This window comes from Oryctolagus cuniculus, chromosome 19, assembly GCF_964237555.1.
Source record: "Oryctolagus cuniculus chromosome 19, mOryCun1.1, whole genome shotgun sequence".
Lineage (NCBI taxonomy): Eukaryota > Metazoa > Chordata > Mammalia > Lagomorpha > Leporidae > Oryctolagus > Oryctolagus cuniculus.
Window position 1 is genome coordinate 6,522,136 of NC_091450.1, and position 67,930 is coordinate 6,590,065.

The window sequence follows — 67,930 nt, forward strand, 5'->3', positions numbered from 1 at the left end:
GACCTGGGCTTTTGTGGTCATTTAGGAAGTGAACCAGTGGAAGGAAGATTCTCTCTCTCTCTCTCTTTCACTCTGCCTTTCAAATAAATAAACAAACCTTTAAGAAATGTGAATGAGGTCTACCAGCTGCTCCAAATTGGAATGTCCCCAAATCTGGCATCCCAGCAGCTGGAGTGGGTTCTGCTGTTGCTTCCACCTCTGCCTCCTGATCCTTGCCCGAGGGAGCAGGGGGCACACCGTGTTTTTTTTTTTTTTTTTTTTTTTTGACAGGCAGAGTGGACAGTGAGAGAGAGAGACAGGTGAGAAAGGTCTTCCTTTGCCGTTGGTTCACCCTCCAATGGCCGCCGCGGCCGGCGCGTTGCGGCCGGCGCACCGCGCTGATCCGATGGCAGGAGCCAGGAGCCAGGTGCTTTTCCTGGTCTCCCATGGGGTGCAGGGCCCAAGCACCTGGGCCATCCTCCACTGCACTCCCTGGCCACAGCAGAGGGCTGGCCTGGAAGAGGGGCAACCGGGACAGAATCCGGCGCCCCGACCGGGACTAGAACCCGGTGTGCCGCTAGGCGGAGGATTAGCCTAGTGAGCCGCGGCGCCGGCCTAACACCGTGTTTTTTCCTCCATGTGGGTGCTCGGCAAGTCGCGCTGTAACCTCTTCCTCCCTGGGTGAGCTTCCCACCACGCTGTACCACCTCACACCGGAATTGGGTCTCATTAAAATGTCTGGTGAACGAATGGTGTTCCTTGTGAAATTATTGTTTACAAACTGTAAAACCCAGCTCCTCGACTCAGTAGAAGAGCACAGTTTGGGTGGGGGCGGGGGATCCAGCCCCTTAGAGCAGGGCACCTGCCATGGCTGACGTCTGCGGAGCCCAGCCCGCAGTTAGAACCGTCTCTTCCTGACTGTCGGTCCCTGGGCCGACCCAAGCATGCTCTCCCCTGCAGACATGATTGCCTGTGGGCCTGGCCGGCTGATTTCCGTTCGGTCGTCTGCGGCTGGCAGAGATGAGCGAGAGCATCCTAGGCGGGCTCTCTAAGGCCCAGAGGCCCAGAGGCTGTTCCGGTGGTGATCCTGGCCCCATGCTGAGTGAGGGATCCAAGGACCTGGGCCATCCTCCACTGCACTCCCGGGCCACAGCAGAGAGCTGGACTAGAAGAGGAGCAACCGGGACTAGAACCCAGCACCCATATGGGATGCCGGCGCCGCAGGCATCATTAACCAAATGAGCCATGGCGCCGGCCCACAAATCATATGTTTTTAAGAATCCCACAAGGGGCCGGCAGTGTGGCACAGCGGGTTAAACTACTGCCTGCACTGCCAGCATCTCATATGAGCTCCCATTCCAGTCCTGGCTGCTCCACTTCCGATCCAGCTTCCTTCTAATGTGCCTGGGAAGGCAGTGGAAGATGGCCCAAGTGCTTAGTCCCTGCCACCCATGTGGGAGACCCGGATGGAGTTCCAGGCTCCTGGCTTCACAGTCATTTGGGGAGTGAACTATTAGAGGAAGATCTGTCTGTCTATCCCTCTTACTCTGTAACTCTGCCTTTCAAATAAAGAAATAAATCTAAATGTGTGCAGGGGTCTAAGTACTTCGGCCACCTGCTGCAGCTTTTCCCAGGCCATTAGCAGGGAGCTGAACAGGAAGTGGGGCAGCTGGGACTCACACTGGCACCCATACGGGATGTTGGCATCACCGGTGGTGGCTTAACTAGTCACCCCACAATACCAGCCCCAAGATAAATCTTTTTAAAAAGCAGGGGAGGGGCCCGCGTTGTGGCATAACAGATTAAGCTGCTGCCTGCAATGCCGACACCCAAGGCCCAGCTATTTCACTTCTGTCCAGCTCCACACTGATGGCCTGGGAAAAGCAGTAGCAGATGGCCCACGTCTCTGGGCCTCTGCACCCATGAGGGAGAAGAAGCTCCTGGCTCTGGCCTGGCTCAGCCGAGCTGTTGTGGCCATCTGGGGAGTGAACCACAGGATGGAAGATCTTTATCCCCCCCCCCCTTCTTTCTCTCTCTGTAATTTTGCCTTTCAAATAAACAAATCTTAAAAAAAAAAAAAAGAATACAGCCAGGGCTGAGCCAGGCCAAAGCCAGGAGCCCAGAACTCAATCAGGTCTCTCAGATGGGTGGCAGGGGCCCAAGAACTTGAGCCATCACCTGCTGCCTCCCAGGGTGTGCACAAGCAGGAAGCTGGAATCAGAAGCAGAGCTGAGACTTGAACCAGGCACTCCAGTGTGAGATGTAGGCATCCCAAGCAGTGACTTAATTCCTGTACCTTTACTTCTCTTCATGTTTTTATACAAAAATGAAAAGTGTTAGTTAATTTTCTGTTGCTATAACAACAACAACAGAAAAATAACCGAGGCTGGGTTATTTAAAAAAAAAAAAAATAGAGGTTTAAGAGTGGGCATTTAGCCTTGCAGTTAGGATGCCCATGTCCGTCATCAGGGTACCTGGGTTCAAGTCCTGGCTCTGGCTCCTTCTTGCCAATGCAGAGCCTGGTAGGCTGTGGTGATGGCTCAAGTCCTTGGGCCCCTGCCAACCCCTTGGGAAGACCTGGACTGAGTTCCCAGCTCCTGGTCTAGCCCTGGCCATTGCAGTCATCTGGGGGAATGAACCAGTGGATAGGAAAGCTCTGTCTCAGTGACTCAAATAAATAAATAAATTAATTAAAAATAAAAGAAGTTGATTTAGCTCAGTTGTGGAGGCTGTAAGTGCAGACTCTGATGAGAACGCCCTTGACCACTACATCACAACACAGCACCGGGGTGGGCTGGGAAACACCCACGTGCAGAAGGGGCGGAGCACAGGGGCGGCCATGCTTAAAACAACCCACTGTCTTGAGACATGACCAGGACCTGGGGACCCACATTAATCTCTCCCGAGGGCAGCACCCTGCCATGACCTAACCACAGTGTCTGCTGCCTCTTTATACATTGGGACCAAGCCTCCATCCAGCACATGGCCCCTGGGGAACAAACCACATCCAAGCCACAGCACGGAGCAACTCGAGTTTTCAGAGGTTACCAGGCAAGGCCTCCAAATGGATTCTACTCCTAGGAAATCAAATATCACTGTGGCCCACCAGGCACACAGTGGACCCAAGGAGATCAGGAAAGGGTTAACTGCAGGCACATGTGGCTCCAGTCCAGAACATTCCGAAGAAATCTGGGTCTGCTTCCGGGAAGTAACTTCTCAGCCCTTGGAATATTCTATGCTGGACAAGGCTTGCCCCATGCCACAACAGTATGACCACATCGGAATAATAAATAATAATAAATAAATACATCTGTAAAAAAAGATGATGACTTAGTTAACAAATCAGTACTTTGGTTTTTACCTTATTTACCTGAGTTTTCCTAATTAAATTATCTTGGGGGCGGGCACTTTGGCACAGCTGCACAGGTGTTACGTGGGACATGTGTATCCCATATCAGAGTGCCTAGGTTCAGTCCTGGCTCCGTTTTTTTTTTTTTTTTTTTTTTTTTAAGATTTATTTGTTCATTTTGAAAGGGTTACAAAAGTGGAGCAGCTGGGACTCAAACCAGCACCCATGTGAGGATGCCAGTGTTACAGGTATTATCTGCTACGCCACACACTGGCTCCACTACGGAGTCCAGCTTCCTGCTAACACACACCCTAGGAGGCAGCCAGTGACGGCTCGGGTACTTGGGTTCCTGCTACTTGCAAGGGAATTCCAGGCTCCTGGTTTCAGCCTGGCTCAGCACCAGCTATTGAACACATTTAGGGAGTGAACGAGAAGGTGGAAGACGTTTCTCTTGTCTGGTTCTCTCAAATACAATGAAAATAAATAAATGCAAACTTGAACTCTCTTCACTTTCATGCTCCTCATTTTTCTAGTCCTCCTGGTACCTCCGTTGTCTCCTCCTACACTCAGTGTACTTGTGAGAATGCCTTCTTAGCATTTCATGGTAAACGTTCTGTCGAAATCCCAAGAGCAAGTCCTGGCGGTGTGTGGTGCTGCAGCTTAAGTCACCCCTTGGGGCGCCCACTCCCCATACTGGGAGTGCCGGGTTTGAATTCCAGCTGCTCCACTTCCAATGCAGCTTCCCGCGAATGCACACCCTGGGAGGCAGCAGGTACAGCCCAAGTAGTTGGGTCCCTGCCACCCATGTGGGAGACGCAGATGGAGCTCCTGGTTCCTGGCTTTGGCCTGGCCCAGCCCTGGCTGTCGCAGCCATTTAGGGAGTAAACCAGCAGATGCAAGACCTCTCCCTCCCTCTCTCTGTCACTCTGCCTTTCAAACAAACAAAATAAATGATTAAAAAAAAAAAAAAAAAGACAAAGGGGAGCCAGGATTATGGCACAGCAGGTAAAGCCACTGCCTGTGACCCCAGCATTTCATATGGGCGCTGGTTCGGGTCCCAGCTGCTACACTTCCCAGCCAGCTCCCTGCTGATGGCCGCGAAAGCAGCAGCAGAGGGCCCAAGTGCTTGTTCTGGATAACGTTCCATTCAATGAATATCCCACAAGGGATTGACCCATTGGATTGTTGTGGGTAGCTGCGTTTTTAGCTATTGCGATTGGGGTTGCTGAGAGCATGTGACTAAGTATCTTTGAGTGAATATATGTATGCGCTTCTGTGGAATGTATACCTAGGAGCGAACTACTGGGTAACAGGTGTGCATGTACTCAGCTTTAGTAGGCGCCGTCAGTTTCCAAAGCCGGTACCCCCACTTACACCCCACTCGCCATACGGGAGAGTCCAACACTTGAGAAACTCTCGACTCTACATTCTTTTGCATTTGGTTTATCATCAAAACAGAACGCAGGGGCCGGTGCTGACGTTCAGCGAGTTAAAGTCTCTGCCTGCAGTGCCAGCATCCCATATGAGGGCCGGTTCGAGTCTCAGCTGCTCCTCTTCTGATCCAGCTCTCTGCTGTGGCCTGGGAAAGCAGTACAAGATGGCCCAAGTCCTTGGGTCCCGGCACCCGCGTGGGAGACCGGGAGAAGCTCCTGACTCCTGGCTTCAGATTGGCGCAGCTCTGGCCATTGCAGCCATTTGGGGAGTGAACCTGCGGATGGAAGACCTCTCTCCGCCTCTCACTGTAACTCTCAAATAAATAAAATCTTAAAATAAATAAATAAGTCAGTCAGTCAGATCTGGCAGAGAACTTTTCATTGACCGGTTTTGACTGGTAGAAACGGGGAGGTGGGGCGCTCTGACCCATTTCCCGGTTTTACTACGCGTTACCGGCTGTCAGTTTGAGACAAGATGCCGACGGCGGCATCGATTACGGTGATGAGCGTCGAGTCTTACTGCCCAAGCACGCGCTCTGCTCGGGGCCCTGCGCGAAGCACGCAGCAGAACCGAGAACCAGGGGACGAGTCTGAATCCTGGATCCGCCGCGAGCGCGCGGTCCCCGGGCCGCCTGCCACTCCGCAGCGAAGACTGCGCAGGAAGCCGCCGCCAGCCTCCCGGTGCTGTTCCGAGAGCGCGGAACGGGACACACCGCCCCTCCGACCCGCACCTCCAGAGCCCGCCGCAGTCGTCTCTCGGCCCCAGCCACTTCCAGACCAGTCACTCGCTCACCCTCAGCCTTTCAATCGGGCCGCTCTGGCGAGACCAATCACAGCCTCCCTTCTTCTTCTGGCCTCCAGGAGCTGACCAATCAACGCCTTTCAAACAAGCCGCTCTGGAGAAACCAATCATAGCCTTCCTTCTTCCCCTGGCCTCCTGGAGCTGACCAATCAACGCACGTTATCTAACACGTGGCTGAGTTGTAGCGTCAATCTCCCTTCTGGTTCCGCCCCGCTGCGTAAGGGCAGAGGGGTAAAGTGAGATATGTTGAAGCCCGAAGGCGCCATCTTGGTTGAGGGCAAGATTACCCTCGCAGATTATCCGAGGCAAGGCAGGAAAGCTGTAGCATTCCGATGATTCTCGAAAGCCTCAGTTTGCCGAGCACCACGGGGGTTTCCCACGGCGCCGCCCTGGACCCCACAGCGGATGTACCCGGGAAGATCCGGCCAGGGGCCGTGAGGTTTGCGGACGTGGCCTTGTACATCTCCCTGGAGGTGTGTGGTGCGCGCACAGGATCTCTGTACCTGGACGTGTGATGCGACGCACCCCACAGCCACCTGGGGGCGCTCGATCAATCCCGGCAATCAGGCCAGGATTCCGCCGGGCGTGGGCGAGGGGCACCGAGGGGCCCATAGGCGAGTGGGCTGGGAGTGCAGCGCAGAGGCGGCGGCCTCGGCCTCCCAGCCCGTGTTCTCAGTGGAGCCCAGTGCTTCTCCTTCGCAGGAGTGTGGAGGCGTGCAGCCCCGAGGCCCAGGATCCCAGGATCCTGCGGGCCGTAAGCAGGGGCACGGGAGAGGTAGCAGGTGTCTCATGTCGAACCGGTCTCCACTCGCACACTCTGATCCCGCTGACTCCCTGACTCCCTGCACCCCAGGCTGCATATTAGCAGGAAACTGGATTGGAAGCAGAGTAGCCAGGACCTGAACCAGCCCACCTGGGCTTCTTGTACTACAAACCATCGGCCTAGCTGGCTCTTCTTTCTGGAATATTCTTTCCCTTAGAGTGTTCTGCTTTCTGGTCTGATATCTCCTCAGTGCTGGGGGTCATTTGAGATGCCAGAGCCTAGTAAAGGAGCCACCCCCATTCTGGACCCCCCCCCCCCCCCAGAATCGAGGTCCTACGTTGGACTTGTCTCCACAGAGGGGCGCTCATCCCAGGACTGTTGTGGCCAGTGCAGGTGAGACTGCAAGGAGACACATGCGGCATGAAGCCACTGAGCCACTGGTGGCAGGCGCTGTTTGGTCTTGAAGACCTCAGGGTGGCCACAGAGAGGACACTGGCCTCAGGTGGGGCAGCTTCCTGCCCCGTGCTCACTTTGGTACAAATATCTCACTAAACTGCAGGGTTGGGCCTGTTGATTGCAATGTTCTCTTCTTCCTCAGGTATTTGCACGTTTCCAGGATTTTGCATCCTTTGAATAATGTTTTCTTTTATAAAATTATTTTATTTATTTGAAACACAGTTACAGAGAGAGGTAGAGACAGAGAGAGAGGTCTTCCATTTGCTGGTTCACTCCCCAGATGGCTACAACGGCCCGAGCTGTGCCAATCCGAAGCCAGGAGCTCCTTCCAGGTCTCCCATGCGGGTGCAGGGGCCCAAGCACTTGGCCATCCTCTACTGCTTTCCCAGGCCACAGCAGAGAGCTGGATCGGAAGAGGAGCAGCTGGGACTAGAACCAGCAGCCATATGGGATGCCAGTGCTTCAGTCCAGGGCTTTAACCCACGGTGCCAAAGTGCCAGCCCCTGAATAATGTATTCTTTTTTTTTTTTTTTTAATAAATCCTATTCTTTTTTTTTATTTTATTTTTTGACAGGCAGAGTGGACAGTGAGAGAGAGAGACAGAGAGAAAGGTCTTCCTTTGCCGTTGGTTCACCCTCCAATGGCCGCCGCGGCCGGCGCACCGCGCTGATCCGAAGGCAGGAGCCAGGAGCCAGGTGCTTTTCCTGGTCTCCCATGGGGTGCAGGGCCCAAGCACCTGGGCCATCCTCCACTGCACTCCCTGGCCACAGCAGAGAGCTGGCCTGGAAGAGGGGCAACCCGGACAGAATCCGGCGCCCCGACCGGGACTAGAACCCGGTGTGCCGGCGCCGCAAGGTGGAGGATTAGCCTAGTGAGCCGCGGCGCCGGCTAAATAAAATAATTCTTAAAAAATAACGGCCCCCGTCCTTACAGTCTTCAAAGCACCTTGCCGAGTGCCGGTCGCTCACCATGTTGTTATGCACACTTCCAATCTTCAAAAGCATCGAATGTTGCAGTAAACACTCACATTCCCATCACCCAGCTTCTACAGTCAACACTTCAAAGAGATTGATTTGATTGTTTGAAAGGCAGAGTGACACAGAGAAGGAGTTTCAGAGAGCAATGGCAAGAGGTCTCCCATTGGCTGGTCCACTCCTCTGATGCCTGCGTCAGCTGGCACTGGGCCAGGTGGAAGCTAAGAGCCCGGAACTCAAACAGGTCTCCAACGTGGGTGGCAGGAACTGGACTACCTTCGCCCTCACCTGCTCCTTCCAGGGTGCACATGGACAGGAAGCTGGATAAGAAGTGGGGGCGGGCCGGCGCCACGGCTCACTAGGCTAATCCTCCGCCTAGCGGCGCCGGCACACCGGGTTCTAGTCCCGGTTGGGGCGCCGGATTCTGTCCTGGTTGCCCCTCTTCCAGGCCAGCTCTCTGCTGTGGCCAGGGAGTGCAGTGGAGGATGGCCCAGGTGCTTGGGCACTGCACCCCATGGGAGACCAGGAAAAGCACCTGGCTCCTGGCTCCTGCCATCGGATCAGGGCGGTGCACCGGCCGCAGCGCGCCGGCCGCGGCGGCCATTGGAGGGTGAACCAACGGCAAAGGAAGACCTTTCTCTCTGTCTCTCTCTCTCACTGTCCACTCTGCCTGTCAAAAAAAAAAAAAAAAAAAAAAAAAAAAAAAAAAAAAAGAAGTGGGGGCGGAACTGGGACTTGAACCATGCACTCATTAGGGATGAGGGCGTCCCAAGTGGTGACTTAACCTCTGGACCACAATGCCTGTCCTTATTTATTTTTTAAAACTTGAACCTCTGAAGATGCAAAGATTTTTTTTTTTTCTTTTCAAGATTTATTTAGGGGGCAGCACTGTGGCATAGAAGGTTAAACCGTATGGGTGCTGGTTCGAGTCTTGAATGCTCCACTTCCGATCCAGCTCTGTGCTAATGCGCCTGGGAAAGCAACAGAAAATGTTCCAAGTCCTTGGGCCCCTGGACCCACATGGGAGACCCGGATGAAGTTTTTGGCCTGGCCCAACCCTGGCCATTGCAGTCATCTGGGGGAGTGAATCAGCAGATGGAAGATTCTCTCTCCATCTCTCTCTTTCTCTCTGTATTTCTGCTTTTCAAATGAATAAATAAATCGAAAAAGAAAAGGAGAGAGAGAGAGAGAGAGAGAAAGAGAGAGAGAGAACCTTGTATCCACTGGTTCACTCCCCAAATGGCTGCAATGGGCAGGACTGGGCCAGGCTGAAAGCTAGGAGCCAGGAACTTCATGTGGGTCTCCCCATGTACAGGGAGTACAGGGACCCCAAGAACTTGGGGCATCTTCCGCTGTTTTCCCAGGCCATAGCAGAGAGCTGGATCAGAAGTGGAGCAGCCGGCTGGCGCCATGGCTCAATAGGCTAATCCTCCGTCTGCGGCGCCGGCACACTAGGTTCTAGTCCCGGTCGGGGTGCCGGATTCTGTCCCGGTTGCCCCTCTTCCAGGCCAGCTCTCTACTGTGGCCCGGGAGTGCAGTGGAGGATGGCCCAAGTGCTTGGGCCCTGCACCCCATGGGAGACCAGGAGAAGCACCTGGCTCCTGGCTTTGGGTCAGCCCAAGTGCTGGCCGCGGCGGCCATCGGGGGGTGAACCAATGGCAAAGGAAGACCTTTCTCTCTGTCTCTCTTTCTCACTGTCCACTCTGCCTGTAAAAAAAAAAAAAAAAAAAAAAAAAAAAAAAAGGCAGCCCAGATTCCGGGTGTTGCAGGTGGGCTTAACGTGCTGTGTCACAACGCCAGACCCCTGCCTGTCATTATTTGTTGATACACTGATTTGAGACGCCATCGAGGGCATCCTTTATTGGTGCTGTGAAATCAGCAGACCTCGCTGGCTGTGTGCTGAGAGGTCACGACTGTATCCCATGCCAGAGTGCTGGTTCTGGTTCCGGCTGAGTCCCCACCACCCACGGGAGACCAGGATGAGTTCCCTGCTTCTGGCTCCCGCCTGGCCCAGCCCCAATTACTGCAGCCATTTGAGGAATAAACCAGCGGATGGAAGAAGATCTCTCTTTCTCTCTCTGTCACTCTGCCTTTCAAATAAATAAATATTTAAAAAATGAAAGTTTGGAAGAAAGAACTAAGGGTTCAGTGAACGACTCATTTTGGGGAAGATGAAGATGCTGGATGGAGATGGATGTCAGTGATATTTCACACGGCGTGAATGTACCTAATACCGCTGGGTTATACCTGCAAACAAGGAAAGTGGTAAGTCGTGTGTGTGTGTGTGTGTGTGTGTGTATAATGTACACACACATATATATTAAGATTTAAGATTTATTTATTTATTTGAAAGAGTTACACAGAGAGAGAAGGAGAGGCAGAGAGAGACAGAGAGAGGTCTCCCATCCATTGGTTCACTCCCCAATTGGTCACAATGGCCAGAGCTGAGCTGATCGGGAGCGTGGAGCTTCCTCCAGGTCTCCCACATGGGTGCAGGGGCCCAAGGACCTAGGCCATCCTCCACTGCTTTCCCAGGCCACAGCAGAGAGCTGGATCAGAAGTGGACCAGCTGGGACTCAAACCGGTGGCCCATATGGGATGCTGGCACTGCAGGCGATGGCTTTACCTGCTATGCTACAGCACCAGCCCCAAACAGCTATACACATTTATCAGTACTCAGCGAATTTCACCTTGGAGATCTGTATATTATCTGTATATAACTCAAATTAATGAAGAGTTAAGAGGTTGCCTCTAGGGAGTAAGAAGAACGAGTACAAGGGGATTACACTGCCCTTTCCTTACAAGCTGTATGTATGGTTTTTATTTTTTTTTTTAAAGCACAGATTGCACGCTCGCTTTTTATTTTTATTTTTAAGATGTATTTTATTGGGGCCGGCACTGTGGCTCAGTGGGTTAACGCCCTGGCCTGAAGTGCAGGCATCCCATATGGGAGCCGGTTCTAGTCCCAGCTGCTCCTCTTCCAATCCCGCACTCTGCTGTGGCCTGGGAAAGCAGTAGAAGATGGCCCAGGACTTTGGGCCCCTGCACCCGTGTGGGAGACCTGGAGGAAGCTCCTGGCTCCTGGCTTCGGATCGGCGCAGCTCTGGCCGTTGCGGCCAACTGGGGAGTGAACCAGCGGATGGAAGACCTCTCTCTCCCTCTGCCTCTCCTCTCTCTGTGTAACTCTGCCTTTCAAATAAATAAATAATTTTTTTTAAAAAGATGTATTTTAGCCGGCGCCGCGGCTCAATAGGCTAATCCTCCGCCTAGCGGCGCCGGCACACCGGGTTCTAGTCCCGGTCGGGGCGCCGGATTCTGTCCCAGTTGCCCCTCTTCCAGGCCAGCCCTCTGCTGTGGCCAGGGAGTGCAGTGGAGGATGGCCCAAGTGCTTGGGCCCTGCACCCCATGGGAGACCAGGAAAAGCACCTGGCTCCTGGCTCCTGCCTTCGGATCAGCGCGGCGGCCATTGGAGGGTGAACCAACGGCAAAGGAAGACCTCTCTCTCTGTCTCTCTCTCTCACTGTCCACTCTGCCTGTCAAAAAAAAAAAAAAAAAAAAAAAAAAAAAAAAAAGATGTATTTTATTTGTTTGAAAGGCAGAGTTACAGAGAGAGAGCGAGCCAGAGAGAGAGAGAGGTCTTCCATCTGATGGCTAACTCCCCAAATGGCTGCAATGGGCAGAACGGAGCTGATCGGAAGCCAGGAGCCAGGAACTTCTTCCCGGTCTCCCACGTGGGTGCAGGGCCCAAGGACTTGGGCCATCTTCTACTGCTTTCCGAGGCCATAGCAGAGCGCGGGATTGGAAGAGGAGCAGCCGGGACCTGAACCGACGCTCATATGGGATGCCGGCACTGCAGGCTGGGGCTTTGACCTTCTGCACCACAGCGAGGACCCCTGTATTAGTTCGTAAAATAACCATGTATACTAATCAATGACTATCCCCACAAAGCACGTGTCTTCGCGTGCTGCGCAGGCGCAGAGACAGAGTGGCGCCGCGGGTGCGGGGTCCCGTGAGGTTGTCACAGTCAAGAGCACTGGGACGCCGCAGTCTTCCATTAGTTCTATCAATAAGAGCGGCGGAAGGGCCCCGGGTCCTTTTAAAGGCCCCGCCCGGCGGCGACCAATCACAGCCCAGCTTCTTCATGTGGTTAGACCAATCATCTGCCGCCATCTTTGCGGGTTTACCAGGACCTTGAAGCTACGGGCTCGTCCATCTTTCTTGAAGGCAAAAGGGTCTCATCGGCTTCCCTGGCCCTCCATCGCCCTCTCTTCTTAGGAGTCGCCATTGTATTTAAGGGCAAGTGGGACGATGAAGCCAGGGAAGCCACACAGGCGCCATGTTTGCTATGTTCCGGGGGTAGGGGGTGAGTGCTGGCGTGGTGCGGATGGCAATTGAAGCCAGGTTGTCGCCATATTTTCTGAAGGCATCTTCCGGGTCCTTAACCCGGGTGTCTGTCCAAGCGGCCAAGAAGTGAATAAACAACCAAGGAGTTTTATTTGTCCCCCTCAGAACCCCCGAATCCCTAGCAGCCAGCCCTGCTACTTCGCTCCCCAGTCCCGGCTGCGTTCCGACGCCGAGGCTGGGCGGGGCCCGGGCCCCCGCAGTCCTTCCTGTGGACGACGAAATCGGAGACCCGGGAGCCGAGAGGCGGCGGCCCCGGGCACGAGGCGGCCGCCGCTCGGCCCCATGGCGCCGCCCCCAGCCCCGCTCCTGGCGCTGAGACCCGGGGAGACCCGGCCCTGTTGCGGGAAGCCTGGGGCCGTGCGGTTCGCGGACGTGGCCGTGTACTTCTCCTCGGAGGAGTGGGGGTGTCTGCGGCCCGCGCAGAGGGCCCTGTACCGGGACGTGATGCGGGAGAACTACGGCCACCTGGGCGCGCTCGGTGAGGCCCCGGGTCCGAGCCCCCCACCCCCGTTCACTGGGATTCACAGGGGGAGCGGATCGTGAGCTGTAACCCCGCGCTATTCCACCAACAGCACCAGCCTCCTCCCACTCCCAGGGCTTCGGGTACCCCCTCGGGAGCGTTCCCATCCCGCATCCGCTCCATTCAGTCTGCAGCATTGCACACCCTCTCCAGGTTGAGTATAAGACCCGAGCAGGTGCCCTCACCCCGGTGGGGGGTGTGTGTGTGTGTGACATCTTCCCAGGCCAGCCTCGGGCCAGCACGGTGACATCCCTCCCCCTCCCCACCCCGTTCTCTCCCAGGATTCCCGGGCCCCAAACCAGCCCTCATCTCTTGGATGGAACGGGAGAGTGAGGCTTGGAGCCCCGCCGCCCAGGACCCCGACGAGGGGCAGAGCCCGGGAGGGGCTCTGAGAGGTGAGGGATTGGCCCCCCCATCTCCCCAACCGCGGTTTGCCAGGGCAGGGTTTGCATCCAGCGTCCCCAAGGAAGTAGAGAGCCTAGAGGTGTGTGACACTAAGGGGGGGGGGGCGAGACCCGAAACTGCGCGTTCAGGACTTGGGACATGCAGAGACCAGAGCTGAGCCCAAGGCTCTTACATACAGGTCCAGTGTCACCCCCTCTTCCTCTCTCTCTCTCAGGTACAAGTACAGCCCTTTAAAAACGGAAGCGGCTTGGGCATCCCATTGATACTCACTGACCGAGGCAATGTGGAACAAGAGATGTCCAGTAATGGACAGCTGGGCTCTTGTTCCCCTCGCCATCCCCGCTCCCGGCCCCCAGCAGCGCCATCTGTAGTAAACCAAGCATTTCTCCTCTGTAAAGCAGTCTGGCCCTCTCCCCACCCCCATCCCAAAATTGATAACCCCGCTCACAGTAGCTCCTGCTCACTGAGCACGTATTAAGTGCTTAGCGTCCATCTTCGCATCCACCCTGCCCAACAGACCCTAGGAAGTGAGGAAGCCGTTCCTATTCCCATGTAACACCCGAGGACCGCACCTAAATAGACCTTAATTCCTGCTTCCCAGGACAAGTCCCCAACAAGAAGGAGGAGGAGGAGGAACCCCAGGAAGCAGCGGGGGTCAAGGGACCTGCAAACGCGCCTGAGGAGTTGGTTACCCACAGTCCCGACCCTCCCATCAGCAAGGCCTCAGCGAGAGCAGAGCCGCCACCAGCCAAGGTTGCCTGGGACCGGACGGCAGGTGCACAGCCGCCGGCGCCCGGCGCGGACGCTCAGGCCAGCCAGCGGCGCCACGTGTGTGCGGACTGTGGCCGCCGTTTCACCTACCCCTCGCTGCTGGTCAGCCACCGGCGCATGCACTCGGGCGAGCGGCCCTTCCCCTGCCCCGAGTGCGGCACGCGCTTCAAGAGGAAGTTCGCGGTGGAGGCGCACCAGTGGATCCACCGCTCCTGCTCCGGGGGGCGGCGGGGCCGGAGGCCGGGGATCCGCGCGGTGCCCCGCGCCCCGGTGCGAGGGGACCGGGACCCGCCTGTGCTCTTCAGACACTACCCGGACATCTTTGAGGAGTGCGGGTGAGCCGCTACCCCAGGGTGGGGTTGAACCTGACCGTGGGCACGAAGGACTGGCCTGAGCCCGGGACGCTGGCTCCTGAGCCAGGGACTTGGGAACTGAAATGCATCCCCTTGAGCTTCCCTCAAGGATCCCTCAAGTTTCCGAACCTGTGAAACAGAAAAGTGCCTGTAAAGATGCAGCTAGATGAAGCCTGACACCCAGTCTTTTGTAAAAAAAAAAAAAAGAAAAAAGAAAAAAAAGCAATGATGGACTTGCAATGCTGGACTTTTCTCCAAATGGCTCAGTAGCTGGTGCGCTGGTTGAATTCTTTGCATCAGCTCAGGACGCATCAGTTGCTCGGTTATCCACTGCCAGACCTGGCTAATTGCAGGGAGCCCCGTGGAGTGGGTGGGGGGAGTACAGGTGCCCCCAGGTGCCCAGATCTGGGTTCCGCACCTGGCCCCTGGTGAGTCACGTGCCGCCCCTCCTCCAGCCTCAGTTCGCTCTAAGGAGGCAGGGCGCCATCCCAGCGTAGCAAATAAATAATAACAAATGAAACACAGGAAGGGGCTCAGGTTGCAGGACGGGGTCCAGAGAAGCTGAGCCCCGTGCATGCTAGAGTCCCTGTTCTCTTCCTTCCTTTTCCTCTCTCTCTTTTTTTTTTTAAGATGTATTTATTGCATCTGAAAGGCAGAGTTACAGAGAGAGAGAAGGAGAGAGAGAGGTCTTCCATCCACTGGTTCACTCCCCAAATGGCCGCCAACAGCCAGGGACTGGGCCAGGCTGAAGCCAGGAGCCAGGAGCTTCTTCCAGGTCTCCCACATGGGTGCAGGGGCTCAAGCACTTGGGCCATCTGCTACTGCTTTCCCAGGCGCAGCCGGGACTTGAACCGGTGCCCATATGGGATGCCAGCGCTGCAGGTAGGGGCATTACCCGCCATATCACAGTGCCCGCTCCACTCCCCAGTGTCTGGTTCGAATCCCAGCTGCTCCCCTTCCAATCCAGCTCTCTGCTGTGACCTGGGAAAGCAGTAGAAGATGACCCAAGTCCTTGGGCCCCTGCACCTGCGTGGGAGACCTGAAAGAAGCTCCTGGCTCCTGGCTTCAGATTGGCACAGCTCCAGCCATTGCAGCCAATTGGGAAGTGAACCAGCGGATGGAAGACCTCTCTCTCTCCCTCTCTCTCTGCCTCTGCCTTTCAAATAAGGAAAGAAATCTTAAAACACACACACACACACACACACACAAAACCTAGGTCATGGGATGGCCGCTGAGGTGCAGTAGGCTAAGCCTCCGCCACAGTGCCAGCATCCCACGTGGGCTCCGGGAGATACCCCAACATGTACTGTGTTTGACTCTTAAGACCAATCACCGGACTGGCATGGTGGCACAGCAGGTTAAGCCAAGCCCCACGTAGGAGCCACCCAGTGATTGCTCTTAAGATTCAAATACAGTACAAAACAGCATGTGAGGGGATCTCCTGGAGCCCCGGGCTGGTCTTCTGAATCACGGAGGGTTCCCTGGAGGAGGTGGTTCCAAATGGCCTTGAAGAATGAGAGGTTTCAGGAGACCTCCTAGGCACCTGTGGGCAGCAGGTCACTCGACTGAAACATGAAGAATTGGACAGGAATCCTGGGAGGGCAGATGCAGCTGGGAAGTGGGTCAAGTTTGGAGGGCGGGGCTGGTGCTGTGGCGTAGCGGGCAAAGCCTCCACCTGCAGCGATGGCATCCCATCTGATCCAGCACTCTGCTGTGGCCTGGGAGAGCAGCATAGAAGATGGCCCAAGTGCTTGGGCCCCTGCACCCACATGGGAGACCGGGAAGAAGCTCCTGACTCCTGGCTCCTGACTGGCGTAGCTCTGGCCATTGCGGCCATCTGGAGAGTGAACCAGCAGATGGAATACCTCTCTCTCTCTCTCCCTCTCTCTCTCCCTCTCTCTCACTGTTTGTAACTTTCTCTCTCAAATAAATAAATAAAATATTTCTAAATTGTGGAGAGCAACTCGGACTAGACTAAGTTACTGGAATTAAGACTTATTCTATGCATCTGCTCTCCCACAATATGGCGCTGAGAGAAAGAGACCAAACAACTTCTATGCAGCTGCCTCTCGCCAATTTGATGACCTGCAGGAGCTGATCCTGCTCCTGATTGGAGGAGAGCAGCGTACTTGGTGTGTGGGTAGCAGAGTTGGGATTGGTGGAAGAGGACTATAAAGGAGGATAGAGACAACATGCACCAGGAACATCTAAGGGGAACATCTATCTGAAGGAACACCTGTGCAGCCCCCGAGAGAGCCGGCCGGCGGTGTGCCGCTCCCCCGCGGAAGTGGGGAAAGTGGCAGGGGGAACCGCCCTTCCACGGAGGTGGAGGGACGGCAGCCAACCCGGGAAGAACCAGCAGCAAATCCGGGAAGGGCCGAGCAGACGAAAGAACAGCACAGGGTCCTGTGTCGTTCCTCCGCGAAGAGGGGGAGTGACACTAAATAAATAAATAAATCTTAAAACAAAACAAAACAAAACAAAAAAACCAACCTGGGAGGGTGCAGATCTCAACGGGGGGCACTAAGGAGCCACTGAAAGTTGTTGAGCGGGAGCGGGGCTGCTAGACAGGAATCGGCAGACGCTGTCTTTACAAAGCAGTGTGGGAGGACGCTGGAGGTGTGTTGGGCATCTATTCTCAGGTGGAGGTCATCAAGAGCGGGAACAAGGGTGCTGGTGACCTTGGCGTTGGGAAGAACCATGCTCAGGAGGGTCTCCCGCTTAGCATCTGTGTGGTGGCTCAGGGACCGACAGCATGAGCCGAGAGTAAGCGAGAGCTGCAGAGGTTTCCCGCCCAGGGACGTGGAGCAGGGGAGCCCCGCTGTTGGCCAAGGGCTGAGCAGGAGCAGGGGCTGTGAAAGCCAGGGGGTGACCAGCGCAAAGGGAGGGTGAGTCCCAGAAGAGGAGGAGGAGGAGCCAGAGAGAGCTGGTGCCGCCTGGGAGGGAGGGAGAAGAACCAAGACGGTGCGTGTACGATTTTTATGTATTTATTCGAGGGGCAGAGAGACACAAAGAACTCCCATCGGCTGTTTCTACTCCCCATGGGCCTGCGATGGCCAGGACTGGACCAGGCTGAAGCCATCATCTGTCGCCTCCTGGCGGGGCAGGGGTGGGGGGTGGAGGGGCGGGTCTGCCTCGGCAGGAAGCTGGAGTCAGGAACTGGAGCTGGGGATCCAACCTTTGCCGGGGCACCTGCGTGTCCTCAGCGCCGTCTTCACGGCTAGGCCAGATGCCCTCCCTCGGAGCCTCCCGGGACTTCCCAGAGTCGGGCAGTGTGACAAGGGGTGGCGCAGAACGCTTGCACATCATGAGGGCTGCTGGAGAGGCAGGCGTAGGCTCGGTCTTGGTGAGCAGCAGACCTCCAAGCCGAGATCCAGTGAGAGCCCGTGGGGATCCAGGGCTGGAAGGGCAGGTTGGGCACAGGAGTCATTTCCAAGGGAGGCGCAGAGGCCGGATGTGCGGAGCTCCCGGGGAGTTTGGGACAGGTGCAGAAAGACACCTGTGGCTGGACTGAGGGACTGCGGAGAGCTGGTGGGGAGGGGACAGGAGACAGAGGGTCTTACCTGCCCGTGATGCAACACGTGGATTTGGTTCTAGAGAGACTGGGAAGCGGCCAGGTCATTTTCCTTTACGTTTTGTGATGGAACATACAGGATACTTACCATTTCAGTGATTGGAAAGTGCACAGTTCAGTGGAACGGACAGCCAGGCACGGCTTAACAATGAAGATAAGAAGTTCTGTGCGGGGGCTGGCGCTGTGGTGTAGCGGGTAAAGCCGCCACCTGCAGTGCCGGCATCCCATGTGGGTGCAAGTTCTAGTCCTGGCTGCTCCACTTTTGATCCAGTTCTCTGCTGTGGCCTGGGAAAGCAGTGGAAGATGGTCCAAGTCCTTGGGCCCCTGCACCCATGCGGGAGACCAGAATGGAGTTCCTGACTCTTGGCTTCAGCCTGGCCCACAGCTGGCTCTTATTGGTCATTTGGGGAGTGAACCAGCAGATGGAAAACTTCTCTGTATCCCTCTGTGTGTGTGTGTGTGTGTGTGTGCTACCTTTCAAATAAATAAATTTTTTGTTTTTGACAGGCAGAGTGGACAGGGAGAGAAAGAGACAGAGAGAAAGGTCTTCCTTTACCATTGGTTCACCCCCAATGGCCACTGCGGCCGGCACGCTGCGCTGATCCAAAGCCAGGAGCCAGGTGCTTCTCCTGGTCTCCCATGGGGTGCAGGGCCCAAGCACTTGGGCCATCCTCCACTGCCTTCCCTGGCCACAGCAGAGAGCTGGCCTGGAAGAGGAGCAACCGGGACAGAGTCCGGCGCCCCGACCAGGACTAGAACCCGGGGTGCCAGCGCTGCAGGCGGAGGATTAGCGTAGTGAGCTGCGGCGCCGGCCACAAATAAAAAAATCTTTAAAACTTTTGTGTCCACCCAAAATAAAACCATCTTTCAATTCCATTTTCCGCTAACTTTCTGAAGGACTAATGCAAACCCTGGGAAACAGAGGTGAAGGCTCAAGGCACTGGGCTCTTGCACCCACACAGGAGACCTGGGTCGAAGGGGCATGTTGTAGGCATGTGGGGCATCGAACCAGCAGATGAAGCTCTCTCCCTCCCTCCCAAACTCATCTCAGAGGGGTTGCGAGGGTTAAACCTGTTAACAGGCAGATTTCAGTCTGGCACATAGTAAGTGATTGATCAAGGTAAACTAATAATCTTATTGACCACATCACAGAACTACAGCTCGTGCACTGTCTGCTGCTCTGTTCCTCCTGGAGAGCTTGGAATTGGGAAATCCTGGGCCCCGTGGAAATGCAGCACTAACACAAAGAGGGGTGGGCGTTTGGCACAGGAAGCAGTTAGGACTCCCATGTGGGCCACATCAGCTGTTGGGAGTGCCGGGCCCTAGCCTGGCTCTTCCACTTCTGATCCAGCTCCCTGCTAATGAACACCCCGGGAGACAGCATGGGATGGTTCAGAGTTGGGTCCTAGGGCTGGCGCTGTGGCGCGGTGGGTTAAAGCCCCAGCTTGCAGTGCCAGCCTCCCATATGGGTGCTGATTTGAATCCTGGCTGCTCCACTTCCGATCCAGCTCTCTGCTGTGGCCTGGGAAAGCAGTAGAAGATGGCCCAAGCCTTTGGGTCCCTGCACCCACGTGGGAGACCTGGAGGAGACTCCTGGGTTCGGATTGGCACAGCTCTGGCCGTTACGGTCATTTGAGGAGTGAACCAGCGGATGGAAGACCTCTCTCTCTAACTCTTTCAAATAAATAAAATAATTAAAAAAAAAAAAAAAAAGAGTTGGGTCCTTGCTAGCCCTGTGGGAGATCCAGATGGGGTCCCCAGCTCCCAGCTTCAGCCTGGTCCAGCCCTGGCTGTTGAGGGCATTTGAGGAGAGTCCACGCTGATGGAAGATTTCTCACTGTCTGTCTCTCAAATATAGTGAAAGGAAAAAAAAATAAGTCTTGTCATGCAGAAGCTCATCTGATTTTTTGTATGCAATCATAACTTAATGCATCACCAATCCAGTTCGTCTTCCCCTGGTCAGCAGGGGTCAGCAGCTTCGCAGTGTCCGTCTGGCTTCTCTGGACTGGGCCTGCAAGGGGGCAGGACCCTGAGTCCAGGCACCACTAATGGGGGGTGTCTGTCCTCTAAGTGGCGGGGAAGCCCGCAGCCCGGTAGGTGCGTGGAAATACGGATGACAAGTTTAGAGCTCTGGGGGAGTAGCACGGAACATTCTCCTACAGCGTAAATGAGAAAAAAAAAACAAAAAACAAAAAAAAAAAAACCACGAGTTTTCTCAAAGTTCCTGAGAAACGGAGCCGCTGAGTGATGCTGGCGATTGCGGAGGGGGCGTGAGGCCTCCTCGCCCGACCCGAGCGCCACGCCGAAGCGGTCGCGACCGCCCTAACTCTGGGCGAGAGGTGCTGCCAAGGCTTCTCGAAGAACAGAAAGAGAATTTAAGGGGGGAACAAGCCAGCTCGCCAATGCCAGAAAGACGTTCAAGGTGGGTTAACCTCCTTTCTCTCCAATGCAAAGAAGCTGGGATGCCGCCATCTTGTCTGGGGACGCCTTTATGAGCTCGGCCCGGAACCACCGAGTTCGCGTAACCCGCCGGTTCTCGGCGTCCTAGAGAGGCCCCATCCATGCTACTTCCGGCCGTTTCTCCACGTCCTAGAGAGGCCCCATCATGCTACTTCCGGCCGCCAAGGTCCAGCGCGGCCGTGCTGGCCGGCCCCTTGTTTCCCAGCGTCCCTCCCGGGAACGGGGCGGCGGGAGGCTTGCTCTCCGGCAGTGCTGCTGGCTTCCTGGCCTTGTACACGGGCCTGACCGAGAAGGGGAATGACGCTGAAGTCTCTGTGTAGCCATAAGGGTGTCTGCAACACTTCCTGATCTGGGACGTGAAGCGGGAGACAGGCGACCTCCTGGGCGCGCTCGGTGAGGCCTGGCCGACCCAGAGCTCTGGATGGGTGGGATGGGCAGCGCAGGGCCTGGTTCGCCCCGACCCCTGCCCCAGGCTCATTCCGCTGTGATCCCCTCCAAGTGAGCCTCACTGTAGTCGCCACAGCCCTGTCCTCCGCCAGACTTTCTCAGTGTCTCCCCCAGGGACCTCCTGCCAGAAACTCAGCAGCCGCTCTGTCCTGTGCTGAATACCCCCACCCACCCCGTATAGCCTGGAGCCCAGTCTGCCCATAAAGTCTTTCCCCAAACTTGTGTCGGCAGAATCTTAACGTGGGATCTGTCTTCCCCCAGCTTATTGTAAACCTAAAGCAGGAACTTCATCTTTTTTAAAAATTTTATTTACTTATTTGAGAGAGACAGAGAGAAAGGTCTTCCATCGGCTGGTTCACTCCCCAAATGGCTGCAACGGCCGGAGCTGCACTGGTCCAAAGCCAGGAGCCAGGAGCTTCTTCCGGGTCTCCCATGTGGGTGCAGGGCCCCAAGGACTTGGGCCATCCTCCACTGCTTTCCCAGGCCATATCAGAGAGCTGGATCGGAAGAAGAGTAGCTGGGACTAGAACCGGCGCCCATATGGAATGCCGGCACTTCAGGCCAGGGTTTTAACCCACTGCACCACAGCGCCAGCCCCCCCACCCCCGATAATTTTCACTGCAATGTCCCAGTTAAGCCTGGCATAAGAATACTGTATTGAGCAAGAAATGTCACAGACATGTTGCCTGCCGCTGGTGTTAACTGATTTTTGCTTGCCTGAATTTCTGGTACCCTCTGGAGCCTGGGATGTCCAACTTCTCATTCTCACTCAGTTAGCTTTAGACTTGAATTGGTACCATGGTCAAGGCCACATTGTATGAATCATCCAAACTCCAGGTCCACGGCAGTGTGGGAATTCAAGTTTTATTTATTATTATTATTATTTTTTTGACAGGCAGAGTGGACAGCGAGAGAGAGAGAAAGGTCTTCCTTTTGCCGTTGGTTCACCCTCCAATGGCTGCCACGGCCGGCGCACTGCAGCCAGGAGCCAGGTGCTTCTCCTGGTCTCCCATGCGGGCGCAGGGCCCAAGCACTTGGGCCATCCTCCACTGCACTCCCAGGCCACGGCAGAGGGCTGGCCTGGAAGAGGGGCAACCGGGACAGAATCCGGCGCCCCGACTGGGAGTAGAACCCAGTGTGCCAACGCCGCAAGGTGGAGGATTAGCCTAGTGAGCTGCGGCACCGGCTGGGAATTCAAGTTTTACGATGGAGGCAGCTAGTTTTCTGTCTCCAGGTCCTTTGGTCCTGTTAACAGCTGCTCCTCTGGTTGATGGCATCGGGGCTGGTAGGCCACGAGTGTGGTACTGCCCCTCCATTGGTCAAAGTAGTTGTCAGGGACTGGGTGGTGCAGTGGATTCGTTTCTGGGAGGAGGAGCGTGGTGGGGGCAAGAGGCAGGGAGTCACCACACAGACCCCAGGAGTAGGGTGAAAGCGGGCCAGAGGCAAGCAGCCTGCAGACTCGTTGATTTCAGTTGCTACAGCAGCTTATAGAGCCAAGGCAGCCATTCTGGTCAAGGTGCGGTCTATGCCCTAACCAAGCACAGCCTGTTGCCAGGCAGTTTCCAAAGCCATCCCATCACAGCCTGTTGCCAGGCAGTTTCCGTTGTCAGCGGCCATCTTGGCATGACCTTCTCTTTCCACCACATTTCTTCCTTTTCATTTATTTTTGAGCAATGGGAGGCATGATTCTTGGCCAGACCATTGTTGACCCCATTTCCATGTGGTCTCTGCACGTGGCTGTGCTTCTCTTAGGTTGTCTCCCAGGGGATCTTACCCATCGTTGACTAACCAGTGCTCAAAACGGGAGGCCACAGGAGTGCTTGCTTAGATAGGGATAGGAATGAGGAACAACGGTAATCAGGAATGGCGTGTCTGCACACAGGCTGTGGGCCGTTTGAGTGGCTGACCAGAGCTAGTGGGGTATAAAGCAGTAGCAGATGTGGCTATGGGCACTTTCTCAGGGTAGGATGATAGGGCAGGTGCATCCGCTAACAAGGCAGACTCTCAGTCTTGTTCAGCTGGTTCTGGTTGGCTGACAGTTGTAGGCTTGATGTTTCTGGCTGATACCCAAATGGGCTGTCCCGCACTCTCTGGAAAGACACAAGCATATCCTCGGCCCTAGGTTAGCAGAAGCCTTTTTACAGGCATTGGAATCCAGGGCCTGAATTCTGCATCCACTCCTACATTTATGGCAAACATGTGGGTGGGATGGGGTCTAGCAGCTGTCCTGAGAGCCTGGGTGCCCAAGGACTGCCACAAATGTGGGGATCCTCACTGGGTGCAGATGGGATGACCTCACATGGGTTATTGCCTTGAGGTCCTCTAAGTTCATCCCACGGGTATATGGGGGGTGGCTGACTAGGCATTGCTACATTGTTTGCTACCTTGTCATTTTCACTGTGGGACCTCTCTCTCCCTAAGTCACCAACTGTTGTCTGTGAGACAGGGACCTGGAGTGACAGGCTCTCATCACTCACAGATTCACTATGTTTGGCAATCTGAGTGGACTTCTGAGAGGGGGGTATCTTTCCCATGTTTGAGCACTTAAGAGCAGTACGCCATGCCAACTCTAGCCAAAGGAAAGACACGCACTGCACTGCTGCCATAACAATGCAGATTCCTAGCACCTCAGCGGCTGATGGCATTCTGCAGGGGTTCCCTACGTTAGACGAACAGACAGTGGTGTATCAGATCGTACGTACGTCCTGTGCTTAGTGGGGGTCTTCTTTGATTCATTAGGTCAAGGCCGTATGCACACACAGTGTCTCCGGAGTGTCACCTCTCTCGAGTGAGGGAGATGACTTGGTTCCGAATTCTGGGATGATCAGTCCCTTATGTGAATTCACCGGGCGAACTGAAAGTAAAAGGAGGAGCCGAGAAGCGGCATACACTTCTGGTCGGTGTGTGCCTAACCTGGGGTCACTTAGACCAAGACAAGGACAAGGAAAGGGGCTTAGGAGGGGGTTCTGTGCTCACCCTCACAGAACCGAACAGCACACAAAACACCTTGGGGCCTACATGCTGAAATCAATGGGGGACCTTGCCGAGTCCGACACGCTGTCTCTCTCTCTCTCAGTCACGTTGGCACGCCAGATGTTGCAGTGGATTCGTTTCTGAGAGGAGGAGCGTGGTGGGGGCAAGAGGCCTGGAGTCACCACACAGACCCTGGGAGTCAGGTGAAAGCAGGCCTGAGGCAAGCAACCAGCAGAACCGTTGATTTCAGGTGCTACAGCAGCTTATATAGCCAAGGCAGCCAATCCAGTCAAGGGGCAGTCTGTGCCCTAACCAATCACAGCCTGTTGCCAGGCAGTTTCCAAAGCCATCCAATCACAGCCTGTTGCCAGGCAGTTTCTGTTGCCATCAGCCATTTTTGGCATGGCCTTCTCATTGCATTACACTGGGTACTCAACACTGCTGCTGTTGTGAGGGTTCATATTTAAATGTGAGGTTGTGGCGCTGCGGCTCACTAGGCTAATCCTCCGCCTTGCGGCGCTGGCACACCAGGTTCTAGTCCCGGTCCGGGTACCGGATTCTGTCCCGGTTGCCCCTCTTCCAGGCCAGCTCTCTGCAGTGGCCAGGGAGTGCAGTGGAGGATGGCCCAAGTCCCTGGGCCCTGCATCCCATGGCAGACCAGGATAAGTACCTGGCTCCTGCCATCGGATCAGCGCGGTGCGCCGGCCGCAGCGCACCAGCCGCGGCGGCCATTGGAGGATGAACCAATGGCAAAGGAAGACCTTTCTCTCTGTCTCTCTCTCTCACTGTCCACTCTGCCTGTCAAAAAAAAAAAAAAAAAAAAAAAAAAAGTGAGGTTGCTTCAGGAAGTCTGTGAAAAAATTGAATTAAAAGATACATTTATGGGACTGGCACAGTGGCTGCAGTAGGTAATCCTTTGCCTGTGGTGCCTGCATCCCATATGGGCACCCGTTCTAGTCCCAGCTGCTCCACATCCAGCTCTCTGCTATGCCTGGGAAAGCAGTAGAAGATGGCCCAAGTCCTTGGGCCCCTGCACCCACGTGGGAGACCGGGAAGAAGCTCCTGGCTCCTGGCTTTGGATCAGCACAGCTCCAGCCATTGTGGCTATTTGTGGAGTGGAGTGAAGCAACGGAAGGAAGACCTTTCCCTCTGTCTCTCCCTCTCACTGTCTGTAACTCTGCCCCTCAAATAAAAATAAATATTAAAAAAAGATAACATTTATGTTGGTGCAAAAAAATTGTGAAATTACTAGTTTTTTTTCTTTCTTAAATGTTTATTTTACATCTATTTAAAAGGCAGGATAACAAGAGTGACAGGTCTTCCATCTGCTGGTTCACTCACAAAATGCCCACAGCACCCAGGACGGGGCTGGGCTGAAGCCAGGAGCCTGGAAGCTCCATCTGGGTCTCCTATGTGGACGGCGGTGACCCAAGCACTTGAGCCATCATCTGCTGCCTGCCAGGGCGGCGCAGATGGAACTCTCCCCCCCCCCCCAAGATTTATTTTATTTATTTGAAAGAGTTACAGAGAGAGGCAGAGAGAGAGAGAGAGAGAGAGAGAGAGAGAGAGAGAGGTCTTCCATTGAATGGTTCACTCCCCAATTGGCCAAAACGACTGGAGCTGCGCTGATCTGAAGCCAGGAGCCAGGTACTTCTTCCTGGTCTCCTATGCAGGTGCAGGGGCCCAAGCACTTGGGCCATCCTCCACTGCCCTCCCAGGCCACAGCAGAGAGCTGGATCGGAAGAGGAGCAGCCGGGACTAGATCGGGCGTCCATATGGGATTTGGGTGCTTCAGGCCAGGGCTTTAACCCACTACCCACAGTGCTGGTCCCAGCTGGAACTCTTGATATGGGGTTCACTCACTGCACCACAACACCCTCCCCCTAGTTTATTTTTTTTTATTATTATTTTTTTATTTTTTGGACAGGCAGAGTGGACAGTGAGAGAGAGAGAGAGAGAGAGAGAGAGAGAAAGGTCTTCCTTTGCCGTTGGTTCACCTTCCAATGGCCACCGTGGCCGGCTGGTGTGCTGCGGCCAGCGCACTGCGCTGATCCAATGGCAGAAGCCAGGTGCTTCTCCTGGTCTCCCATGGGGTGCAGGGCCCAAGCACCTGGGCCATCCTCCACTGCACTCCCGGGCCACAGCAGAGGGCTGGCCTGGAAGAGGGGCAACCGGGACAGAATCCGGCGCCCCGATTGGGACTAGAACCCGGTGTGCCGGCGCCGCTAGGCGGAGGATTAGCCTAGTGAGCCGCGGCGCCGGCTCCCCCTAGTTTTTTTTGCAATATACATTAACACCCACTGTATGTATAGATTTCTCTTTGAGAATAGGCCTTGGGGAGCTTCCGGAGGCAGAGGTACGTTTTGAAGGTGTTGTTTCTCAACAACATTCAGAAAAATTACAGGTTTGGAAGAGGCCAGCCAAGCATTCTTGCATACCTGGGACTGGTCGTGAACTACTACTCACCTGTCACTGAGCCTCTGGGAAGGGTTCCTCGTGGCCAGGCCAACACCTGTCCCAAATGCAGTCACTCCCTGCCAGGATCTTCCTCCTGGCCCAGTGTTCTCAGGGGGTGACCCCTTGCCTGTAGCTAGTATGGCTTATGCTTCCTGCTGAGCCAGGCATGCCCCTGCTCTGAGGCCGCTCCCTGCTCTGGCTGGTGCTTCAGCCAGCTGGCCTCCAGAGTGAGAATTCTACCGGGGTTCTTCCCCTGGGGGGTCCAGAGCTTCCAGAACTAGCCAGAGTTCTGGTCCTGCGGGTGGTGGGCACTGCCCCAAGGGGTGGACACAGGTGACAAACACCATGACTCTCAAGAGGGAAGCTTTCAATGTTTTCTTGGGTTCTTCCGAGGCTCAGAAGACTGGGAGAGCTAGGGCTGGGGTCCATGCACCCTGGTGCTTGTGGGACATTGTGCAGTGAGGCAGGTGGAGGCCCAGGGCCGAAGCTAACGTCCCAATTAACAAAGCCCAGCCCGCGTTCACCTTTCCCCTGGGCTTCTTTGTTCCCGGACCTGGGCTGGGCTAAGACTCCACTTCCCGCGCCAGCTTTCGAGGGCGCAGCCTTTGGGGGCCGGGCCCGGGGGGCGCGCGGAGGGCCTTAGCCTGGCCCTTGTAGCCTGCGCGGCCATTTTGAGTCAGGGCACGGAGACAAAGTGCCCCCATACACTCCCGTCTGGCGTAGACGTGGGCCTGGCTGTATAGGAGCAAAGTACGGGAGGCCGCGTTTCCGCCATTTTTGTTGAGGGCAGTTTCTTTCTAGTCGTGGTCATGTACGCGCAGCCACCGGCTCGTGGTTTTCGGCCACTCTAGCAGGCCCTCGAGAGGCCGATTCCTGTTCCTTCGCGGTCCTAATGCCCGTCGTCCCGCTCTAAGGCCCCTGGGCTCGGGAGGCGTTCTCGAGCCGCGGAGGCTCCGCACGGACAGGCCCGGCCAGGGGAGGCGGCTGGCCGGTGGCCGGGGCTTGCAGTTTCCATGGCGCCACCTCTGGCCCCGCTCCCCGTCCGGGAGCCAAACGGGGCCGGGCCCCAGTGCAGGAAGCCCGCGGCTGTGAGCTTCGCGGACGTGGCCGTGTACTTCTCCCCGGAGGAGTGGGGGTGTCTGCGGCCGGCGCAGCGGGCCCTGTACCGGGAAGTGATGCGGGAGACCTACGGCCTCCTGGGCGCGCTCGGTGAGAGCCCTACCCGCCTCGCCCCTTCCTCGGGGACCCCGTCGCCCTCCCCGCTGCCCCGTTACTGGGGGTTCTACACGTGGGCGGGGGACGCCCTAGGTCCGGGCAGTCGGACCCGGAGCATGGGGTTTGCGTTGGTTTCCCCCTCTCCAGGAGGCGGAGGCACCAAGCCAGCGCTCATCTGCTGGGTGGAGCGAGACGCCGAGCTGTGGGGTCCGGATGCCCAGGATCCAGCGGCGGCAGCGGCCCGGGGGTATGGGACAGGAGCAGACACAGGTGAGGTATCTGCTATTCAGGCTCTTGGAGGCTTCTTGGTACCCCTCTCCGTCTGCCAGCCCCCTCACCTGCTTCGCAGTTTCTTCCTTGAATTGCTTTCCCAGCTTCAGACCCTGATGCCTGGTCCCTGAGAGGGGCGGTGACAGCGACTCCTGCCGTGTTGAGGGCTGGGCTGCCGCCTCTGAGCTCCTCACGGAGAGTTGGTGGCAAACCTGCTGATGGCACCCTCCCATCCCCCGCTCTGCCACCAACCCCTGTGTAGTCTATAGTTCGCTTTCTCTGGGCTTCCATTGTTTTCTTCCTTCGGTTCAACTTGTCAACCTTGGCGAAGTGCCCAGCGCCAGTGAACTTGACAATGCCGGGGTCCCATTTGCCTGGAGCATCTTTAGTCCCTTGTCATCCAGCTCCTTGTCGTCTCTCCCGCTGCCTTCTACCCCCACCCCCCAAACCCCCCACCCCACTGCCAGGGTCCCAGCCCGGAGACAGAACTCAGCCGTTCCCTCCCCTCCGCCTTATGTCACTATCCCAGGGCAGCCGCGGGTGTTTGAACCAGAGCCTGAGCTCTCCCCTCGTCTCCCGCAGATTCCAGACACCAGGAAGAGGGAGGACGAGGGCAAAGGACTGAAGCCCTGGAGAAGACCCTTGCTGCGGATCCCCCGCCTACCGGGCCGAAGGCTGCCCGAGCGCCCTCTGCTAGGCTTCCTTGTGGCTCGGAGCAGCGGTCCAAGCCGCCACGCCGGGGCCGCCCTCCGCTCGGTGCCCACCCCCCTGTCCCCCGAGCGGACCAGCGCCACGGCTGCTACCTGTGCGGGAAGAGTTTTGCGTGGCGCTCCACGCTGGTGGAGCACCTGTACACGCACACGGGGGAGAAGCCGTTCCGCTGCCCCGACTGCGGCAAGGGCTTCGGCCAGGCGTCCTCCTTGAGCAAGCACCGGGCCATCCACCGCGGCGAGCGGCCCCACCGCTGCCCGGACTGCGGCCGGGCCTTCACCCAGCGCTCGGCTCTCACCACGCACCTGCGGGTGCACACGGGCGAGAAGCCCTACCGCTGCGCTGACTGCGGCCGCTGCTTCAGCCAGAGCTCCGCCCTCTACCAGCACCAGCGCGTGCACAGCGGCGAGACCCCCTTCCCCTGCGACCACTGCGGCCGCGCCTTCGCGCACGCCTCGGATCTGCGGCGCCACGTCCGCACCCACACCGGCGAGAAGCCCTACCCGTGCCCGGACTGCGGGCGCTGTTTCCGGCAGAGCTCCGAAATGGCAGCCCACAGGCGGACCCACAGTGGCGAGCGCCCTTACCCCTGTCCTCAGTGCGGCAGGTGCTTCGGTCAGAAGTCAGCTATGGCCAAGCACCAGTGGGTCCATCGGCCGGGAGCTGGGGCCCCCAGGGGCCAGGGTACCCGTGGGCTGTCTGTGTCCCTGGCTCCTGGCTCTGGGGACTTGGATCCTCCTGTGGGCTTCCAGCACTACCCAGAGATATTCCAGGAGTGTGGGTGATGGCCTTCAGAATAACAAGGCAGACAGAGGTGATCTAGACCTTGACCGGGGTCCCGGGTGGGCTCAAGGGCCTGACCAGCTGCAGGGGGCGGGGCCTCTAGGGAGCTCCCAGAGGCTGAGGCTGTCCTTGGCCCTGGGCAGCTCCAACAGCTTCAACTTCACCTTGCTCCCCGCTGTTGCAGACTCTAGAAGCCCACCCTGTTGCTGAGGCAGGGGTGAGGTAAGACCCCCCAAGCCCGCTCTGCCCCCTGGGGAGAAAAGCTGTCAGAAGCGTTAGGAGCATCGAGGTGAAGGAGAACCCCCTTTACCTGTCGTCTTTGTACTGCGAAGGTGACGAGTGGATGGCCGCGCACCGACCCTGGCCCACGGCCGCCTCGTTTATTTATTTATTATTTATTTATTTATTTTGGCCCAGGCAGTAGTTTAAACTTCAGGAAGGAGTGGTTGAGATTCCGAGTTGGGTATTTCATACAAGAACCGAGGTTTCTGGCTTCTCTGGAGAAACCCAAAGGTTGGCAACTCGACCTCTGCTCCCACGGAACCACGGCTGGCAGGAACGGAACAGTGGCTCCCCCTAACCCCTCATCAGTTGGGGGGGGTGCTGGAACCAGAGCCAGAGGTCCCCACTCACCAGGGCCCCTCCTGAGCAACAGCTGGCCTTGTATTTTCCACCTCTCTGTCTGACCTGCTGGGTGTCCGTGGTCGCAGGAGCTGGCTGAGCACCGGGATAGCATTTGTGGGTGTGGGCAAGGCTGCCCAAGAGAAGTAAAAGCAGGCTGTGTGCCTCAGATCTGTGCCTCGGTGCGTTTTCTGGTGTGCGTCCTGTGCAGCAGCTCATGTCACCCTCAGGCCTGCCTAGGAAAGGAAACCCTATCAGGACTGAATCCCGCACCAAGTGGGATGTGTGCCAGGCTCGGGGACGCCACCCCCCCCCATCCTCCTTGGGCCTGCCTGGGAACCCTGGTGCCCCTCAGCCATCCTAGACACAGCCAAGAAAGCCTGATGACCTGTTGAAGTTGAAGGCGACCGTAGCTTTTCTGTCTTTTTTTTTTTTTTTTTTTTTTCAGCTGGGGACACCCAGACTAGGAAAGGCAGGCCGTCCAATGTCACACAGTGAGACTCCAGGGTGCATTGTCACGACTGCTGTCTGCCAGCATCTCCACCAGGGCTCTGGAGGCAGCGTCTGTCTGCACCCTTGAACACTCGGGGTGAACCCCACTGGGACGGCCCAGCCTGGTGGGATCGGATGACGCAGCCACATAACAGACCCGGGCAAGGGAGAACCCCACCTGCAAGGGAAGGCAAAGCTGGCAGCTCCACTCTTTTTTTTTTTTTTTTAAAGATGTATTTATTTATTTGAAAGAGTTACACAGAGAGAAGGAGATGCAGAGAGAGAGAGAGAGAGAGAGATATCTTCCATCTGCTGGTTCACTCCCCAGATGGCTGCAATGGCCAGAACTGTGCCGATCTGAAGCCAGGAGCCAGGAGCTTCTTCCTGGTCTCCCATGTGGGTGCAGGGGCCCAAGGACTTGGGCCACCTTCTGCTGCTTTCCCAGGCATAGCAGAGAGTTGGATCAGAAGTGGAGCAGCCAGGACTTGAAAGGGCACCCATATGGGATGCTGGCACTGCAGGTGGCGGCTTTACCCGCCATGCCATAGCGCTGGCCCCCAGCTCCACTCTTGAGTAGCCACTATCATGGTGGGGGTGCCCAGACCAGGAGGAGCGTTTGAGGTTAGATTTGGAGCCCGGCGGGGCATGCATTTGTGTTCCCAATCCCTCCCCTGTCATGCTGTGACTCCATTATCCATCCACCTTCATCCCCTCATGGGCACAGTGCAGCCTTGTCCAGCTGCTGGTAGCAGCCGGGTGTGGGCAGAGACTGTCCTGCCTCTGGGCCGCTGTCCCTCAACAGTAGCAGGGGCTTAGGTCCTCGGCTGCCCGGTGCATTCCTCCTGTTCATCCGTCTTGGCCCTGTGTCCCGCCTGTCTTAGGAAGGGTTATCAGCTTAGAGAAACTTCTACAGAAAAAGGGAGTGTGGGAACCCTGAATCCACACAGGGCCGAGACATCTCCACCCCCCACCCCTCACTCTTCCCTGGGGTCAGAAAAAACAAAACACAGAGGCAGCGCGCTCCCGGAGAGCCTTGCTGTTCCCGTAACTGTCCCAGCTACAAATCAGGCCTCAGAAAACGTTCTGTGCCTCTGCGTTCCCACAGCTGCCCTGGCTATAAATCAGGCAGGTCTGTGCCTCTCTGTTCCCATGGCTGCCTCAAGAAACTCCCCGTGTCAAAAGCGTCCTGTCTCAAGGGAGCTTGACACAAGTATGAAACCCCAGCCCTACACATAAGCCTCAAGTTCCTCTCTCTCTGAGGCTGCTCCTGGCAGTTCTTTGCCCTAATAAACTTTTCCTTGCTCAGCGTGGTGGTCTTGGCTGTCGTTCTCGGTCACGGTTAAAAAACCTAATGGGGAGAAAACCTGCATTCCAACCCAGTCTTCACATCTGACCACCCCACGGCCTCTCACCCTGAGCTTTGTCTAGGAAGGACCGGCTCCTGTGGCCACCTTATCGCCAGGGAAAATAGGGTGAGAAGAGACGACTTGGCGGCACCTTTGTACCAGCTCTTAATTCCCAGTCTACAGCGCCAGCCCCTCCCATGACCCTCAGCGCTGCCCCGGGAAGCCTGGCTTGCAACGAGAGTTCTCAGTTCAGACTCAAAGCCAGGGCTGGACCTTGCCCTGGGCTCGCCTATTAAAGGTGCCCTAATGACTACTTAGTGATCTCACTGAGCGCTTTGAAGTTCCCAAGATTTGCTTGGGGCCTGGAAGCAGATCCAACTGCTCAGCTTCCTGCCCTAATGACCCAGCTGTCCACCACTTCACTTCTTGGTGTCACGAAAGCCCCAGTTGCACTCCATCTTCAGGGCCTCCTTTCTCGGTAAGGGATACACACACCCAAGGTAGGACTCCCACCTTCTCTCGGCTGCCACAGAAGCCAGGAAGAAGGGTTGGCTTTTACTGGTGCATTGGTCGAATGAGATGTCAAGGCCATGGTCACATGGGACATCCCTAGCTTGTCCAAGCCAATTAAAATAAGAGTGGGAATGGGGGCAGCACTGTGGTGTAGTGGGTAAAGCTGCTGCCTCCAGTGCTGGCATCCCATATGGGTACCGGTTTGAGCCCCGGCTGCTCCACTTCCGATCCAGCTCCCTGCTAATGCGCCTGGGAAAGCAGCAGAAGATGGCCCAACTCCTTGGGCCCCTGCACCCACATGGGAGACCCAGAAGAAGCTCCTGGCTTCAGATTGGCTCAAGCTCCTGCTGTTGCGGCCACTTGGGGAGTGAACCAGTGGATAGAAGACCTCTCTCTCTGTAACTCTTTCAAATAAATAAAATAAATCCTTTTTTTTAAAATTAAGGGTGGGAATTGACTTTGCTCCCAAGACTTTTAGGATTCTTTGGAATGTTTATGTATGTGTGTCTTTTTAGGAATAGAACACACAAAGATGTTTATGACCCAAAGAAATTAAAACCTGCGCTATGGCAGCATTTTCAAACTAAGGCCTCTGTGCCATGGACTCACATAGGGTATCTTTTAGCAATATAGCTATGGGGCTTATGCTTGGGACACACACATCCCATGATGGAGCGCCGGCTCAAGTCCTGGCTTCTCCACTTCCAACTCGGCTTCCTGCTAATGTGCCTAGGAAGGCAGCAGCAGGTGACCCAAGTACCTGGATTCCTGCCTCCTACATGGAGACCCAGATGGAGGTCAGAACCCCAGCCCTGGCTGTTGTGGCCTTTTGGAGAGTGAACTGGATGGAAGTTTCTCTCTTTCTCACCCTTTCAAATAAGAAAATAAATAAATCCTAAAAAAAACCAAAACAAAACAAAAACAAACAAACAAAAAAAACACACACAGCTGGGGCCAGTGTTGTGATAAAGTGGGAAAAGCTGCTGCCTGCGAAGCCAGTATCCCTTATGGGCATTGATTCGGGTCCCGGCTGCTCCACTTCTGATCCAGCTCCCTGCTCATGCTCCTGGGAAAGCAGCAGATGGCCCAAGTGCTTGGACCCTGCACCCGCGGGAGACTCAGAAGAAACTCCTAGCTGCTGGCTTCGGATTGGCCTAGCTCAGGCTGTAGCGGCCAACTAGGGGAGCGGCGGGGCGGTGGAAAAGAAAGGGGTCTCTACTCCGCGGGCGCGACCCTGCGCCGTGCACCTGCGGGGGAGCGGATGCCCGTCCTTAGATCCCTGAGCCAGGTAATGGCGAGCAAGTGGGGGCGGGAAAAGTTTTGAAAGCACTGGCCCGGCTCGCGGGGAGACTCCCGGCACCTCTCTCCCACTCACTCCCGCAGGCGGGCAGTGGAGGCGGCCCCGGCCTGAGTGCCTCCAGCCAATCAGAAAGGCGCCTCGCTTCCCTGGCGACCATTAACGCCTAGCAGTCGTGGAGCGGAGGGAGGCGGGGCGGCAGGAGCATGGGCCCTGCCAGCCAATCGCTGAGCCTCCCGAGACGTAGGGGCGGTGCCATTGGGCGCCAGAGGCGGGGCTGTCTCCTTGGCAACGATCCTAGCCCTCCCGGAGTGGGGGGAAGGGTGGACTGGGAAGCGCACAGACGGGAGGGGGCCGGAGGAGCAGGGGGTGGGCGCGCTCGGGTGCAGGACTGGAGTTCCGTCTGGGGGTCCCAGGCTCAAAGCATCGATCAGGACAAGGGGGAGTCCGTCCCGGTTCCTCAGGCGCGGCCGGAGCTGACCTGGAGGCCTGGGAGGGGAGGGGAGAGAGACACCGCCCCCGCTGGCGCCGGGAAGCGTCGCTCCTTCTCGCTGACCTTGGTCTCGCTTGTCGCCTCGCCCTTGGCCACACGCTCTGACGGACACAGGGCCCGGGAGATCGGCAGACAGGCCCCGGACACGCGGAGACCTAGGACTTAGCGCACAAACTGCCCCGGCCCTGCCCGCCGGCTCCGGGGCGCCGGGTCTCCCCCACCCCGACGCAGGGGCCATCCAGCCCAGGGTTAATGCCAACGAGTTCCCACCTCCAGCCGCTCCTAGAGAGGCCGCGGCGCTAGCCAGCGGGGGGAACTGGCCGCGGACGGACACTTCCTGTGCAAGCGGAGGGGGGTCGGACAGCCGCAGCCCAGCCCGGGGCTTGGGGGGGCCGGACGGCGGGGTCTCGGGCGGGGAGCGGGGTGCGGGGCGGCGGGCCGAGTCTGGAAGCCCCTCGTCTCCGAGGCCGTGACGCGTGGGGGGCGAGGGGGCCGTGGGGCGAGCGGAGACCTTGGGAGGGGGGCGGGGCCGCGGGGAGGGGAGGGGCCCGGCGGGCCCGAGAGGCCCAGGGTCAAGACGTCCGGCCTCGGGGGCCGGGGCTGGGCAGCCGGGTCCCCTGGGCGGCGCTGAGAGGGCGAGTGGCGAGGGCTCGGGGCGCAGGGCACTCAGGCCGGGTCGCAGGATCGTCCGCCGTCGCCGCTACCGCTGCACTGGGAGCTGGCGGGGATGGAGCGGGAGGCGTCGCCGTGGGGCCTCGAGCCCCGGGATGTGCACTGTCCTGACGAAATGGGGAGCCCCGAAAGGTCCCTCAAAGGTGAGGGAGGGACTGCCCCTCCGAGGAGCGTACCTGGGCGCGGGAGAAGGGGCTGCAGTGGGAGGGAGAGAGGGTCGGGTGGGGGTGGGGGGCTTGGAGACCTGGGACTTTGCAGAGGCCGGGGGTGGGGGGGTGCTGGGGCCTGAGTGTCCTGGGCCTGCCCAGCGTGAGTGGGGAATTTCAGCACCTGCCAACTGGCCAGCAGGCCTGCGTGGGGAGGGGGGTAGAGGCTGGTGTCAAATAATGGACCAAATGACCTTCCAGGTCCCACACGGTCTGGGTTTTCTGTAATTCTCTGATCCTGCAGGCAACGTGAGTGAGAATGAGGAAGAAGACGTTTCTCAGCAAGAAGGCACTGGGGACTATGAAGTTGAAGAGATACCTTTTGGGCTTGAACCCCAAAGCCCAGAGTTTGAATCCCAGAGCCCCAGGTTTGAACCCGAAAGCCCCGGGTTCGAGTCCCGCAGCCCTGGGTTTGTGCCTCCAAGTCCTGAGTTTGCTCCTAGAAGCCCTGAGTCCGATTCTCAGAGCCCTGAGTTCGAATCCCAGAGCCCTAGATATGATCCCAAAAGCCCTGGCTATGAACCCCGGAGCCCTGGGTACGAGCCCAAGAGCCCCGGGTATGAACCTCGGAGCCCCGGATTGGAAGCTGAAAGTTCCAGATTCCAAGAGGGTGCGGAGGTGCTTCTAAACCCCGAGGAAAAGGATTCCTTGGGCCTCCCCTTAGGAGTTCACCCCCTGGACTCTTTCACTCAGGGGTTTGGGGAACAGCCCGCCGAGGGCGTGCCCCTAGGGCCACCTTTTGAGATGCCCACGGGGGCCCTGCTGACGGCACCCCAGTTTGAGATGCTGCAGAATCCCCTGGGGCGCCGGCGGGGTGGCCGGTCCAGGGGTGGGCAGGGCCCTCGGCCTAACATCTGTGGCATTTGCGGGAAAAGCTTTGGGCGGGGCTCCACCCTGATCCAGCACCAGCGCATCCACACCGGGGAGAAGCCCTATAAGTGCGAGGTGTGCAGCAAGGCCTTCTCCCAGAGCTCCGACCTCATCAAACACCAGCGCACGCACACGGGCGAGCGGCCCTACAAGTGTCCCCGCTGCGGCAAGGCCTTTGCCGACAGCTCCTACCTGCTGCGCCACCAGCGCACCCACTCCGGCCAGAAACCCTACAAGTGCCCACACTGCGGCAAGGCCTTTGGCGACAGCTCCTACCTCCTTCGGCACCAGCGCACGCACAGCCACGAGCGGCCCTACAGCTGCCCGGAGTGTGGCAAGTGCTACAGCCAGAACTCGTCCTTGCGCAGTCACCAGAGGGTGCACACGGGCCAGCGGCCCTTCAGCTGTGGCATCTGCGGCAAAAGCTTCTCGCAGCGCTCGGCCCTCATCCCGCACGCCCGCAGCCACGCCCGCGAGAAGCCCTTCAAGTGCCCCGAGTGCGGCAAGCGCTTTGGCCAGAGCTCCGTGCTGGCCATCCACGCCCGCACCCACCTGCCAGGCCGCACCTACAGCTGCCCCGACTGCGGCAAGACCTTCAACCGCTCGTCCACCCTGATCCAGCACCAGCGCTCCCACACGGGCGAGCGGCCCTACAGGTGCGCCGTGTGCGGCAAGGGCTTCTGCCGCTCGTCCACGCTGCTGCAGCACCACCGCGTGCACAGCGGCGAGCGGCCCTACAAGTGTGATGACTGCGGCAAGGCCTTCTCCCAGAGCTCCGACCTCATCCGCCACCAGCGCACCCACGCGGCCGGCCGCCGCTGACGGCGCCATCAGGGCTGGGGCTGGGGGTGGGGGAAGGCGGTGGGCGGCGGTGGGTGGGGAGCTGGAGAATCCGTGAGAGAGGAGAATTGAAGCTGGAGGGGTTGAGGGTTCTAGAAGAAGAGGCGGCCGGGGTGCAGGGAGTTGTCCGTGCCCTGGGAATTGGCGGGAGATGGGCTAAGGAAGAGAGAGGGGTTGGAGGGAGGCCGAGCAGGCAGCGGGCGGCTCTGGGAGAGAGGTCAGCAGAGAGCATGCTCCTTGATGCGGGCCTGGCATGGCTGAGCGCTGGCTGGGGTGGGGTGGGGGCGGGCGGGGGAGGGGCCTTCTTTAGAGTGGGGTAGCTTAGATTGGTAGCTGCTGAGACCCTCGTTGAGTCGGGAAGGGGCCAAAGGGTAGGTGGGGTGCGGAGTGGGGCCTTTGGGTGGGTGGGTGGGGGCCCGGGGCCTCTAGTGCAAGCCCCCAGCCTCCCTTGTCTTCCTCAGGCTTTGGAGCCCCTGAATTCGAGTTCAATAAAAACCCTTTTCTGTGCTGAAAGAGACTTGTCCTTAAAATGCGTGTGTGGGCAGTGCCCCGGGCAGCGGGAGGCGCTCATCCGGCCTGTGAGCAGCCGTTGAAGCCCCAGGCCTTGCTGGTACACTCTCGGCTCCATCAAGGCTCTGCTTCGTGTCCCGGGCTTTGAGTGCTGCACACATAGAGGGCGCCAGTGTGCGGGTGTGAGAAAGGCCTCCGTGTCACGGCCATCCCTCCTCCCGAACAGAGCCGCTCTGTCCTGGGCCTTAGAACGCCTGGGTTCTCAGAGCACACGCTGCATTTTCCATCTCTCTCGCTCCTGGAACCAGCTGCGCGGGCCGCCGGGCTGGAACCTCTGGCCATCATCGCTTGCAGCCAGCACAGCTGCAGCTGACGCCTGCCATTGTCCTGTCCTAGGGACTCGGGTGTGAGCACTGGGCGCTGCTCCAGTGCCTCTGCCAACACACTGGGCCCGATCTGCCACAGCTCTGCTCCCTTTCTAGGACCCCTGGCTGAGGACAGGCCACAGCTTGGGGAGTCGCTGCTGGGCACGTCTGGGGCTAGTGCCTGCTGAGGACACAGCGGTGCCCTGGGAAGCCATGAGGGGACTTCAAAAAGTTCATGGAAAATGCATAGTCTGGAAAAAAAAAAAAAAGAAACCAAGATTGGATTTCAAAGTAGGCTTTTACCCAAATATCTTTACATTTTATTGCTTAGATCTATTTATTTTTATTTGGAGGCAGAGTGACAGGGAGGGAAAGAGCATCTTCCACTGCTGGTTCACTCCCGGATTGCTGCAATGGCCTGGGCTGGGGGGCCAGACCAAAGCCAGGAACCTGGAGCTCCATCCGGGTCTCCCACACGGGTGCAGGGCCCAAGCACTTGGGCCATCTTCCACTGCGTTCCCAGGCGCATTAGCAGGGAGCTGGATCAGAAGTGGAGCAGCCAGACGAACTGATGCTCACGTGGGGGTGCTGGCGCCGCAGGACATAACCCGCTGAGCCATGACGCTGGCCCAATAAATAAATCTTAAAAAAAGATTCTCAGAGAGCTTATGTGCTCTTTACAAATTATAAGGCCTTCAGGATGGGTGTGGGCTGGGGGTGACCTCAGCATCCAGAGACCAAGACATGCTCTCGTGCCTGTGTGCCCAAGCCGCTGAGAGAGCCAAGTAGCTGTGATCCGAATGTCACATCTGTCCCCTTGGCCGCACAGTGCACTCCATTTTCCTTATCTGTGAAATACAAGAAATACTTCCTGAACTTGGTGGAAAAGTGGAATTAAAAGATAAGTAGAGGGTGGGTGTTTGGCCTGCTGGTTAAGACGCCCACAGCCCGTACCACACCCCGTTCCGACTCCCCGACCCAGCTTCCTGCTCTTACACACCCTGAGGGGTGAAGCTGAAGGCTCCGGTGGTGTCAGCTCTGCTACCTGCTTGGGAAAACTGACAGCTTCACTCCAGCTCGGTCCTGCAGGCATCCGGGGTGTGAGCCAGTGGCTGGGAGCTCTGCCTGTCTGTCTCTCGGCCTCTCAAAAATTAAAAAAAAAATTTTTTTTTAAGGTGAGGGCCAGGGTGTGACACAGTTAAGTCACCACCTGCAACTCCTGGGAGACCTGGATGGATTTCCTGGCTCCTGGCTTCGACTTGGGCCAGCCCCAGTTATTGTGGCCGTTTGGAGCGTGAACCAGCAGGTGGAAGATCTCTGTCTCTGTCGCTCTGTGTAACTGCCTTTCAAGTAAATAAATCTTTTTTTTTTTTTAAAGATTTATTTACTTGAAAGGCAGAGTTACAGAGAGAGAGAGAGGAAGAGAGAGAGCGAGAGAGAGAGATCGTCCATCTGCTGGTTCACTCCCCAAATGGCCAGAACGACCAAGGCTGGGCCAGGCCAAAGCTGGGATTCAGGAGCTTCTTCTGGGTCTCTGGGATTGGCACTGTGGCGTAGCGGGTTAAGCCGTCACCTGCAGTGCTGAAATCCCATTTGGTTGCTGGTTTGGGTCCCGGCTGCTCCACTTCCCCTCCAGCTCTCTGCTAAGGCCTGGGAAAGCAGCAGAAGATGGCCCAAGTGCTTGGGCCCTTGCACCTGTGTGGGAGACTTGGAAGAATCTCCTGGCTCCTGGCTTCAGCCTGACCCAGCCCTGGCTATTTCAGCCATCTGGGGAGTGAACCAGAGGATGGAAGATCTCTCTCTGTCTCTCCTCTCTCTGTAACACTGACTTTCAAATAAATAAATCTTTTTTTTTTTTTAAAAAAGAGGCCTAATATTTGCCTAAGACCTCTGCACATCCCCCTGTGCACTTTCTTTTTTTTAATTTTTTTAATTTTTTATTTTTTTGACAGGCAGAGTGGACAGTGAGAGAGAGAGACAGAGAGAAAGGTCTTCCTTTTGCCGTTGGTTCACCCTCCAATGGCCGCCACGGCTGGCGCGCTGCGGCCGGCGCACCGCGCTGATCCGATGGCAGGAGCCAGGAGCCAAGTGCTTTTCCTGGTCTCCCATGGGGTGCAGGGCCCAAGCACCTGGGCCATCCTCCACTGCACTCCCTGGCCACAGCAGAGGGCTGGCCTGGAAGAGGGCAACCGGGACAGAATCCGGCGCCCCGACCGGGACTAGAACCCAGTGTGCCGGTGCCGCTAGGTGGAGGATTAGCCTAGTGAGCCGTGGCCCCGCCCCCCCCTGTGTACTTTCAATCATCTCTAGCTCACGTGTGACACCCGATTCCGTGTAAGTGCCGGGCAAACAGCTGGTATCCTGTGAATGCTTAGGGAATCTTGGCCGGAACAAAGTCTGTGTTCAGTAAGTTCAGTAAGATGTGACCTTTCCCCCAAATATTTTCCGTCTGCGGTTGGTTGAAATGGCAGGTGTAGAACCCACGCATATGAGAAGCCAGCTGTTTATACTTGCAAAAACAGATCAAGTGGAGGTGGGGACTGCCACTCGGATCCCACCATCACCACTAGGACAGCTCCTGAGGTGCCTGTGGAGCCCGGGGTGAACAGGTCAAGCTCAGAGAGGGCATGCATCTTCCCTGAGATCACACAGCAAGCCAGTGGAAGAGCTACCGCTCTGCTGGTAGTCCCAGCACCTGGCTTTCTACCACATCATCCTGCCCAGGAAGCCATCACTACCCACTACCACTGTCGAGCATGTATGGGCCGTTTGCACGTGTGACCTCATTTAAAAAACATACTTATCATAGCGAGACAGAGACAGGCAGGGAGAGTCATCTTCCGTCTGCTGGTTCACTCCTCAGACACCTGCAGCCGCTGGGGCTGGGCCAGGCCCAGGCTCGGAGCTGGGGGCCGGCAGGGACCTAAGTACGTGAGTCCCAGGCTGTGCGTTAGCAGGAGACCAGAACTGGAGCGGAGGAGCTGGTACTTGAACCTAGGCAGTTCCCCATGGGGCATGGGCGTGCCAAGGGGCGTCTTAACCACTGTGCCAAGTGCCCGCCCCGTGTCAGAGCTCACAGCTCTGGAGTGTTACACAGCACTCATTCTGATTTTACAGGTGAAACGATGGACCCCAGGGCGCTTGTCAGTGGCCCACATAACACGGCACGATTGGAGACCGACCTAGGTACGCCTGGGTAAGAATACCAAGAGGGGTTGGTGCTGTGGCATAGTGGGTAAAGCCTCTGCCTGCAGTGCCAGCATCCCATATGGACACTGGTTCTGGTCCCAGCTGCCCCACTTCTGATCCGGTTCTCTGCTGTGGCCTGGGAATACATCAGAAGATGGCCCAAGGCCTCTGCACCTGTGTGGGAGATCTGGAAGAAATTTATTTGAAAGAGTTAGAGAGAGAGAAAGAGAGAAGTCTTCTATCCACTGGTTCACTCCCCAATTGGCCTCAACAGCCGGAGCTGTGCTGATCCGAAGCCAGGAGCCAGGAGCTTCTTCCAGGCCTCCCATGTGGGTGCAGAGCCCAAGGACTTGGGCTATCCTCCACTGCCTTCCCCGGGCCACAACAGAGAGCTGGATTAGAAGTGGAACAGCCAAGACTTGAACCAGCGCCCTTATGGGATGCTGGCACTGCAGGCAGTGGTTTTACCCACTACATCACAGTGCCAGCCCCCCAATTTTTTTTAAAAAAAGTATTTATTTTATTTACTTGACAGGCAGAGTTAACAGAGAGGAGAAACAGAGCGAAAGAGACCCTTTTTAAAATTATTATTTTATTTGAAGGGCAGATTTACAGAAAGAGGGAGACACACACACACGCACACTCTCCCATCCGCTGGTTCACTCCCCAAATGGCCTCGACTGCTGAGGCTGGGCGAGGCCAAAGCCAGGAGCGAGGAGCCTCATCTGGGTTTCTCATGTGGGTGCAGGGGCCCTAGCACTTGGATCATCTTCCACTGCTTTCCCAGGCACATTAGCAGGGAGCAGGGTTGGAAGTGGAGCAGCTGGGACTTGAACCGGTGGTCATATGGGATGCTGACACTGCAGGTGGCAGCCTAACCCACTGCGCCATATCGCCAGCCCCGTTTACTATTTTCTTCCCAGAGTGGCTGATGAGGCTGTTTTGAGTGGTGTGTGCCAGGCTCAGGAAAGTTTAGCCACTCCCCTGTAGGCAGCAGGGGACCATCAAAGCAGGGGAGGGGGACACAGAGCTGCTTCTCACCTCCTGCCCAGCCTGCCTTTCTCAGTTTTCTCGCTTCCTAGCGCTAGACCAGGAGCTGGTCTCTCACAATTCCCTGGGACTCCTACTGACCACAAGGGGGCAGCAGCGACTGGTCACTCTGTCCCTTCTACAGGGTGGGTGAAGATTCCTTCAATCATTACTTAAAACTGGTGGGGATGGCCTAGACTCCCATGTTCACGAATTATCCAATACCCTCTAACCTTTTCTCCAGTTCTGTGTCTCTCTCACCCCCCCCCCTTTAAAAATTAAATTGAGAGGCGGAAAGACACAGAAGTCTCCCATCACTCTCCACATGCCCCAAGTGACTGGGGACTGGGCCAGGACAGTGCATGGGACACAGGTCTCCCGCACGGGTGGCTGGAACTCAGTTACTCTGCCAGTGGTGAGTTATCAGCGCTGCCTCCCAGAGAGCTGGGGTCAGGAGCCGGAGCCAGCAATTGAACAAAGGGACTCAGCTATGGGATGTGGGCATCTTTAACGCTCACCCCTCCCTGCTTCTCTGTTGAATTACCCTACAATATCAGGTGCAGGAGGAAAGCAAGGGAGGAGAGCCTACAGGCCTGGGCCCATTGCGTGAACGGGTGGAGAACAAAGCACTCCCCTCTTGGAGGCCCGGGCTGGAACGGCACCAGCATGAAACCCCAAAACTGGCCAGGGGCTCACATTTCTTGGACGTATGCCTGCAGGCATGGTGTGGGGCCAGGGGCGGAGCAGAGCCTGGGGGGGCAGAGCCTTGAAGGCTGGGGATACCCTGGGGCTGCTCAGACTTCCACATCTCCCCACGCTCAGTCATTAATTCCATGGCACTGTGAAGCACCTACTGTGTGCCCAGCCCTGTGACATCACCAAGGACCACAAGGTGAACAAGACAGGGCCCCGGTCCCCGCCCTCACGGGGGTCCCCTTAAGTAGCCATGAGCAACTGTGACCGGCGCAATGAGGGACAAGGGCGGGCTGCGGGAGCAGGTGCACACGTGGGAGCCCGACTGAGCCGGGCTGGCGGCTGCTGCGAGCTGACAGCGAGCCAGGGAGGGAGCTGGGTAGAACGTTCTGGGCAGAGGCAGCCGGCTGGGCGTGCGTAGCAAGACGGGAGCGAGCTGGAGTAAGAATCTCGGCCAAAGAGCCAGGTGCCTGCAGCGAGGCAGGGACACGGGTGGGAAGAGCTCCCTGGCTGCGGACTGGGCTCCGGGCCAGAGATGGGGCAGTCAGAGCATCTGTGGTCGCTAGGGCCAGGTGTGAGGGCCCGGAGCGGCCCTGGGTTTCCTGCGACTGTGGCTTCTCACCCCGGAGGAGGAGCCGCAGAGGCTGTGGCAGCGGGGACCAAGGCCTGGGCGCGGAGCCTGCCTTCCTGGCCCGTCCCTCAGCAGTTTCTAGCAGGAGACGCTTCCACGCTCAAGACGGGGAAACTGAGGCCTGAGGACAGGCAGTGTTACTCGGCCAAGACACGGAGACGGAGGCCGGGGCGGTCCCGTGCTGGGCGCACTCAGTCCTTGTCCTCTCCTTCCTTGGCTTCCGTGCCCTGCAGGGGCTCCAGGCAGTCAGCGGTGGTGCCTCCTCCCACGCCTTCTCCCGGGACTCCATTCGGGATGCTGCCGCCGTCGGCCTCCATCTTCTCCTTCAGGTTCCGCTTGAAGAAGCCCACCTGCGGGAAGAGAAGCCCAGTGAGCCCAAGTCCCAGGGGGTGCAGTGAGCCCCGGGGAGAGCTGGGAAACCCCGCCCCGGGCACGTGGGGCCCGCCCCGCACACTGTGGGCTTTGTCTGAGCGCTCATTCTTCTTTCCTTTTATGATTCATTTACTTCTTTGCAGCCAGCATTCTGGCACACCGGATTAAGCTGCCACCTATAATGCCAGCATCCCATGTGGGCGCCGGTACGAGTCCCAGCTGCTCCACTTCTGATCCAGCTCTCTGCTATGGCCTGGGAAAGCAGTAGAAGATGGTCCAAGTCCTTGGGCCCCTGCACTCATGTGGGAGACCTGGAAGAAGCTCCTGGCTCCTGGCTTTGGATTGGTGCAGCTCCGGCCCTTTCAGCCAATTGAGGAGTGAACCAGTGGATGGAGACTCTCTCTCTCTCTCTCTGCCTCTCCTCTCTCTGTGTAACTCTGACTTTCAAATAAATAAATAAATCTTTAAAAAAATAAAGTGGAGCACTGACTAAAAACTTCTTACAAGATCGGTCTTTAAAAAAAAAAAAGAAAGAAAAAAGAACAAGTGTGCAAAGACATGACTCAGGACAGCCTTTTCTTGCCATTTAGTTTGAAACAGATGCAAATTAGAGATAATCTGAAATGTTCCTCGGTAGGGAGCTTGTTCCATAAAAGAGGGGGCACCTGGACAGTGGAGCACTAGCGGGGTACAGCTGTCTGTGCTCAGACTGGAAGACACGGAGGTACACTTGTAGGGGCCGGCGTTGTGGCGCACTCCCATAAGGGAGTGCCAGTCTCCCCATCCAGCTTCCCGCTAATGCGCCTGGGAAGGCAGTGGTTGATGGCCCAAGACATGATACCCATGTAAAAAGCAGAGAGAGAGAGAGAGAGAGAGAGAGAGAGAGAGAGCACTAGCGCTTCTGTCCACTGGTTTACTCCCCAGATGCCCACAAATGCCCAGAGCTGCGGCCAGGACAAAGCCAGGAGCTGCGCATTCAATACGGTTCTCCCCCTGGATAGCAGGGCCCCGATTACTCGACCTATCACTTGCTGCCTCAAGGTATGCGATAGCAGGAAGCTAGAGAGAAGTGCAGCTGGGACTGGAACCTAGGACACAGACATGGGATGTGGGTGCCCCTAATGGCAACTTCATCATTGCACCAAGCGCCTGCCCCCTGCCTCTCCCTTTAGACTGTGAGATCCCCAAAGGGCAAGGGACCAGATCTGTGGCGAGTGCCTCACACCTTGTAGAGCGCCAGGAAGATCAGTAGCAGCAGCAGCAGCCCCCCGACGCCGCTCAGCACGTACAGGTAGACCATCTCCTTCTCGAACACCACGTCCACCTTCATGAGGACCTGGGAGGGAGGGAAGAAGCCACCTGAGGGGGCCCGTGCCCTCATCCAGGCTCCGCCTCCTCTCACCTGTCTGGGCTGTGTCCCTCCTTTGGGTCCCACGCTGCAGCCGCATGGCGAGCATGCACCCTGGGCCCACCCTCCGTCTTCCAGGGCTCCCCAGCTCAGCGGCGCACACAAAGCCTCCCAGTCTCTGGCTCCCCCAGCCCAAGACTCCTCTTCCTCGCTTGTGCCCCGGCCTGCCAGCCTCACAGACTCCCGCTTCTCACACCTGCCCTGCCCGCTCACAACCCTGGGCCTCTCCGCCCCCTCCGACTGCTGGGTTGGGAAGCTACCATTGACTCCTGCTTTGGGAGTTTTTATTTTTAAAACCAGCTCCTATCTGCTGGTTCACTCCCTAAATGCCCACAACAGCCAGGGCAGGGCCAGCCCATAAAGCCAGGAGCTGGGCACTCCATCCAAGTCTCCCACGTGGGTGACAGGGATCCAACTACTTGAGCCATCAGCTGCCTCTCAGGGTGAGCATTAGCAGCGAGCTGGAGTCAGGACGGGACAGGAACGGGGCACTGAACCCAGGTACTCCGGTGTGGGACGCGGGTGACCCAACTGCTCAGCTTGCGCCATCGTCTGACCACACACAGGCGGCCCTGACCGCCCCCCGGGGCTTCTCCTCGGCAGGTGCACTGGTCTGGCCCAGAGGAGGAGCTTCTGACTTGTGCTGAGCCCCACCCATCGCCCCTCTCGCTCTGCCCTGGGTGCCCCCCTCCCGCCCCCCATGTCCGCCTGTGGCCCATCTCCAGGGCTTCTGCGAAGGCCGAGGTACCTGGGCCACTGAGGAGTTACTGCCGTAGAGGTGGAAATGTTTGCTGCTGTTAAAGGAGATGGAGAGGGAGCTGCAGAGGTGCCACATGGAGGAAGCCTGCGGGGGCGGGGGCAGGACGGAGAGGCGTCAGGCCCCGGCAGGAAGGAGCAGAGGAGGGCGGGTCCCAGCTGGTGGGTGGGCCAAGCTTCCCTATACAGAGCCCCCAGGACCCACCCACAGGCCTCAGTAACAGCTGGGCACATTCTAAACACAGCATGGCTCTCCGGGTAACTAACGGGGAAACCTTCAAGCTGGCAAAGGAAAACGGAGGGAAACTCCGCTGGGGGCAGTAGGGGTGGGGTGGGGTATGGGGTATGGGGGTATCCTCCCCAAGGCCCTGGCACTCAGGCCCCCGTCCACATCCGTCAGCGTCAGGAGCAGGTGCTACCTCAATTTCGCCCACCAGCTCCACAGTCCCGAGCACTTCGACCAGCAGCTCCTGCTTGAAGATGAACGGGCAGCGAAACTGGGCTCTGGGGAGACAGGGCTGCCCGGGGCGGGGCGGCGGAAGGATCGCAGGCGATCAGAGAGGCTGTTCCACCCCCCCCCCCCCCGCGCCATCCTCGCCTCGCCCCGCCCCGCCCCAGTGCCCTCACCTGAGCCGCGCTGGGCACCCTCTTCAGATCCTCACGCTGGCAAGTGACAGGAGGCTCCTAGCAGAGGGTGTGTGTGTGTGTGCTGAGTTAGCAGTGGGGGGCTTCCCCACTCTAGATAAGACCTCCCCACCAGGGCCCTGCCCCCATCAGCCCAGTCCCATGCCCAGCTCCGCCCTCTTTACCCTGGGGGAGCTTATCCACCAGACACCCCAGACCACTCCCTCCAAGCCCCACGCCCCACCCCCGGGCTGTGGTATCCCCGCCTCCTCTGGGCTGCACCCACCGTCTGCACAGACCACTTGTACGTAATGGGTTCCTCGCCGTGGGGCACCGGCACCCCGACCAGGGCCTCCAGTATGGGCATGCTGTGCTGGTGCAGGGAGGGCGGGACCCGCACCTGGGATGGAGACAGGGTCAGTGAGTGCATGGCCGGGATGCCACCCTGCCCGGAGCAGCCCACGCCTCTCCCTGTCCTCACTGGCAGAGGCCCCGGGCATCTGCTCCCCGCGAGCTGGTGCGTGATGATGCGTGATGATGGACCACACCTGAGCCCTCCTCAATGGGAAAACCGCACCCTCCTGCTCCGCTGTCACCATTGAAGGTTTGGCTGGCTCCCCAAGCCAGGGCAGCTTCCACCCTCCTATATTCACCCAGCATCTGCCTGCAGGACGGCCGGGGATCTGCCTGTGCCGCTGACTCTGGCCTTGACCGCAAACTTCCTGAGCAGGGGAGCTGCGGCTTCTGCCACCTCTAACTTCCCAGCCCATAATAGGCCCCAACAGCAATGCGCAAGTGACACTTGAACAGGATGGATACAACGAGTATTCCTACAGAGCAGGCTGGGAAAGACTCACTTTGAAAACCGCACTGAATTAGGAGACGTCTCCAGATCACCTTTTTTTTTGTATAAAAAGAAATACAGAGGAAAGTGACGTAGGAGTGGCACCGAGGACATCTCAGACAAGCGGGCAGATCCATGTTCAATTAGAGGGTTTTACTGCTTATGCACCGCACAGACATTCGCGGGGGGCAACACACCAGTGAAATCCAAAAGGCCCAATATCAGCGGCAGCGTTTGAATTTAACCGTGAAAGATGATTTTAAAGAGAAATCTATATTTATTTGGGAGAAGGGGTGGGGGAGAGAGAGAGAGAGAATATGCCTCATCCTCTGGTTCATTCCCCACATGCCCAGAACAGCTGGAATTAGGTGAGGCGGAAGCCAAGATCCAGGAGCCCCATCTAGGTCTCCCGTGTGGGTGGCAGGGAGCCAAGGACTTGAGCCATCACTGCTGCCCCCCAGGGGGCGCACGAGCAGGAAGCTGAGCCAGGACTCTAGCCCAGGTTCTCCGACAAAGGCTCCTGGCATCTTACAGGTCACACCTTAACCACCACACCAAACACCTGCCCTACCCTTAATTTCTTTTTTTACAGACAGAGTTAGACAGTGAGAGAGAGAGAGAGAGAGAGAGAGAGAGAGAGAAAGGTCTTTTTCCGCTGGTTCACCCCCCAGATGGCTGCTACGGCCGGCGTGCTGCGCCGATTCGAAGCCAGGAGCCAGATGCTTCCTCTTGGTCTCCCATGGGGTGCAGGGCCCAAGCACTTGGGCCATCCTCCACTGCACTCCCGGGCCACAGCAGAGAGCTGGCCTGGAAGAGGGGCAACCGGGACAGAACTGGAGCCCCCAACCGGGACTAGAATCCGGGGTGCTGGCGCCACAGGCGGAGGATTAGCCAAGTGAGCCACGGCGCCGGCCCCTACCCTTACCTTTTAATCCCATTTTTCCCATGGACTTTTTGAAGTACTCATAGACTACATATTATAGTTACCCACCAAAATAAAACAAAAATGCTCTGGGGTTTGGCCCAGTGGCTATACTGAAGCACCCAGGTCCAATGCTCAGCTCTGGCTCCTAATTCTGGCTTTCTGCTCTCTCCGGCAGTGAAGACGGCTCAAATAATTGGCTTCAGGGCTGCCTGCAGTGCCAGCATCCCATATGGCCGCTGGTTTGAGTCCCAGCAGCTCCACTTCCTATTCAGCTCTCTGCTGTGGCCTGAGAAAGCAGCAGAAGATGGCCCAAGTCCTTGGGCCCCTGCACCCATGTGGGAGACCCTGAGGAAGCTCCTGGCTCCTGGCTTCGATGGGCACAGCTCTGGCTGTTGCAGCCAATTGGAGAGTGAACCAGCGGATGGAAGACCTCTCTCTCTCTCTCTCTCTCTCTCTCTCTCTCTCTCTCTGCCTCTCCTTTTCTCTCTGCGTAACTCTGACTTTCAAATAAATAAATAAATCTTAAAAAAAGAAATATTGTCTAAAACAGGATGGCAATGCCTGGGGCTAGAAGGTCTTATGGACCAGCGTGAGAATGATGGGGCCAGCATGGGTAAGGCACAGGCATAGGACCCAGGTTTGCCGCCTGGGCAAACTGTCTGGTTTTATGGCTGGCACAGCACCTACCCAAGTACCTCAACTCCAACTTGGCTCATGATACGTTTGAGTAAGACCCTAGCCTCTGGGGCCGGCACTGTGGCACAGCTGGTAATGCTGCCGCCTGTAGCGCCGGCATCCCATATGGCCACTGGTTCCTGTCCCAGCTGCTCCACTTCCCATTCAGCTCCCTGCCAATGGCCTGGGAAAAGCAGCAGCAGATGGCCCAAGTGCTTGGGCCCCTGCCACTAATATAGGAGACCTGGAGGAAGCTCCTGGCTTTGGTCTGGCCCAGCCCTGGTCATCGTAGCCATTTGGGGAATGAACCAGTGGATGGAAGATCTCTCTCTCTCTCTCTCTCTGTCTCTCTCCCTCTCTCTGTAACTCTGCCTTTCAAATAAATAAGTAAATCTTTTTAAAAAATATTTATTTATTCATTTGAAAGGCAGAGTTACACAGAGAGAGGAGAGGCAGAGAGAGAGAGAGGTCTTCCATCCGCTGGTTCACTCTCCAACTGGCCTCAAGGGCCAGAGCTGGGCCGATCCAAAGCCAGGAGCCAGGAGCTTCTTCCGGGTCTCCCACGTGGGTGCAGGGGCCCAAGGGATAGGGCCATCTTCTGCTGTTTTCTCAGGCCACAGCTGGGACTGGATGGGAAGTGGAGCAGCTGGGACTCGAGCCGGCGCCCATATGGGATTCTGGCACTTCAGGCCAGGGCGTTAACCTGCTGCGCCATAGCGCCGGCCCATAAATAAGTAAATCTTAAAAAGACAAACAAACGAAAGACTCTAGGTTCTCTCTCTTGCACTCTTTGTCTTCAAGTTCTGTGCTTCTGTGGGCCCACAGGCGCTAGCAGCTGAGGTAGACACTGTGCACCTGTGCAGGACGACAGAGCCAGGTGGCAGCTGGGCCCGCGGAGGGTAAGGACACTGTCTCACTGGCACAGCATCCCTTGACCCCAGGCTGGGGCCAAATGCGTGTGGGATCCATGGGGACCCTTCTCCCGGGGGTTCATACCTGGTACGTGTGCTTGACATGACGGATCTTGGGGCCTTTGGGAGTGAAACTGACATAGAGCGTGGAGTTTTCCTGCCTGTGGAGGGAAGAGCAAAGATGGGAAGTAGATGAGGTGGCGACGTGGCCTCAGGCTGCCTCCGAGTTGCCGGGGCTGTGCCAGGGACCACACGAGCACCATCTGAATCAATTCTTGCCAGGAACGGCCTGTTGTCTTCCTTGGGAAACGAAGGCTCCCCCAAAGGCGCCAGGGCTGGAGGTTAGGGCCTCAGGCCTCGGCCTCCCCATCGTGTGCCACCTCCCCAGGATCTCTATGCCTGCTGGGCCCTGCACAGGTGACCACACCAGCACTGGACTCCCTGCCCCATCCCTGTCTTTCCTGGCTCCAAATCCTCACCCAGGTCAGCCTGGTTGGCATTCATGTGCAGCGGCACTGGAGACGCAACCTCAGACCCTGGCCCTGTTCTTATCTCAGTGAGCCGGCTTGAAAAAGCACCTGTATATCTCTCATCTCCTTTTCTATAAATGAGAAAATCCAGGGGCTGGCACTGTGGCATAGAAGGTTAAGCCTCTGCCTGCAACGCCGGCATCCCAAATGGGAGCCGGTTCGAGTCCCACCTGCTCCACTTCTGATCCAGCTCTCTGCTAATGGCCTGGAAAAGCAGTAGAAGATGGCCCAAGTGCTTGGGCCCCTGCATCCATGTGGGAGACCTGGAAGAAGCTCCTGGCTTTGGATTGGCCCAGCCCTGGCCATTGTGGCCAACTGGGGAATGAACCAATGTATGCAAGATTGATTTCTCCCTCTCTCTCTAATGCTGCCTTTCAAGTAAATAACTAAATCTTAGGCATGCGGTGCCGGGACCCCGGGTTCTAGTCCCAGTTGGGGTGCCGGTTCTGTCCTGGTTGCTCCTCTTCCAGGCCAGCTCTCTGCTGTGGCCCGGGAAGGCAGTGGAGGATGGCCCAGGTGCTTGGGCCCTGCACCCGCATGGGAGACCAGGAGAAGCACCTGGCTCCTGGCTTTAGCTGGCACAGCACGCCGGCCGTAGCGGCCATTTGGGGGTGAACCAACGGAAGGAAGACCTTTCTCTCTCTCTCTCTCTCTCTCTCTCTCTCTCTCTCTAACTCTGCCTGTCAAAAAATAAATAAATCTTAGGAAAAAAAAAAAAAGAAAGAAAATCCAAGTGCGGTGTCCATGAGTCTTTCCCGCCACACATTCTGAGATCCACAAACTCTGCATGCGACGCGGCCTCTGCAGCTGGCCAGTGTGAGCACGTCTCTCCCCTCTCTGCTGGCGCTCCTGCCCCCCGGGAGCCAGCGTCTGGTGCTCCAGGGTTCGCCTGGGGCTCTGGGGTCAGACAACGAACTTCAGGTCAGACCCAGTGGCTGTAGGTTTGGTTATTAGGAGAATGGAGAGAGGCTCACAGCCTCCCACGGAGACCCTGCACACTCCAGGGAGAGCCAGCAGCCACGCCGTGCAGCGTGGACCCAGGGCCAGCTCGCGATACGCTTTCTCTGCCCCGAAACGCTGACCTGGCTCGGAGCTGGCAAAGGGCTCCCTCTGGTTTCCTCTGTTGGAAAGCGCTGGGGGACATGGCTGGAATCGGATCTGATCACCCTGTGTGGGCGGGTGAGTGGGGTTCTGGGAGAGGAAGGGGGCTTGGAAGGAGAGCCAGGGAGGCAGGGTGGGGCCCCGGGTGGGAGCAGGGGGCGGGGTTGGGGGACTCACTCCTCGATGAGGATGTTGATGGGGTACAGCACTGGGATGCTGGTTGTGGCCGAGTTGTCCTCCAGGAGGCTCGAGTCCTCGTTGTGACTGCATTGGGGAGAGGAGGAGCCGGGTTGGGAGGAGGAGCAGGACCAGAGGGGTGGGCGGGGCCTGCCCGGGCTGGCTCACCATTTCACTTGGGCGTGCAGCTCCACCAGGTCTTCCCAGGAGCTATTGAGCAGCGTGTTGAACATTACCTGGATGACAACCTGGCAGGGGGACGAATCGGGCACGAGACTTGTCGGGGGAGGCGGTGGTGGTAGGGTAGCCCCTTCCCGGTCATCAGTCACCGGCTCCCTTCTGCAGACAGCCGAGCCCCCAGCCCCCTGGTGTACTCACCGAGCTGCCCGCTCTAAAGATGGGAGAGCTCACGTTGCAAGACAGGGTCTTGGTCAGGAGCTCGGACTCCCCCGGGAGCTCCTCGCAGCTCACAGGTATCTGGCTGTGCGGCTGGCAGTGAGCAAAAAGCACAGGACATCACGGTGGGCAAGGCCAAGGGGCCGCCTCCCCCAGGGCTCTGTCCCTGTCAGGCTGTGTTCTGAGAGAGGCAGAGCCAAAGGGCCAGGGGCACAGACACAGGTTTAGGACCAAGACGGTAGCAGTGTGAAAACAGGAAGTGACTGAGCAGTGCAGAGATGGGAACGGTGCACCTGCTGTGGCATGAACCAAGCAGAGAATATTTCGAGATAGTTAAAATACTGTGGTCTCTACACGGGCAGCAACTGCTGTTTAAAAAGAATTTAGTTCATCTATTTGCAAGTCGAGAGAGAGAGAGAGAGAGAGAGAGCGCCCATCTACTTGGCTCACTTCCCCCCACCCCAAATGCCTGCAATACTGGGGCTGGGCTGAAGTCAGCTGGAAACTCAACCCAGCTCTCTCACATGGGTAGCAGGGACCCAACTATTTGAGCCATCGCTGCTGCCTCCCAGGGTTACAAGGGTGAGAAGCTGGATTCTGGGAGTGGAGCTGGGACTCGAACCCTGGCAGTCCGATATGGAATGCGCACATCCCAACCAATGGCCTAACCTCAAGGTCATACACCTGCCTCACAGCTGTTTTTTTGTTTTTGTTTTTTTTGTTTTTTTTTTTTTTTTTCCTAAGAGCTTGGGGAAACGCATTGTGGCACAGTGGGTTAAGCTGCCACTTGTGATGCCAGCATCCCATTTGGAGTCCCGGCTGCTCCACTTCCGGTCCAGCTCCCTGCTAATGCACCTGGGAAAGCAGCGGAAGATGGCCCAAGTCCTTGGGTCCCTGCACCCACGTGGGAGACCCGGATGGAGTTCCAGGTTCCTGGCTACAGTCTTCCCCCAACCTGGCCGCTGCAGCCACTGGGCGTGAGCCAGTGGATGGGAAATCAGTCTTTGTGTGTGTGTGTGTGTGTGTGTGTGTGTATCTGTCTGTAATGCCTCCTTTCAAAGAAATAATAAATAAATCTTTAAAATTGTTTATATTTAAAACAATGGTGGCAGACAGGCGTTTGGTGCAATGGTTAAGTCAGCACTTGGGATGTCTGCTTCTCACTCAGGGGGCCTAGTTTGAGTCCTGCAACTCCATTTCCAATTCAACTTCCTGCTAAGGTGCACCCTGGAAAGCAGTAGTGATGGCTCAAGTCCTCGGGGGCCTCCAACCAATGTGGGAGACATGGATGGAGTTCCCAGCTCTTGGGTCAGACTGGCCCAGCCCTAGCTGTTTCAGTCATCTGGGGAGTGAACCAGCAAATGGACAATCTCTCTCTGCCTTTCAAGTAAAATGAAAATAACTTAATAAAAGTTTTAAAAGTTCCAGGGGCTGGAGATGTGGTGTAGTGGGTAAAGCTGCCGTCTGCAGTGCTGGTATCCCATATGGGTGCCGGTTTGAGTCCCGGCTGCTTCTGTTCCGATCCAGCTCTCTGCTGTGGCCTGGAAAAGCAGTGGAGGATGGCCCAAGTCCTTGGGCCCCTGCACCCGCATGGGAGACCAGGAGGAAGCACCTGGCTCCTGGCTTAGGATCAGTGAAGCTTTGGCCATCGCTGCCATCTGGGGAGTGAACCAGCGGTTGGAAGACCTCTTTCTCTCTCTCTCTCTCTCTCTCTCTCTCTCTCTCTGCCTCTTCTTCTCTCTATGTGTAACTCTGCCTTTCAAATTAATAAATCTTAAAAAAAATTCCAGGGAAAAATAAATAAATGGAACAACTGAGGTCATCTTTGAAAAAACAGTTTGGTTACCTCTAGGCAGGCAGCGAATGGATCTTGGTGAACCAAGTGCATTTTTAAAAAATGATTTATTTATTTATTTGTTTATTTAATAAATGTGCTGCCTCCCAGGCACACTAGCAGGGAGCTGGATGGTAAGCGGAGCAGCTGGGACTGGAACCAGCGCTGCAGTATGGGAGCTGGGAGTCCCAAGCGGTGGCTTAAGCTGCTGCACCACAAGCCCCACCCTCACCAAGTGCATCCTGTTGACCAAGTACACCTGGGGACAGGTTTACACACCCCTCGTCATGCGGCCCTCGGACTAGCCCTGCGGCTGCCTCCAGCCTCATTATTGATTGTGGAACCCAAGGCTCAAAGAAGAGTAAAACTTGTCCCCCAGATCACGTGGGAACCGGCTATGCCTCCAGGCCCCACCCCCACCCCGCAGGTGCACAGCAGCTGCTGCCGCCCACGCATGCGCGCTAGGCTGTGCAAGCTGCCCAGGCTCAGAGCGAGCAGGCGGCAGAGGCGGAGGCGGCAGCCGCGCTCTCTCGGGTCGCAGCTCAGGCTCACCTGGAGCGCCTCCACCTTGCGGAAGGAAAGCCCCTGGGGGAAGCGCAGGTCCAGCTGCACCCAGTACGCATCCTCTCCGGGGTTCCTCAGGGTCAGCTCCACCGAGAGGCTGGCCGAGGGCGTCAGGCGCAAGACGCTGGACCTGGTGGGGAGACCAGGGAAGAGTTACCGGGCCGGCGATGGAGGACGCTGGCTCCCGCCCATCCTGCCGGGGCTCCAGGGGACTCATGTTTCCCTGACAAGGCCACCAAGGCCCAGGGAGGGAGGTGGTGGCCCCAGGGGACCTATCTGGCCAGGGCCAGGGAAGTGGCTTTGGACCCAGAAGACCACCATCTTTGCAGCACGCTGGGGGCTGCCCAGGACAACAGCGCGGAGCAGGTGGCCGGGGTCGGCCTCACAGACCTGGCGGTGGAGAAGGACAGCCCCAGGTTGGCCTCGCATTTCTTATCCTCCCCGCAGTTCTTCTCAAAAGGGATCTGGAAGACCACGCAGCACAGATGAGGAGCCGCAGGCCCCAGGCCCCGCCCCGCCCAGGCCCCCCAGACCCCGCCCCTCTTACCTCCTTGGTCTCTGAGTGCGGCAAGGGTCTCAGGATGGGCTGCCTGTCCTTGCCCTGCAGTGCACAGAGAGGGTGACGGCGGGTGTGGAGGGGGTAGGTAACACAGAAGAGGGCTGCGGGGTGGGGGTGGGGGGCTTGGGGCTCGGCTGGGCTACCTCCTTCTGCCGCAGCCACAGCCTTGTACCGCCACCCTCTCTGTGGGGGCAGCTCCTCAGTGTCAGGCCAGCTCAGGATGCCCCAGCCCCTGCCCTGGACAGGAGATCAGGGCTGCAACAAAGCAGTTCAGGGTTTCACCCCGGCAGGGTGCCTGGCTGCGCAGCCGCGGGCTCACCTGCTGGTGGCCCCGGGTCTTCCCTGTGGTGCTCCTCCGTGCACCCCAGCGCCCCGGCTCTGGCCAGATCAAGGCCAAGGCTTTCCACACCTTTACTTGGGGCCAGGCCCCACGCTGGGCCGCTGGGTGTACACCAGAGAACAAGATGGACCCTCTGTCTCCCCACTCCCCCATCTGTGGTGGGAGGAACGACCCGGCATTCCCTACATTCCCAACCGAGTGGGCCACGGGTGGGTACTTCACGGGACAAGTACAGGGCACACCAGGACTCCTACCCCAGGCGTGGGGGTCAGGGGAGCTTCCAGAGGGAATGGCGCCCCCCTGAAGTCTAACCGGGGAGCAGGAGTGCATATGAAGGGCCAGAGGCGGTAGCAAGGACGTGTCTCTCCGATTCCACCGAGGCCATGTTTGGGGTTGGACTTTTACGCTGAGGCTATAAAGGGGCCCTGGAGGATTTTGGAGCTGATCCGCGGCACCTTCTAGAAAGACTCCAGCCTCCTCCTCCCCCTCCAGGCCGCCTCCCGGGCAGCCTGCAGACTCTTCCTTGAAGGGCTGGGTCCTCACTGCTTTGCTTGCCACTGGCTCTGACCCAGAGGGTCCCCAGCAGCCAGGGCCCCACAGCCCGGGCAGGGCCTCAGGCTCGCTCAGCCGTCTTTCTGCCGGAAGCTAAGCCCCTCTTCCTAGCTCCCTTGAACTTGACACTGATATGGAGAACCAAGGCAGGGAGTTGGCCAGAAATAGGTGAGCTGGGATTTTTGCCAGTCCTGCATGGTAACCTTATCCCTTCACCTGTCAATCTAATTATGCCCACTTTCCCAGGATGCACCTGTGTCTTATCTGGGTCCAGGACCGAGGAGAAGCCACTATGTCACGTGGAAGTTAAACTCCATGTGGAGGTGCCATAAAAATCCCAGAATGCTTCAGGTAGGCTAAGACCCAACCTCATTTGTTTACCCAATGCAGGCACTGCCCCTACAGACTGATAATGGGGGCGGGGCTCTCTTTTGCCTTTGACCAGGCTCTCGCTGGCCACCCCCGCCTCCAGCCAAGTCTCTGGCCCACTCAGGATGGCTGTCTCTCCGTGGGGGGCAGCCCCCCACTCACACATGAATGTGTGTTTTCTCTCTCTCCCTGTTAAGCAAACCCTGGCACTGTATGAACCTGGAGTAACAATTCAGACACCCCCGGGCCCCCATGTCCTGCCAGCTTCCCTCCACCTCACTGAAGCCTGTTCATGTTGTAAGAACCAACGGCCTTTCCCCCAGAAACCATTTTTTTTTTTTAACAGAGGATGGAGAGCAAGGGGACAGAGGGGAGCCCAGGCGTTGGTCTCCAGCAGGGGGTAAGCAAACTGTGGCTGGAAGGTCAAATCCAGTCCCCCAGTTCTGTAGAGAAGATGCTCCTGGCCACACCCACCACTGCCCTCCTGCGCAGGGCTGCTTTGCCTGCCCCAGGGAGCCGAGCAGTTAGAGCAGAAATTGTGTGGCCTGCAAAGCCCAAGACGCTTAGCGTTTGGCCTCTTCCAGGAAGTCTGCCAGCCCCTGATCTACACTCACACAGCCACCACTGCCGCTCCAGCCTGCAGCCGCTGCCTCGACTCTGTCCGTGTGCAGCTGAGTTGATCCCACGGGGCCAACCTCACCCTTGCCTAGAATGGACCCAGTTGCCCCCCTGGGAGGGTGACTCCCAGCCTCCACCACCACCCCCACTGCACCAAACAGCTCGCCTTCGCTGCACAGCTGTGTCGCCTCCTGGGCTCCCTGTCTCGTGGTGGCAACATTGGCCCAGAAATGGGCGCCATCATCTGCCTCTTCCGTCTCTCTCTGAGGTCGTCCCCCTCTCCCTGCCCACAGCCCTGGTCCTAGTTCAGGCCTTGGGCCGCCCCTCAAGGCGATTGACAAAACAAGCCTCCATCCCTCCAGGAGCCCCTCCTTGCAACCCAGCTTTCTTGTGGAGGCAGGAACCGGCCGCCTGCAGCACCTCTGTGGCCATGGAGACGGCCACCCCACCTTCCCCCGACTCTCCCGCCTGGTGGTCCCACGCCAAGGCCTCGGTTGTCCCCACGTAGCCATGCGTCGGGTGCGTGTTGGACCCAAGCCTGCAGGAGTATGACCGAGGGCCAGCACGAACAGAAAAGGAAGCTCTCTCCTTTCTACTTGGGGTTGCCATGGGGTGAAGGCGATGCCTGATGGTGACACCAGCGCGGGGATAGTCAGCCATGCTAGGAAGTCAGGCTCCTGGTGGCCTTGTTGGCTACCTGGATACAGACATGTGTGACACCAGGATCATCCCCAGCCTGTACAGAATCAATAGATGGATTCCTTTCTTACTTAATTAAGGCAGATGTGGATTGAGTTTCTGACACTTGCAACCCCTCCCCAAAAAAATTCCCATGTATACATAACGTTCTCCTTCCTCTGCACGCATGCCTTTAGGGGCTCCCCAGCGACCTCAGGGAGAAAGGCCAATTCCCCGGGGCCATCTGGAAGGGGCGTGTGGGCCAGCTGACCCTCCTGCCCTGTGCTCCCTCCTGCCATGGCCTCTGCAGTCCGCATGTCTGGCTTCCTTCTGAATGCCCGCCTCCCCCTCCCCCAGGTTCCCTCTGCGGGAAAGCTTTGCAGACCCCTCTGAATCGCTGGCGTGGACCCTGGCTGCCCCGGGAAGCTGGCTTCCCCAAGAGGGGACCCTGAGCGCCGTAAAGGCAGGGGCCGTACTTATTTATCTCCCTTAGCACGGAGCAGGAGCGCGTGCAACTTTGTTCAGGTGCCGTGATGAGCTCCAGGGATCTAGGCTTTATTTTTAGGAGTCATCGCCGTTACCTCCAAATCTCGCGAGAGTGCGGGGCTGGCGGGGACACCCTCCATGCAGCCGGAAGCCACAGGAAAAGTAGCCGCCACAGTGCAGGAGCGAGAGGTGTTCAGTTCTGAAAGAGGCCTGGGAGTGCAGGGACTTGTCTAACAGACGGGGGAGCGGTGCTGCAGAGGGCTGGAAGCTGCCGGTCTTGGTTCTGCCCAGCAGGCCTGGTCACCACCAGGGAGTATCCCGGGTGTCCGACAAGGACATCAGGCGGTTGGTTTGGGTGGGGAGTGTGTGATCCGGGAGACTAGGGGCAGACATTGTTTCTCCCCTTTTACAGGGCAGTAGCACCCCAATGCGGTTCTGAGGGAGCCTCCTGCCCCTATTGAATACCCACGAGCTAATGTAGATGGGCTGTCCCTTCACCCTGGCCCGGCCTGCGCCTCAAGCCTTCTCATGTTCCCTGCCTGGAGTTTGCCTCTTGAGCGGTGTCAGAAGCCTGATGAGGTCGGAACCTCTGTCCAGCAGGGACCGCAGCAGATGCACTGAGCGAGAAGAGCCCACCCACTCCTGTCGTCTCTTGGGGACCCCCAGAGCCACCACCCTGGCTCCCCTTCCTTCCACACTTGGTTTTCAAATTTCTCGCAAGTGCAGACTTTCATAAACGCTGGTCCTGCTTAAGGAAGCCATGTTTGGTTTCTGTTGTTTAGGACCAAAGACCGGTGTATTTCATAGTCACTTCCACTTTTCCCCATCGGCCCCCCAGCCAATCTGTTCTTACCGTCCTTTGGTCCCTGGATGTCCCGTCTTCCTCCCAAAGAGAGAAGTTCAAGGAGACATTGATGGGGGAGATGAGGTCTTGGATGCATACCTGGGGGTGACAAGAGCATAATTTACAAGTCTAATCTCTGCTACAGTCCAGATTAAGTGCATACCTTGTCTGCATTTTACAAGTGATGTAATTCTAGTAGTTGCTTGGCTTAGACTTTGCCAGTACTGAACATGTTTTACAACTAACAAGTACATGAAAATATATTTCCCTCAGCAGGGTATTCACGTGTTTCTCAGCACAAGGATCATGCCTCAGTCCCAGTTCCAAGGCAGACATCGCTAATCAATCACAGCACTTTTGCCCAATGAGTTCTAGTGGATGCCCACGAATCTTTGTCGAACTGCACTAGGCAGCCATCATCAAAATTTGCTAGAATATTCTAGCATAACTAGACTAACCTAACTCCAGAATATTAGTTTCTTTTAAAAAAGATTTATTTATTTACTGAAAAGGCAGAGTGACAGAGAGAGAGAGAGAGAGGGAGGGAGAGATCTTCCATCTGCTGGTTCACTCCCCAAATGGCTGCAACAGCCAGAGCTGGGCCAGGCTGAAGCCAAGAACCTGGAACTCTATCTATAGAGTCTCCCACGTGGGTGGCAGGGACCCAAGTATGTGGGCCACCATCCACTACTTTCCCAGGTGCATTAGCAGGGAGCAGCCAGGACTCGAACTGGAGCCCAGCAGGAGATGTGGGTGTTGCAAGCGGAGGCTTAACCGCCTGCACCACACTGTTTGCCAGGAACAGGAAGGGTTCTTGGCCTTTTGTTACTGGTGGAGCCTGGCAGTGGCCCCTTGCAGACGCTTAACCCTAGGAGGCAGGCATGATTACCCTCGCATTCACGATGAGAGAGAGGCCCAAAAGACGACACAGACATCCTACTGTCTGAACCTTGGAGTATCAAAGGCAAGAGCTGAGGCCAAACGTTCACATTCCCAACCCAAGGGCTTCCCACCAGGCCACACTGCCACCTTCGTGGCAGTGTTTAAAATGTCCAGCTCTTGTAAGGGTGGGGGTGAGGAGCTGAGGGGTAGGAACTGGGGGTGGGAACAAGACCGACCGTGATTCTATCCTTGTTCAAACTGTGCGATGAGCATCAGCTGGTTCATTAAACTTCTTTTTCTACTTTTATAAGCTTGACGTTCCTCATAGTAAAAAAATTTAAAACAAACTCCAAAGACTATAGCAGGGAGCTGGATTGGAAGAGGAGCAGCCAGGACTAGAACCGGTGCCCATATGGGATGCTGGCACTGCAGGCCAGGGCTTCAACCCGCTGTGCCACAGCGCTGGCCCACAAGCTCCAAAGTTTTCCACCCTGTTCTTATAGTCAGCTTTTTATGAAAAATTTAAGAGGCAAATGTTTGGTTCAGTGGCTGGGACTCCTGTATCCCATATGGGAGTGCCTGGGTTCAAGTCCCCATTCTGCTTCTGATTCAATTTCCTGCTGGTGTGCACCCTAGGAAGGCAGTGGATGACTCAGCGGTTTGGGTCCCCACCATCCCATGTGGGAGACCTGGATGGAGTTCCTGGCTCCTGGCTTCAGCCTGGCCCAGCTCTGGTTGTTGTGAGCATCTGGGGAGTGAACAAGCAGATGAAAGATCTGTGTGTGTGTGTGTGTGTGTGTGTGTGTGTCTTCCTGTTTCTATTTTTTCAAATAAAAACAAATAAGTTTAAAAAAAGAAAATGGGCAGGTGCTGTGGCATAGCAGATAAAGCTGCCGCCTAAGGCACCAGCATCCCATATAAATAAATAAATCTTATAAAAAATAGAAAATGGGGGGCCAGCGCTGTGGCGTAGCAGGTAAAGCTGGTGCCTGCAGTGCCGGCATCCCATATGGGCACTGGTTTGAGTCCCGGCTGCTCCACTTCCTATTCAGCTCTCAGCTGTGGCCTGGGAAAGCAGTAGAAGAAGGCCCAAGTGCTTGGGGCCCCTGCACCCGCGTGGGAGACCTGGAAGAAGCTCCTGCCTCCTGGCTTCGGATCGGCACAACTCCGGCCGTTGTGGCCAACTGGGGAGTGAACCAACAGATGGAAGACCTCTCTCTCTCTCTCTGCCTCTCCTTCTCTGTGTAACTCTGACTTTCAAGTTAAATAAATAAAATAGAAAATGGAAAAATTATACCTCTGAATAAATGATCATTTAAAAATAAATATTTTAGAGACCATAAGAATGGGATTTCAGTCTCATTTTTAAAAGATTTATTTATTTATTTATTTGAAAGTCAGAACTAGAGAGAGAGACAGACAGACAGACAGAGATATACAGGTTCACTCCCCAAATGACTGCAATGGCCAGGGCTGGACCAGACCAAAGCCAGGAGCCAGGAGCTTCATCCAGGTCTCTCACATGGGTGCAGGGGCCCAAGCATTCGGGCTACCTTCTGCTGCCCTCCCAGGCACATCAGCAGGGAGCTGGAACTGAAGTGGAGCAGCCAGGACTTGGACTGGTGCCACATGGGATGCTGGCATTTCAGGTGGTGGCTTGACCCACTGTGACACAACGCCGGCCCCCTTCTGTCCCATTTGTATACAGGATTGCTATAGTCAAACCAAATCTGGGTATTTCAGCAGTTTAACATTAAAAAAAAAGTCTCAGGGGAGGGCATTTAGTGCAGCAATTAAGACTCCACTTGGGACACCTGCGTCCAACATCAGAGCGCTGGGTTCAAGTCCCGGCTCCGGTTCCAATTCCAGCCCCTACTTAAATGAACCCTAGGAGGCAGCAGTGATGGCTCAAGTCTTTGGGTCCCTGTCACTCACAAGGGGGACCTGGATGAAGTTCCAGGCTCCTGGCTTTGGCCTGGCCCAGCCTTGGCTGTTACAAATACTTGGAGAGTGACCCAGAGAATGGAAAATAGATATATTCTCTCTCTCTCTCTCTCTCTCTCTCTCTCTCTTTTTCTGCCTCTCCTAGAAGTAAGTTTTTAAAAATTCCTCTTTGTTTATTTTTTATTTTATTTGAAAGGCAGAGAGAGGCAGAGACAAAAAAACAGACAGAGATGGGCAGAGAGAAATCTTGTATATGCTGGTTCATTTCTCAAATGCCTGCAATAGCTAGGGCTGGGCCAGGCCAAAGCCAGGAGCCTGGAACTCAATCCAGGTCTCTCACCTGGGTGACACGGACTGAAGTTCTTGAGCCATCATCCTCTGCCTCCCATGGTGCATTAGCAGGAAGCTGGGTTGTCAGTGGAGCCAGGACTGGAGCCCAATCACTCTAATATGGGACATGGGCACCCCATGTGGTGTCTTAACCACTGAGCCAAACTTCCACCACAAACAAGGAGTTTTTAAAAATAATAACGGGGGCCAGCGCTGTGGCATAGCGGGTAAAGCCACCGCCTGCAGTGCTGGCATCCCATATGGGTGCCGGTTCGAGTCCTGGCTGCTCCACTTCCTATCCAGCTCTCTGCTGTGGCCTGGGAAAGCAGCAGCAGATGGCCCAAGCCCTTGGGCCCCTGCACCTGCCTAGGAGACCCGGAAGAAGCTCCTGGCTCCTGGCTTCGGATGGGCGCAGCTCCGTCCTTTGTGGCCAATTGGGGAGTGAAGCAGCAGATGAAGACCTCTCTCTGCCTCTCTGTCTCTCTCTGTGTAACTCTGACTTTCAAATAAATAAATTAATTTAAAAAAAATCTAGGAGGAAATAGGCTAAGGGAGTGATTACTACCATTGCTCAGCAGAGGAAATGGTAGTGCAGCAGTCACAGCCTTTGGCACCCGCTGGCCAGTGACAGGGCCGGGCCTGCACCTGCTGCTACCCCCCGCTGCAGCTAGCTCGCCCGCCCCTTCCAGAGCATCAGCGCTGGCTCCCTCACCGGAAAGTGAAACCAGAAGTCAGTGCAGGACTGGACTTGTGTGACAGTTGTGTTTCCGCTGAGCTCATGTCTCCCTCCTGGGAACAGCCCCCGGCTCCTGGTCCGATGGCCATCCAACTGCAGGGTGTACATGAGGTTGGCCACCAGAGGACCTGGGCAGTGAGAGAGGCAGGCGTTGAATGGCGGGGACGCGGGACCGGGGCAGGTGGCTGCTCTTGTTGGGGGGGGGGCAGCAGGACAGCACTGACCTTGGAAGTGAGAGGTGAGGGACTTGACCTGGAAACAGACTGTGATGTTAACGCCTTCCTTCTTCTTGTGATTGGCTGAGTAGGAGCATTCCACCTCGTGCACCGGGATCTCGGGCGGGGAGAAGCGCATCAGGGTGATGATATCCACCACGGGCCGGGAGCTGCAGGGTGGAAAACAACCCAGTGTCCCCCTGGCTCAGCCGCACACCCCTCGTCAGACCTGGGGCTCCGTCTGAGGGTCTGGGGTCCCTCTTCCCTCAAGCAGACCGCAGCATCCCAGGCTTCTCTCAATGATGATATTCAGCTAGGGCTCCCCAGTTCACTCCAGCACCTCCTGATCTAGTTTCCATTAAGATGCATGAGCTTTTTAAAGCAGGCGCTGTGGTGTCGTGGATTAAGCCAGTGCCTGCAGTGCCAGCAGCCCCTATGGGCACCTGGGTTGAGTCTTAGCTGCTCCACTTCCAACCTTGTTCCCTGCTAATGCACCTGGGGAAGCAGCGGAAGATGGTCCAAGTGCTTGGGCCTCTGTACCCACGTGAGAGACCTGGAGGAAGCTCCTGGCTCCTGGCTTTGACCCAATCCTGGCTGTTGCAGCCATTTGGGAAGTAAACCAGTAGATGAAATCCATTCTCTCTCTCTCTCTCTCTCTCTCTCCCACCCTGTTATTCTGCCTTTCAAATAAATAAAACTTTTAAAGAAAAGATATGTGAGCTTTTAGAACCAGAAATCATTGGGCTACTTCCATGCTTATAACCTTTCAAGGATGCTACATGATTTTTAGAATAAAATCCAAGCTCTTTATTATCCATGCTGGGTTGCAGGTTGCCAGTTCTTCAGTCTTCCTACCACATTCCAGCCATGCTGGCCTTATTTTGTGTTAAACTTTTTTTAAAAAGATTTATTTATTTATTTGAAAGTCCGAGGTACACAGAGAGAGGAGAGGCAGAGAGAGGTCTTCCATCTAATGGTTCACTCCCCAGTTGGCCGCAACGGCAGGAGCTGGGCTGATCCAAAGCTAGGAGCTTCTTCCAGGTCTCCCACGTGGGTACAGGGGCCCAAGGACTTGGGCCATCCTCTACTGCTTTCCCAGGCCACAGCAGAGAGCTGGATCAGAAGAGGAGCAGTCAGGACTAGAACCGGCGCCCATATGGGATGCTGGCGCTTGAGGCCAGAGCGTTAACCCACTGTGCTGGCCCCTCGCTCTCATCTTTCAAGCCCCAGCTCACAGCCCTCTCCTGCAGAGGCCCTTCTTGGCTGGTCTACCCCATGGCAGGTCTCTGCCTTCACAGCACTCACCAGTTTGCACTTGGGCTCCTGCACCTGCGTGGGAAACGCCTGCCCCAGCCCTGGCCAGTGTGGGTATTTGGGGAATGAACCAGCAGACTGAAGATCTCTCTCCTTCCCTTCTCCTCTCCCTCCCTCTCTCCCCCACCCCATCCTGCTTTTCAAAAAATTCACAGAAAAAAAGACATAAAACCTTTCTAAGAAGAGGAGCTGCCTCGCAGGGTCACAGGGTCGGGACACAGCTGGGCGGGCGCCCAGCTCCCACGGGCAGGATCAGGGCTGCGCTAACGGGACGTGCAGGCGCCCCCTCTCACCTGAGCACCAACACCTGGCCCTCGGCCCCCACAGCCACATCGGCCAGGCCGTCGCCTCCGAGGTCTTTCACCCCGTGGATGGAGCGTCCGAACCACCGAATTCCTGAGAACACCTTGGTCCCGTCTATGCGCTGGGGAGGAACAGAGAGGCGGGAGGGAGGGACCGGTCAGGTGGGGGCTGGGCTCCGAGGCTTCCAGGTGCCTGGGGGCGGGGCTTGATTGGCAGCTGGGGTGCCTCACCTGACTGGGCTGCGGGCTGAGCCCACCCTGCTGCCCACTGAAGATGTACACAGCCCCCTGCCCCTCCAGGGGGGCTCCCACGGCCACGTCCGTCAGCGCGTCTCCGTTGAGGTCCGCCAGGGCGGTAATGGCTGCTCCAAACCGCCCAAGGGGGTAGCCGGGATCTCCATGCAGCTCTGAGACCATCTCGAACCCCAGCTGGGAAGGTGCAGGGAGACGGGTCCCACCTTGCACCCTCAGCAGGCGTCTCCCGGAACCAGACGGGCCCCTCGGGCTAACCTCCGTGTGCCCAGTGTGACCTGGCGGTCTGGGAAGGGCTGAGCCCGTGGGTCCTCAGGAAGGGCCCTGGAGGACGCTCGGCGTGGGCCTCGCCCGCCGCGTCCCCCAGCTCGCACCAGCTCGCGCCCGACTGTGCTCAACGCTTGCTTGCTCGCCGCGGGATCGGGACTCCTTCTCCCTCCGCCCTCCGCTCGGGGCCCTGGGTCCCACCTGCTTCCTCTGGTAGAGGAACACGCGGCCTCCTCTCTGCTCCCCGTAGAAGAGCGGGGCCCCCACCAGCAGCAGCTCTGTCTCCCCGTCTTGGTCCGTGTCAATGCCACAGAGCTCCCCACCAAAATAAGAGCCGATCTATAGAGAGAGGAAGATGTTTGAGGGAGAGGCGCGGGGCAGCAAGGTTGGGAGGACACCTGCCCCTTCCTGGCAGCCCTCAAGTCCAGGTTCAAGTCCTGCCTCCACCCTTGCAGCCTGCACGAATCAGGCAAGGTGGGCTGTTCGAGGGTGGGTTGCTTAAGCTGGAGAGTGGAGAGGACAGGGGTGACCCCAGAAGGTTCCACACAAAGCAATGAGAGACAATGGTGTTTGGCAGGGGCCGGTGGGTGTTCCAAGGACACAGGGGCGTGGCTCCTGTCCTGCAGGTGCGCCCCCACCCCTGCGCCGCCGTGCTCACCTGGGTCCCGTCTATTTTCTGGACCTGGCTCCAGGGTCCTCCACCCTCTTGCTTTTGAAAGAGCAGCACCTGCCCCACATGCTGGTATCGGGGGGCTCCAGCCGCCAGCAGCGATGTGTGTCCCTGGGAGGGCAGCCAGGTCACTGTGTAACCTGAGGGGATGGAGAGAGTGGGCCTCTGAGTCGGAAGCACAAGGGTGGACTGTGTGTTACTGATGGTAACAGCGGGGAGAGCAGCGGGGCTGGGAAGCTGGGTTAGCAGTGAGGATGCATGGGGCAGCTTGCCACCTGCTCCCAGACAGGCAGCCACGTGCTCTGAGCAGCGCAGACCCTGCCTTCCCGGCCCCCTGGCTGCACTGCTCAGATGTGGACCCCTCGCACACCAACCACAGCACTCACAGGGCACCATCCTGAAGCTCAACCCTCATGAGGATTGCTGAGAGATCCTCCATCTGCTGGTTCCCTCCCCAGATGCCTCCAAAAGCTGGGGCTGAGCCAGGCTGAAGCCGGGAGTCCAGGACTCGATCCAGGACTCCCATGGAGGTGCATGGACCCAAGGACTTGAGCTGCTGCCTCCCAGGGTGTGCATTAGCAGAGAGCGGACTAGCAGGGGCTGGCGCTGTAGTGTAGTAGGCTAAGCGGCGCTGGCATCCCACATGGGCACCAGTTCGAGTCCTGGCTGCTCCTCTTTCAATCCAGTTCTCTGCTGTGGCCTGGGAAGGCAGTGGAGGATGGCCCAAGTGCTTGGGCCCTGCACCCGCATGGGAGACCAGGAGGAAGCACCTGGCTCCTGGCTTTGGATCAGCACGGTGCACCGGCCGCAGCGCGCCAGCCGTGGCGGCCATTGGAGGGTGAACCAACGGCAAAAGGAAGACCTTTCTTTCTCTCTCTCTCTCTCTCTCTCTCTCTCTCACTATCCATTCTGCCTGTCAAAAAAATATCCTGCCTCCACCTGGTTTCCAGCTTCCTACTCACCAGCACCCTGGGATGCAGGCAGCCGGAGGCTTAAGTAGATGAGTCCCTGCACCTGTGAGAGAGACCTGGCGGGAGTTCTGGGCTCCCAACTCTGGTCTGGCCCAGCGCCAGCTGTCATGGGCGTTTGGAGGGTCAGCCGGCAGACAGGATGTCTTTGTGTCTCTCTGCTTTTTAAATGGAGAAAATAGAAAATGGGTAGCCTGGCAGTTAGGCTGCCCAGGTCCCACTCCCATAGCAGAGTGCTCGGGTTTGATATTCAGCTCGGACTCCTGACTTTGTTGCTTTTCAATGCAGACTCTGGGGGGCCAGTGGTCCCGTGGTTGGGTTCCTGCTGTTCATACGGGAGACTTGGATTAGTGTCTGGATCCCTGCTTCAGCGTGGGCTAGCCCTGGGCATTGTGGGCATCTGGTGAGTGAACCAGAGGATGGGAGGTTTCTCTCTCTCTCTCTCTCTCTCTCTCTCTCTCTCTCTCTCTGTCCCAGACTCCTGCAGTGAGATCATACCCTGAGTATGTGACCATGAACTAGACAGCTACAACCTCAGTGTACAAGGATGAGCCCCCTGCACCCAAGAATGGCATCAGCTGCAATGGGAAAGCATCCACAGTTGCACAGGCCGAGTCTCCAACAGTGCCCCCATGTGGCAGAGAGAAGCAACAGCAACAGAAGGTTGACCAGACTCTCCCTCCATTGTGCACCTGCAGGGCCCGCCTCCCATATGAGCACCGGTTTGAGTCCCAGCTGCTCCACTTCCCATCCAGCTCCCTGCTAATCTATATGGAAAACCATCAGAAGATGGCCTGCGTGCCACTTGCACGAGAGACCCGGATGGAATTCCAAGCTCTTGGCTTCAGTCATTGTGGCCATCTGGGGAATGAACCAGCAGATGGAAGATCTCTTTCTCTGTCTCTCTCTCCCTCTCTCTGTGTGTCTGCCTCTCAGATAAATACACATATCTGCTTTTTAAAGAGTTATCCAGCCACCAAAAACATCTATATACCTGGGGTTTATTTATAGAGGGGGCTGAGTGGTGACAGAGAGGCCACTGTCATTGAAAGCAGGGTATTAGTCACTTTCCCAGCAGCAGGAGGCATGGCATCCCACGCAGGGCCAGGTGGGGAAGCCCCGGGGCAGCGAAGAAGCAGAAGGAGCCAGGGGTGCGTTGGGCGCGCGCTTTTATGTGGGTCCGTGGGCCGGACGTGGAGGTAAGGCGGGCAAGTCTGAGCAAGCTTAGGATTGGGTGGTTTGAATCATTGTGGCTACAGCAGAGGCTTTCAACTGGCTGGAACCTGACCCTGGGGTGACATCGGGCAGAGGGGAATGTCGGCCTGCTGTGCAAGTCAGAAGAGGGAGGCGGTTGGCCTGGGGCTCTGGGCTGGCTGCCGCGCACAGGAAGGCTGCTAGAAACATAGGTGCTAAGTTTGTTCATGTGGGTTGCTTAATTGTCTTCATTATTGCTTTGAAAGCCAGCCCCAGCTACTGTCTGGTTCCAAAAAGCCAGAAGACCCCAGAGGAAAACAGCAATCTCACCCAAATATCCTGATTTTGCTTCTGGGGTCAGAGGTGCATTGCCAACAAACGTAGCATCCTGGAAGTCTTCCTTCAGGTCGAGAAAGCCCCCAGCCCA

General features: G+C 57.0%; 4 protein-coding genes across 5 annotated transcripts in view; 3 read left to right on the top strand and 1 right to left on the bottom strand.

Annotated features, from left to right (window-relative positions):
- Positions 1-108, top strand: part of LOC100356407 (zinc finger protein 689) — a 5,570-nt gene extending 5,462 nt beyond the window's left edge. Inside the window, exon 3 of the mRNA XM_008248735.4 lies at positions 1-108. This exon is cut by the window's left edge and continues 2,655 nt beyond it. The gene's annotated coding sequence lies outside the window, so the exon portion shown is untranslated.
- Positions 109-12,290: 12,182 nt separating this feature from the next.
- Positions 12,291-29,888, top strand: LOC100344269 (zinc finger protein 764). Its single transcript, XM_070064763.1, has 6 exons — positions 12,291-12,638; positions 12,962-13,075; positions 13,687-14,191; positions 27,016-27,329; positions 27,483-27,605; positions 28,188-29,888. The coding sequence occupies exons 1-6, from the start codon at positions 12,443-12,445 to the stop codon at positions 29,099-29,101; spliced, it is 2,166 nt and encodes a 721-aa protein (XP_069920864.1). The 5' UTR covers positions 12,291-12,442; the 3' UTR covers positions 29,102-29,888.
- Positions 29,889-33,695: 3,807 nt separating this feature from the next.
- On the top strand, positions 33,696-36,544 carry ZNF768 (zinc finger protein 768). Its single transcript, XM_008248738.4, has 2 exons — positions 33,696-34,676; positions 34,984-36,544. Exons 1-2 carry the CDS (start codon positions 34,589-34,591, stop codon positions 36,429-36,431), a joined length of 1,536 nt encoding a protein of 511 aa, XP_008246960.4. The 5' UTR covers positions 33,696-34,588; the 3' UTR covers positions 36,432-36,544.
- Positions 36,545-41,087: 4,543 nt separating this feature from the next.
- Positions 41,088-67,930, bottom strand: part of ITGAL (integrin subunit alpha L) — a 39,168-nt gene continuing 12,325 nt past the window's right edge. The window contains exons 11-31 of one of the 2 annotated variants that reach the window (XM_017337750.3): positions 67,834-67,930; positions 65,330-65,481; positions 64,873-65,010; positions 64,384-64,581; positions 64,144-64,274; positions 62,546-62,706; positions 62,298-62,449; positions 58,439-58,528; positions 54,531-54,584; positions 54,374-54,447; positions 53,972-54,113; positions 51,568-51,678; positions 51,358-51,437; positions 51,190-51,276; positions 49,467-49,542; positions 46,313-46,426; positions 46,030-46,086; positions 45,822-45,920; positions 45,395-45,490; positions 44,464-44,574; positions 41,088-43,216 (exon numbers count right to left, since the gene is read on the bottom strand). The exon at positions 67,834-67,930 is cut by the window's right edge and continues 36 nt beyond it. In XM_017337750.3, coding sequence (XP_017193239.3) covers positions 43,058-43,216; positions 44,464-44,574; positions 45,395-45,490; positions 45,822-45,920; positions 46,030-46,086; positions 46,313-46,426; positions 49,467-49,542; positions 51,190-51,276; positions 51,358-51,437; positions 51,568-51,678; positions 53,972-54,113; positions 54,374-54,447; positions 54,531-54,584; positions 58,439-58,528; positions 62,298-62,449; positions 62,546-62,706; positions 64,144-64,274; positions 64,384-64,581; positions 64,873-65,010; positions 65,330-65,481; positions 67,834-67,930 — 2,379 coding nt within the window. In that variant the 3' untranslated portion in view covers positions 41,088-43,057. Of the gene's footprint in view, positions 43,217-44,463; positions 44,575-45,394; positions 45,491-45,821; positions 45,921-46,029; positions 46,087-46,312; positions 46,427-48,866; positions 49,326-49,466; positions 49,543-51,189; positions 51,277-51,357; positions 51,438-51,567; positions 51,679-53,971; positions 54,114-54,373; positions 54,448-54,530; positions 54,585-58,438; positions 58,529-62,297; positions 62,450-62,545; positions 62,707-64,143; positions 64,275-64,383; positions 64,582-64,872; positions 65,011-65,329; positions 65,482-67,833 lie in introns of those variants that run through there. The other variant, XM_070064867.1, reaches the window with a different exon arrangement.

What these genes read in the sequence shown, in the direction of transcription:
- LOC100344269 (XM_070064763.1), top strand. Translation starts at nt 12,443, where the DNA reads ATGGCGCCGCCCCCAGCCCCGCTCCTGGCGCTGAGACCCGGGGAGACC. An exon ending in GACATCTTTGAGGAGTGCGG is followed by an intron (nt 14,192 to 27,015) that starts GTGAGCCGCTAC and finishes GCGGTCCTAATG; the next exon opens with CCCGTCGTCCCGCTCTAAGG. An exon ending in CGGCCTCCTGGGCGCGCTCG is followed by an intron (nt 27,330 to 27,482) that starts GTGAGAGCCCTA and finishes CCCCCTCTCCAG; the next exon opens with GAGGCGGAGGCACCAAGCCA.
- ZNF768 (XM_008248738.4), top strand. Translation starts at nt 34,589, where the DNA reads ATGGAGCGGGAGGCGTCGCCGTGGGGCCTCGAGCCCCGGGATGTGCAC. An exon ending in CCCCGAAAGGTCCCTCAAAG is followed by an intron (nt 34,677 to 34,983) that starts GTGAGGGAGGGA and finishes CTGATCCTGCAG; the next exon opens with GCAACGTGAGTGAGAATGAG.